We start from the raw sequence: 60,948 nt of genomic DNA, 5'->3' as shown, positions 1-60,948 counted from the left end.
CGAATCCCCCAGAACTTAACTCATGGCTTTCAACAATAGAACACATGTTGGTACAGGAAAAAATTTAGTTTTACCTGCAGGCATCAAACAGAAGAACAGAGACAAGATTTACCCCAAACATAGACCCCGTGAAATATCATCCTATCCATAAAGCATTTCCAGTCAAAGCCATGAAGAGCAGTAATCAGGTACCCCTATCCCATCCCCAAACTCAATGTCCCCTCTTACCCGTCCTCATCACTCTGCCTGTTTTGTAGTTTATGTCTACTTATTGTCGTTTTTTCATTTAACCATATAACGATGTATGAAAATGTGCGTTGGACTTTGACGAAAATGTAACCATGTGAGGAGCAACTCTGCGCCTGCTGGATAAATATTGGCAGATTTCAGTCTCGCTATCAGACAGACACCACTTCTTATCATTATTCCATCATGTATGTTCCTCTTTTATATTGCCACATTGTCTCTGTGCTGTCATGTAATTACTCTGGCGACAATGTTTAATACCCGTCCATGCAGGAAAAGCATGAAAGGGTATTAGGGAGAGATTATGGCGAGAGAGGGGGCGACACATATTACTAGAGACACCAGATTTTCTTTATTTTCTTTATTTTGACGAGCGTCATTTATGAAAGAAAAACGCCGATTGTCAATTGCTAGATTTCACTGGAAAACATCGTTAAAACTGAATTGATTATTTCTAGACAGAGAGGAGAATGGCATTAATGCATCCAGTATGTTACAGTTTGTTATGCCGAGAAACTCCCTTGAACACAAAGAGTGTGATTTTCCGTCTACACGTGTATAATTTGCAAACTGCAACTGATTTGAGTGCCTTTCAAAATATCAAAACAACTCAATTATTCAGTCTAGTGCCGGTGTATTTATTACGTCAAGAGTTTTTTTCTGAAGCATCAGTGGCTCGAGAGAGTGCCCACCTTCAATAATAGCATCAGGAAGTTACATCTACATCAATACACAGCTATTATTTCCATACATTGGAATGTCTATAATGTGCTACAGATTTTATTTCCCTATTCATGTCACCATATCGTAGATACAACTGTAAGAGCTAGACCAGAGGCTGTAAATTTCATTGCTCTGTTATTAGGCACAATAATCTGATTACTCCTTGCAGATATGGAAGAGGTTGAAAAAGGAATCAAGATTCCGATGAAGGCACACACTGCTGTAGCTCCTGTTTCCCCATCTTGCGTCCAATTTTGCCCAGAGTGAACAGTCACACACACACACATAACGTTTTCCAGAAGCCTGAAATACTTTGTGTTTACCCATCTGTCTGTCATTTTCTGACCTCAGAGAGAGAGGGATGGCTCAGAGGGAGGGGGGTAAAAACAAAAATCCTCTCATGCAATCTCTACTTTTCTGAGGGCTGTGCAGAGACAGGTAGCTGAGATGTTAAAAAAATATCCCTTAAACTTTAAAACCTCCTGCTATTCGCAGTGCACACATGTGACTAAACAAATTGTTCAAATTAAGAATAGGCAGCGTGTTGCAGGCCTGTGCAAACACAAATCAACGAGGAAAACCACACTTGAGTGGCGATAAGAGTACAGGCTCTGCTGTTATAATGACAGTTGAGAGTCTCATGTCTTGAGTTACAAATATTTCCACATGTCCACATTAAAATCACATGTCCAACTTTCCATTTCGTCCAGTTTGTTTATAGAGGAGTTTGACTGGTGCAGAGGGACTGCAGTGAGCTTTACCTGATAACTGTTGCGGAATTAGTTGGTCAAAGAAGGCAGATGAGATGAGATAAAACACCAGGCCCAGGTGTGGACCATTTTTAAGCTTCAAAACATCTTGTCTTTTCACACCAAGCCATGGCTGATTCCATTTCTGCCGTTTAGTGCTGTATGATCAATCCTCCACGTTCTCTTGGAGCAGCAGTGGCAGGACTCACAGTGTTTTTTTGTGGATCAACTGAGGAAGACCGAGTGCACTTTGAGAAGTTCACCTGGTTATAAAACAAAGCTCAAAGACTATCCGTGCGGGCGTGGCAGCTGTCACACACTCTGACTGGGTGGTCCCAGCCTCGGGAGGGCACAGGCCTGTTGTGTGTGGAGCAGCGGCCACACACACCCTGTCCACAGGCCCTGCAGTGGTGCTTGGACATTGCCGGGGTGAAGGTTTTGGAGCACTGGTGGCACTGAGTGATTTCTTGGTCAGGTACCCAGTAATCTGGCCGAGCCACATCCTTCACAAAACCTGAAGGCAATGAAAAAAAACCCATGTGTGAACAGAACATTCTTTGAAAGCACTATTTATCATCATAAGGACCGACTTTTGGTTTCCTCCAGCTTTTTGCCGCTTAATTTTAAACAACAAAGAAACATTTGCCACATTTTGAAAAGACATTTTCAGCCAGTGATGCCGTTGGGGACACACGAGGCGAAGACACATTTTTGTACTGTAAAAATAATAAATAATTGCTAATTAGAATCATGCTCAACCATCTGACTCATCAAAAGCTGTCTGACACGGAGATAATGTGCAGCCAGCTGCAGCGGACTTGCAAAATGCGCAACAGTAAAATGCAGCTGCACTCACAGAGAGGGTAGTCGACAGCTGTGGTGACCATGTCCAGTGTAGACTGGGCCACCTCCGTCACCCTGCGGGCTATCAGACCACGAGGCTCCACCTTGCACACTGAAAAAAAGAGTATTTACACGTGTGAGAGACGGAAACAGACACATGTACAAGAAAATGTTTTTCTTTTCCCGGAGTGCAGTCTGGAGTCTGAATCTCATAAAGGGAAAGTTCACCCCAAATCCAAAATACATATTTTTCCTCTCACCTGAACCGGAATTCTTGCATTTAGATTGTTTTGGTGTGAATTGTAGGGTTTTTAAAGATTTCTGTCCTCTCTTAAATATAATGGAATTAGCTGGCATTTGGCTTGTGGTGCTCTAAACTCAGAAATCATCACCTGGTTACACAAGATAATCTACGGACCTTGTTGTTAGCAGTTCCACAGGAACTATTTTCTCTCCATATCACTGTGCAGGAGGAAGTGTGCATCTAGTAATGGACATGAGACTAGCTAACAAAGCTAGCTAACGTTAGAGCTCAGCCAAAGACAGCGCAATTAATGTTTACATCCCACGCTACCACAAGCCTCTCATTCATGAGTAAATGCACGCTTCCTCTTGCTTACTAGTTAAATCTGTGGAAAGAAAAAACGTTGCTAGATTAAACTCACAACAAAGTCTGCTGATTATTTTGAGCAACCAGGGGCCTTATTTATAAAACTGTGTGTAGGATTCACATAAAAAGCTGGCATCAGACGAAACGTGCTTACGGATAAAAAACATTCTGAGCATGCACGTCTTATGCTGGTTTCCCTTTACAAATCACCATCCAACAAAAAAAAAAACAACCTTTTGCTGCCTTATCTAACGGCCACACTTTCCTGTAAATAGTTAGTGAAATGGCCCTAATTAATTTTCATTCACACTGACGGCATAAAGAAAAAAAGTTGTCTGACATAAACTGGATGCCAAAAGCGCACAGCCAAGGTGTAGAGGAAGGAGGATGCGCAGCCCGCCCACCTCCATGAGAAACTGGCAGGAATTAGCGGAGAATCCCTTCTGAGTGAAGTAGGGGCGGAGCGGAACACTGCTGTGAAAGACGGACCATGACTCAGGTAGTGTCATCATTCTTCCCTAGTTTGAATGAGATCACCATTCACATTTAAGTTGTGTTCAAACAATTATTTGCAGAAATAAACTATACAGTTTCTAACATTTTATGTTGCTGAGTGTTGGTGCTGCAGCTGAACATGCAAGCTAAATGCTGAATGCGTCCAGCATTGCATCACCACCGCACTGCAAGTGGTCAGCGGGTTAAAGTGGAAAAAAATAAGACTTGTTTAATGTGACTGTGAAGCTGTACACTGAATTATATTAATATTATAATGACATTGTTTGATACTGATAGCCAATGGACCATTATCTCACCAAAAGCTCTGCGCAATGAACAGATGATAAAAATATGTGAAACAATGAATTTGTATCTGCAAACATCAGCTGAAACTTAATTTCTCCTATTCTACATGTTAATTTTCATGGCAATAGTATTGATTAATTACTACAGAACTTTTAAAAGGGGTTATCATGCTTCCAGGGTTTTCCCTGCCATTATACGGCTTAGGCGCGGCGCCCAAGCGTTTTTGCCTCCCGCCTAAGCAGGGTTCTCCCCAGATGGTGGAACAGCGGCGCTACGCCGCTATACCGCTAGGTCAGCGCCGCTATACTCCGCGCATGACGGTGACGAGCGTCCGTCCGTCCGTCCATCCCCCGGTTGACGACGATGAGAGTCGTCCGTCCCCCGGCTGAGAGAGTTGATGACTGTCTGTCTGTCCGTCCTCCCCGTTGACGAGTGTCCCCCCCCCCCGGACAGACGGTGCGCCGCAACACAAAAAATTTCTGGGGAGAACCCTGGCTTCAAAATACATCTTAGTTTGAAATCATTAAATCATGTTTTGTTTGTTTGTGTGTGTATTTGTCTAACAGGTGTTGGATGGATCAGATTCCATTTGTTTTGGAACATAAACCCCTCACATATAATAGATAAGCGGTCATACTTCCGATTTATTTTACACACAGGTCTCAAATTCAAACTGTCTCTGCTGTTATATCCTTCTGCCATCAGAGTCGCAGTTTCTTATTTCTCCAGTTTATGTGCATACGCATGGGTCAGATTCTCCGTGGACGACTGCACTTCTCCCATCATGTTTGTTATTTATAAGTCCTAGAAAGTTCCATATACCTTCTTTTGTGCGTATGCAATGTTTATAAACGAGGCCCCAGGTCATGACTTCTGAAAAGAGAGATTGCTGTTGTGTTTTTCAAAAGTATTTTTGGCATCACAAGCTGAGTGCTATCCAAGCTTCTTCATTTTTGAGAGCAGACAGACTTCTCCAAACTTGGCTATTACAACAAAACAATCTTGATGTGTAAATAGCTCTAGAGGTAAGAGGAAAATGTTTAATTTTGATTTCGGTGTGCGCTGTCCCTTTAAACATTCAGAGCAATGGCTATATGACTGTTTGTAAATCAACTGAACACATTTATGATCATTTCTTATACATCCACTGATTGGTTGGAGGTGTCTCACCCTGGCTGTTGGTGTCAGCTGGCCCTCCCTGTCGGTAGCAGGCCTTACACACCCTGACAGGACCGCTGCCCCAGCCTCTCTCTGGCACGGGCATCCTGTGGCTGGAGCAGGGATGGCAGAAACCCTCGCCGCATGATCGACAGTGGTGTTTCCTTTCCGCCTCTGCGAACACCTTCTCACAGCCGTGACAGGCCTGATGGGGAGAGGAGGATCCAGTGATGGAAGGAAAGACATGATAACAGTCTAGTGCAGGCCTTAAGTGAACAGTTTGTTCAAAGATGTCAAACTTCAGTGTGTTTTGTTTCAGAATTTCTCAAAGGAATCACAGCAGTAATCCTTGTTTTCTGAACTGTTTTGCAGTGTTTGTTCTCGACTTCAGCTCTTCATACTCACAGTGATCTCTGTGTTGGGTCTCCAGTATGGCGGTGCCACCTGATCAGTGAGCCAGGCAGCGACAGCTTTGGTGGGGCCGGTGCTGTACTCTGACACTGACTGGATCATGTAGTTCATCCCATCCAGTACCCTCTGGGCCGCGTTTTGATGGGACGTTAGAAACATGTCCGACTGAAAGAATGAGGAGGGATGAAAAAATGCACAAACTTAAACAAGACGTGCACATAGTTTATATTAAATGAGAGAAGCGAAGGAGAGAGGAACATCAGACAGTTGGAGAAATTAGATCGATTGAAAGATTAATTAATAGTCAAACTGTAGATGACTCCCCCTGGGAGCAGTGACAAATCGGTCTCTAAGGTGAAGATAACTGTGCACCAAACTTAATGCAAGATGTTGCCTTGTCAGTGTGTCAGTGTCTTAACTCAATCAGTGTTACCCAAAGCCCAAAATAAACACTTCTTGTTTGGTCCACATCACAAAGATGTATAGTTGAATGTCATGGAGGAGTAAAGAAACCAGAAAACATTCCCATTTGAGGAACTGGAATCTGAGAACTGTGCTCTATAATCAAAATAGATAGTGATTAATTTAACAGTTGACAAGTAATCAATTATTCGTTTCAGCTGTTTTGGCTATGTAAGATAACTATGCATAATCTCATCCAACAGATGCCTTAACAAACATTTCACTACTCAGCACTTTTGTACTGGAACCAGAAACTGGAGAAAGGTGGAGTACTCACCCCCTCCCAGACATGCTTGACCTCAGATCGTACCACGCCACTCTCAGGGTCCTGGTTGCCCATCCAGTACTGTCTGCTGCGGTAGATTACACCACAGCTAGCACACTCCAACACATAGCTGAGAGGGAGGTGGAGAGACAACATGAGATGGCTGGATGAAAGGCAATAAAAAGGTGTGTGTGTGTGTGTGAGAGATCACATACCCTGACCAGGCGTACTTGGCCAATCCAAACCATGGGTTTTCATTGGAAGCTGACGTCTTGGGGATGACAATCACCTCCCTGCCTCCTTCATAGCACCGCTGAAGACATGAGACATAACACACAGGAAATAATTTTTAAAATGCTTGAAAAAAATGTATAATGTGTTATCTTTTTTGAGGACAGCATGTAAAGGATGATCAGCAGACGGTTAAGGGAACAAAACACAGCATTAAGAAAAGCAGAACAACACACATTAACAACATCACATTTTGAACTGGGTCCCACTAAAGCTAAACTAGCAGACAGTGTCAGTCTTACCTTACAGATGAGGACCTTGTTGTTGTACTGGTGTGCATACTGGCACAGTCCATCAGCCGAGTGGGGGACCCTGTCTCTCAGATGGTTCATTCCATTTTTACACCGAATGCTGGAGACGAGACAGAAAACCAAACGTTTCAATGCAACATGACAGACATCACTCGGTGACGGGGGGATCTTTTATAAAAGTCTGAAGGATGTGTACCGTCCATTAATCCAGGACTGAATCCCTTCGGAATCACTTTTGTGATTTCTCACACTCACTCACACTTCTCTCATCTTTCCATGACGAGGACACACAAAGAATAGGGGGACTCCCATTTTCCCTTTCCAAAAATATGGAAAACACATCAGGTTTTATGTGTCCCAGTGGGGAGACAGTTAACGTCCACAAGAACAACAACAGATTTCTGCTTTAAGGGAATCAATTCCAGCTCAGTGATTCAGACAGAGACGACTAGAAGAGTTCTGTCTGTGTGTTTGTTTATGTTTCCATCTGGGTATAAAAGCCTTTAAATGCTGCATGAAGATTCTGAAGAAGAGGGATGTTCCCCAACTCCCTAAAAAGCTAGTGTTTTAAGTAAATCAAATTACATTTAGACAAAAACCTTTAAGATCCCTACTAAACAGACTGCTGTGAATAATAATCCGGGTCGCATATGTTTTTTTTCCCCCACAAAAACATTAAATAAACTGGTTAAAATGTTTTAAATGCATAACTACTCTAGCACAGTATCCACAGTATAACAAATACAAAGCAAAAGAAATAAACAAATGGAAATGATGTTTCAAAGGATGCAGAACAAGAACCTGCAAATGCTGAGATTTGACCATGGGGAGACAATGACAATAGAGTGGAAAATGCTTTTAGTCCAAATGACCATCTGACCTGTTACCAAGTCTTCAAGGCTAAATAAATGACAGGGGAGTAGAGGAGAAAAACATCCAACATAGGAGAACTGTAAGATTAAAATAAGATGTATAATAGAGTCATCCCAGGTTTGTTAGTTATCTAAAATAAAGTTTGAAATAATATAGGGATTATTTTCATCCTATTGATTTTTTCCCATATAATGTTAAGTTTGGATTTATATCATTTTAATCTCATATAAATACTACGAAAAGGAATTTGGGAACCATATGAGAAGGCATCGAGCACCGTATGCAATGAGAATTTTAACTTTGCACTGGTATAAAAGAGTAAAATGCATCGTTGATGACAATATGACCCGATTTATTTGTTTGTTGACTCCGAATGAACATCTGGAACGGAGAAAGACTGATGACAAAAAAAGAAAGTGAGTAGCGGTTTGAAACTTACTTGCAGCTGAGGCACACAGCAGAGCAGGTGAAGTACTCGTCTGGAAAGAAGGAGTATGGGGTCATCTTTTCATCTGACAGTTCCCCACAGAAACGCTCACTTAGTGCCTAAGGAAACATAAAAAGAAAGCCAAAGACGGATGAGGGAGGAAAAAACTGGCTAGGAAACAAAATAGGAGTGGAGATCACAAGACTAACATCGAGCAGAACATTTGTGATCTCTGTTAAATTTATCTTGAATTCCACTTCTTCCAGCACTTACTTCCAGAGCATGAAACACTATCCCGGGCTGACGAGGGGAGCGTGTGTGAGTGTTCTTGACTTGCTGCTTGACGGCTTCAAGCAACCTGCTGTAGTCAGTGGGAGGTGTGATGGTCTGAGTGCCTACATACTGCACCGAGCTAAAGGCCTGTGTCCCCAAACCAAGGTCGTGAAAACGCTTCTGGAGCAGTGTGTCAGCGTGGCCAGCCACCTTAGAATCTAGAAGGAGAAAAAGTGAAGAATTTTTAGGTGGACAGCAGTGACCATTGAAGAAGAGATTAAAACGGAGGTGTGTGTTTGTGATCATTTAAAGTACATGAATGCAATTCAGTGTAATACCCTCCCCTACCATGACCAAGCAACTGGGTGTGCGTTGTCTCCTGGAAGACAATAACGGCCGGCCCGAGAGAGGAGAGGGGCACGTCCAGACCACAGCGGCTGGAGAGGGCCCTGAGCTCCGGGGTGAAGTGCTTCAGGTAGGCCCCTGAGGCGCTGCTCAGGAACAGGAACATGTCGTTGTGGAGGCGCTCTGCCCGTGTGCGATACACTACAATATCAGATACCGCCAATACCTGGAAAAGAAGAGAGTACATATATGTATATATATGTAAATATATATATAGAGCTAAGACAGAAGTAGCATCTATAACATTTACTAAAATAACAACACGTGTGGTGAAATTACAGTGCAAGCTAGGGCTGGGCAATAACTCACTATTATAGAGTTATCATGATATGCGACTATACATTATTTTAGATTTTGGATATCGTTATATATTGACATGTCATATGTGTTGCCTTTTCCTAGTTAAAGGCTGCATTACAGTAAAATGAATACATTTTCTGCACTTAACAGACTGTTCTACTTCTTCTAATACTTGCCTTTACCCAATTAGTCATTACTGATGATTATCCAAAATATTACTCTATTAATATTTGTGAAAGTACCAATAGTCTTCCCACAGCGTACGTAACCCTAACCCTGTCCAAGTGTAAGCATAGAGAGAGGTTCACAAGGAAAACGTGTCACATTTTAGTCATTTTGAACACATAAAATCTTTAAGTATCTTAAAATACTGCAGCATATACATGGAGCACTCCAAGGTCTTCATATTCTACACTGTGGACACTGAGAGTATCACAAGGCCTTGGGGCAATGCTGAGCTGGACCTCAGGCTATGGAGACACTGTAATGCAAATTGGGGTCGTTTAAAAAATATATGGGGCCTGTCAATGATGGCTTAAAACCTATTGGTCTGTCTGACAACAAATCACACTTGCCTCAACATATCTTATTAAATATTTTGCTAGTTCCAACAAAACCAACCAGCAAAATTACCTTTAGCAGCAGCCGCATTCTCTGGTTCTGATTGACTGCCGCTCCCAGAAGGCCCTCAGTATCCAGGGCGACCAGGCTGAGGCTGGGGTCATACGCGGCCCACACTCCCACCGTACAGGAGCTGGGGGACTTGGAGGTGTAGAAAACACTCTCGCCACCGAACAGGATGTGATTAAGGGTGTGGGACTTGCCATCGCCGGTGTTGCCAAAGATGGAGAGGACCTTGACTCCTGCGGTGTCCCCACAGCCGAGTCTGTCCACAAACTCAGACTCGTCGCGGACCTGGGGGGAGAGAGAGGAGGGAGAAGCGGGGGGTTGGTAATGAACAGAGGATGGATTGCTGAGCTGTCTGAACATGATGTAATAAGCGCCCCCGCTGACTTCATTGAATCAAGGGAAAACCTTATTGAATCTGTGTGAACAATATTCAGTCTTGGATGAAAAGGAGCCTTAACATATGACCAAAGCAAGAACTGGGTTATTTTCCTCTTACAGTCTTTGACATCGTTCCCATCCAATGCAGAGACATATCTTTAAATAATCTGTGTTCATTGCTGCTGGGCACTGATGTCTCTTAGGACAAACTGTACGTGCGTACATCGCAGGCTAATCAGGTGAGTATATAAATAATCATTACCGCCTGCACTTTGTACTGTTCTAACAAAAATACAATGAGAGGGTGCCTCCCTGTGGGTCAGCTGTGCTGCATGACTCACCGGGGACTTTCCGAATGAGGAACACATTCGCTGCTCTGCCTCCCTCTGTTACAGCTCACACCTGTATTCTTTAAGGTGTCACGAGCCCTTGTTAGCAAAAACATATCTACAGGCTAAACACGATGCTCGTCACGGGTAAATATCTACTGTCACATTACGAAAGCGTATCAAATTTGTCACAAGCTAATTTCGGTAACGTTACGTTAAAAAGAACAACACAACATGGTGCCTTGCGAGCTAATGGAGCTCATGTATCAGCAGTGTAGCTGTATCAGTGACAACAGACAGTTCAGGTGGCGTGCATTGTAATGTGTGTGGTCCTCTTCTTCTTAGCTTAGCAGCTACATGCTAGCAGCTGCTAGCTCTGTTGACGTTAGCTAACTTTACCTGCAGGTTCTCTAGTTCATCCACCAGCAGGAAGCTCCGGACTCCGTCGGGACGCTCCTCCGCCTTCACCGGGCCGATAGATATACTCTCCATTTCTTTCATTAGTATATCGGACATCGTTGTTTCAATTACTTAAGACATAATTGTGACGGCGAAAAGCAAAACGAAAGTTCAACATGACTGCTGTTTGTCTGTCGATCACAACATGAGCGCGTGTGTACGGCCGCCGCTGAGGGAGGAGCCAGCCAGTGACGTCAGACGCATTGTGTGTACGTTTTGGACAGCGTTTTGTCCGGTACATCAGCACCACCCTGTGGTCAGAGTGTGGAATAACACAGGACCGGCCATTCAATGAACTTCAAAAAAGGATTCAGAGGATTAAAAAAAAAAAGCATAAAATCAGATGAGGTGATAAACTCACATTCCCATGAGTTCTGTGTGGTTTCTGCAACATATTTTTTGAAGCTTGGATAAATAATGCAAATGAAAAAATATTAAAGTCCAGATATTTCTTTCACCTCTGAAAACCATGAAACACCAACTAATTCATAATCTCAGCAATGCCCAAGAAATCAAAGTTTCCTTTCAACTGACAGAGAGTGTTTTATTGGGGCGGTGCTGCAATGTTAGAGCTGCTCGCTAATGTTCATTAAATATTTGTTAGCACAGATCTATAAATATCACATGTCACTGAATGGCTTCAGAGCGGCGCCACTGCTGCTAACATGACATGGAGAGAGAAATTCCAGCATTGCTGCTCGTACAGTCCTGGCTGAGCTCATTCCTTCCTTGAATCCTTCCTGACTTAATTCCTTGATTGCTTCATTCCTTGCTTCCCCCCTCCCTTGCCCGCTTCCCCACATGCAAAGGATTAAATTAAAGTTAGGGGCAGTTTAAATCAATACTTATGGTTGAAAAAGGCCTGTAGTGGCACGTGTTCATGCGCATGTAAGATAATTATACAGGTCACAGGCAAGGCAGCATGCAAGCAGGGAGAGAAAGCGGGTGGGAAGGAATCGAAGAAGGAATTAAGGAAGGAAGGAATACAGGGTGTTGGGGTGAGAAGATTGGAGAAGGTCCCAGCCTGTTTTCCAGGCTCAACCATGAGAGACAAATGTCTGAAATAATCAATTATAGGCCTACTCCCAACCCATCGTCCCTGATTAATGAATAATTAAAGCTGCTCAGTGCAAGGCTACCTAGCATAGATAATATAAGATTAACCAAGGGCCTATCAACATCATGTAAGGTTATGCAGACACAACGTCTCTCAATTTAGCCTAAAAGAGATTGAATAAACTTGTCACTGAGGGGTTAATAGCCTTCAATCTAAATCTAATATATTATCCAACTTTTCATTAGTGGAATAAAATTGACCACCTTTAATTGTTTGTTGCGTGTTCAGGGGGAATTAAGCTATGCCTTAATGAATATATCATTGTTACTGTTCTTCTACATTAGTTGTTCCCTATGATAAACACACAGGTAAAGTGATACCTGGGCCATACGTCACTAAATCTAGATTGCTTTCCCAATACATACATGTAAAGACTAAAAGAAACTGTGAATAATTCATACAGTTTATTTTCCTCTTTAGAATTTTTTTTTATCACCAGCCTTCAGTGTGGAATGTAGGCTATCCATCAAATTGCCACTACTGTGATGTGATGCAATTTTGGGACAAGCCAGTGCAGACTGGAGCCCGTCCTCATCATCCACACGAGCAACACTGCATAAAGAGACAGTGGCACCCTCAGACTGACAGACAGTCCTGCGAACCAACCTCCACATAACTGTAGACGTTTTCTTTTATTTCTTGTCTTTTTTTTTTTTTTTATTTATTTATTTTTATTCTTAAACACAAATTCGGATCTGGGGGATGGCTTTGCCCTTACGAGTCCGAGGCGGGACTGTAGGGCCACTTAAAACCGCTACCCCCGCCGGTACTTGTAGTGCGCCCCTCCTCGGCATGTCTCATGTTGACATGCGTAAAAAACTACACTTCCCCAAAGCTGTCACGGAGCGCTCCCGCCTGCCATTGGCTGCCCGCTCCAGCCGCAGCCCCAGAGAATGAATGAAATTGAAATAGCTGCTACATTACATGTACAATACCGGGCTCTGCAGTGTTGCATTCTATCATACTATATCAAAATGGCCACAGCGGTACAGAACCCCCTCAAATCGTAAGTACAACACGCTTCCTGAGCGTTTTGCGCCTTTTCTTTTTGTGCATGCTGTCAGTGCAATTTGAGAGCCTTAAAATTCCCTGATATTTCTCAGCATGGACACATCTATAGATGCAATGCATACAGCACAGATAGGGAGAGAGATAATGTCAGCGGATGCGATTAAGCCTTAAAGAAAAGTTCTATTTTTTAAGCTGACGCGGGGGGGGGAGGCGGTTCTGCTTATTTTATTATGGCATGAGGGGATTGTTGTGCGCTCCGATCGGATAATTATTTCCCTGAGCCAACAGCAGCGTGTGTGCAGGGATATGGAGGAATGCTGGAGGTAGATTTGGGTGACCCGGTATGTCCCTTGCCAGCGTAGCCAGCCAAGATCACGGTCAAAGCCAGGCTGGAGAGCGAGGCTGGCCGGGAGGCAGGGAGCTTAGATGGCTTTACAGTACCTGTGAGCACATTTTATATCCATTTTTATTTTTATTTTTTTTGGACAGAGAGGGGGGTAAACAGGTAGGCAGGATGGAGCTCGCTGCTCGGGGTTTTTGGGCTGCAGCGTTACCTCTACAGCCGGACCTCTCGGAGACAGGCTGCAGGCTGAGGTAAATACGCTGCTGCACGGCTCCAACTCCGAGACTTGCTTTCATCTCCAGCAGCGCCTGGAATCAAACCCAAAACAAAAACCAAAAAAAAAAAAAAAAAAAAACCCGCAATCATTTATTCTGGCATTCATTTTGTAACTTGTGGGTCTTTAAACGGGTGGACTTTCTCCCGTAACGATCCTCTTTGTGCAGCTTTTTTTGGGGGGGGTCTTTTTGTGAGTGTGTGTTTTTTTATTTTTTTTTTATTTATTTTTTTTCTGAGACTGGTTTCAGCGGAATGCAGACGCCTGCTGCCCGCCTGGGCTCCCGGCCAGAAAGGTGGCTGATGTGCGTCTGTCAGCGGGTACTCACACAGATCTAACCGAAAACACAACAACAACAAAATTCTTTTAAAAAAAACCATCACAAAGGCTCCATTATAAACACACAACCGTGGAGTGTTTGGGGCTCACAAAAGATCCAGCTTAGGCAGTTTGAAACAAAGAAAAGTCACAGACCTGTGTGCGATAACGGGGGCGCACAGCGGATGCTGCACAGGTTTCACCTGAGCGGGGATACAGACAGCCTGCCTGCCTGCCTGCCTGTCTGTCTGTCTGTCAGCCTCTCTGAGAGGCAGACACAGGCGACATTTCGTGCAATTCCGTGTACGACTGGCCCGTACGTGCCTGCTTTGAAGAGCACTTCACGGGAGAGAGGAGAACTGGAATGGCACTGGCTGGGAAACTGTGTGCTGCCCCGATTGACTGTGATGCTATTTGAGTTGTTTTGGCCAAATGCGTTTTTTACTCGTACCAAAGCACACGCCTCGAAAACAGAAAACTTAGCGGGCAAGATGAATTACGCCAAGCTATAATTACATTCTAATAGGATTCTATTCGGTAATGTTGTTGTGATGATGGCACAGGAAGGGACAGGTGGACGGGAGGGAGGTAATGTGGGACCTCTCCTCTCCTCTTCCCTCTCCTTACCTCCTCTCCTCTCCTCTCCTCTCCTCTCCTCTTCCCTTCCCTCCTCTCTTCTCCTCTCCTCTCCTCTCCTCTCCCCTTCCCTTCCCTCCTCTCCCCTCCTCTCCTCTCCTTCCTCTTCCTCTTCCTCTCCTCTCTCCTCTCCTCTCCTCAATGTGATGCTCACCCAAGCAGAGCCAAAGTGTGGCCGGATTGCTCCCAGAGGCCCTCACTGACACCATGTCGAGGGGATTAAATCGACTGATTTGCATGGGATATATACCGATGTGGTGCCAGGACTGAGAGGAGATGAGGTTGCGGTGGCAGGGAGAGAATAGGACGAGGGAAAGAGGAGAAGGAGCAGAAAGTGGGGGATTTACATTTTGAAAAAGAGGAGGCTCGGGGTGTGTAACTAATGAACTGCGGCGCCCAATTTTCCACGGTGGTCTTACGTTGAGGTTCAAGCGCTTGAAGTTAGACAAAAGAGGGAAGAGGAGACACTGGAACAAAGCAACAAAGTTGTATGAGAAAGTTAAAGGTGAATTCAATTTTCATACACAACGCAAGATTGTGTGATGGCATTTTCCCTTGGCTCACACACACACACACACACACACACATACACACACAAACAAAAACTATAAGGCTAATGAATAAATGATAATCAAGTCACAAAAATAAACTATTCATGGGGGAGCGTTGAGGACGAGCTCACAGCCTGAAGGGAAGGAGCTGCTCTGTAGTCTGGTGGTACGGCGGCGAGTACTCCTGTATCTCTTGGCACCCGGCAGCAAGGGTGGGTGTAGTCTGTTGGTATCCTGTGGACTCACCCCCTTCGACAGGATTGGGTCCTGCACGGATGCTGTCACACATCAGACTCTCCCAGCTATACAGAAACTGAAGGTATCTGTTGCACGGGGGCCGCGGAAATCAACGCTGCCTTTAAAGTCTCACCTGCTGTATGAATGCCTTCGCTTTGGAGTGCTGTTTTTAACTGCGTTCCATTTGCTGCGCTTTTGAAACAAGTCCTGGTAATTAGCATGTCCACAAACAAACTGTCTTACAAATTAGAGGCCAAACAACGGGCAGGAATTTTGTGCCGTTTTTGTCCCTGCTAATAGGCCGGCTGAGCGTGCACCAGTGACGATTGTTGCCCATCACCCAGCCGAGACTCGCTGTGTACAATGCAGTGTGATAACCGGTCTGTGTGTGCGCGTGTGCGTGTGGAAGTACAGTGGAGGGTTCATTTGTGTGCGATGAATCTACTGGGCATTTCTCTACCAGCCCTCTCTCTCTCTCTCTCTCTCTCTCCCTCTCTCCCTCCCTCCTCTGGATTAGAGACTAGTTTAATCTCTCTTTCTCTGCTTCTCCTCTCCTCTCCTCTTATTTCCTCTCTGTCCTCCCATCACCCCTGCTGCCCCGTCTCCCACGTTCCCTCCCTCCCTCTTCATCACTTTCTCCATCCATCACTCTTTCTCTCGCCCATCTCCCTTTTGTTCAGCCATTTCCTCCCTGTCTCGCTTCGCCATCTCTTTCTCTCTCCTTGTTGTTTTTTTGTTTTTTTTTTCCTTCCCATTTTCCCTCTTTTTCAGCCTCAAACCATCTGAGCCCTCCGAGTCGCTTACCCTCAACCACCCACCCCCTCCCCCCGCCCTCCACCCTCCACCACCCACCCCCTCCCCCCGCCCTCCACCCTCCACCCTGGTTCTTTACATTGTGAATCAAAGCATGCCACCACTTTGATATTCAGCAGAAAGTACTCTGAGGGAAATTCTCTGTGCATTTTTTTTTTTTTTTTTTTGCCAGATCCCCTTAAATCTTGTTGGAGAGCTTACTCTGAAGAGATCCTTTAGAGGGATTTAGTGTAGATTTGAACCATCCACTGGCAGAAAAGTCCACTCTTCATACCAAATGATACAACCTATCCCTTTGTGACACCGCATGGTGTTGTGTTGGCTAAAAACAAGGTATGAAAGTGCGACATTTTGGTCGCTTCCTGCCTATGAGTCAGGTGCAATTAAATTCAGTTAACAGCAGGAATTCGACTTTAGGGCAATCAATTTTAAAGACACAGGTGTCTGAATTTGTCGGTCGGCGTGGCGCATTTATTTCAGCAATATTCTTTGTGCTGGTTAGAGGGGGAGATGTAGATAATAGTGTGCCGTGGTATTGGCAGCAGTTGTGGCAGGGCCTATATAATATTATTTCTGCCCTGCCTGACTGAGCCGAGCTAAATGAGTTCCATGTAATAACCGGCTCTGTGTGCAAACAGCCCCACGTGACGGTTCAAACCACAGCCTGAGCATCCATTTCTAGATCTTTCTTTCTCTTTCAATCTCTCCCTTTCATTCCCTCACTCGCTCATTTGTGCGGTATCACTCGTGTAGATGGAGACGCGTACGCACACACACACACACACGCGCGCAGGGGCGCACGCACAAAATGGGAAACACACACAGCTGCACTCTCTCGTTGGCTTTCTTGCTCTCAGTTTTCTCTTTATTCGTATGGGAGTGAGCCTGGGGTCTGATGTTTTTTTAAGGGTGTTTCTTTTTTCGAGTTATTCCTTTCATCATCCCCTTATTTAGACTTTTCTATCTGTTTTACTTTGTCGTCTTTCCTTTTTTTCTTTTTGGCGAAGACAGGATGGAGAGGGAGACCGAGAGAAAGAGAGAGACATAGATAAAGTATTTTTAGCTCTATGACCTATTTCTCCAGTGCTACCTAACTGACTGTCAGTCAGCTCCACTGCTTTGGGACCTTGCGTGACTTCCAGCCGGGATATTTTGGAATTTGTAGTTTTTGTTTGGCTGCAACTTGTAGTCCAAAAGCAGAAGGTGTGGCGAGTGAAGGAGAGACTGAATAAACCAAAGAAACCTCTCCTCTCCTCTCCTCTCCTCTCCTCAGTGTTATTTCTCCTCTCTTGTCATTCCCCATTTATATTATTCCCAGTGTTTGTGCGTGTCCAGTGGATCCCTATCAGGAGTTGTCGAGGGTGGAGTCAACGCAAGCCAATGGCAGCTTCCCTCTGCAGCACTTTAATAAGGATGCAGACTGGGGGTGGGGGGTGGGGGGGTTGTGGGTACTAAGAAAATACACATCACGCGCCACACACACACACACACACACACACACACACACCAACACATGCACTCACACGAGCACACCCAGATACAGAGGTAGGGAATCCATCGCCATAATAAGAGGCCAAGTGCAGTGGTGATAAATCTCACCTGAAGGAGCTGTTCGGAGGCAGATTGCCTTACCCTGATGTACTGCCCTCAATACCCACTGCAGCTAGCTACGGGCTATATACACCCACACACATAGACCTGGAACGCATGCACACACAAATACAAATAGTCAGCATGCATAAATAGGTACGCACTAATGCGAGTGGCATGGATACGGAGGCAGAAACACACACAAAAACGAGAAAACATGCACACATACGTACACAGAGAGGCCCATGATTCACAGTTTTATAGTGACTCTACGATAACCACACCCAGTGGAAAACCAGGGACACACACACACACACACACACACACACACACACACACGCTTGCACACAAGCACAGGAAATGAAACGCAACTCTTCATTAAAATCACACCTAGCAGGCGACACAAACTTCTGATGGAAATGACATGATCTGTTGCACGGCTCTGCCTCTGTCTACCTTCCTCACTCTGCCTTTCTGTCTGTCAGATCTCTCGTCGTGTTCGAATATGCAAACAGTCAGCTGCAGTTACACACACACACACACACACACGTACACACACTCACACACGCATACACACACATGCGGAGAAGATGCGGTGCTGTGACAGCAATTCGAGGAAACTGACGTTTTCCAGCTGGTAGTGTGGCAGACGTCCGCTCCTTCACATACACTGCCACACTCGCACACACACACTCACACACACTCCTGTCTGTCCATCTGTCTGTCTGTCACTGTCAAACCGAGTGTGCGGCCTCTTTGTCTTTGTGACTGACATGCACTACACATACACACACACACACACACACACACACACACACACACACACACACAAAGGTATGCCTCAACCTGACACAGGAACAGGACTGCATTAGTGAGCATGTACTCCTGTGTGTGTGTGTGTGTGTGTGTTTTAAGGTCTCCCTCTTTATATTGTCAAACTAAATTCTCCAGGCAGAATCTCTGCTCGCTACTGCAACAGTACGCTACATACAACAGTATGTGTGTGTGTGTGTGTGTGTGTGTGTGTGTGTGTGTGCGCGTGTGAATGTGCAGCTTTCCCCCATATATTTTTGTACTCCGGCATATATATATAGGCCTGTATATATATAGCAAGCTTCAGAAGAACAGGAAAATGTGCTCAGATTGGGAGAAAAAAAAAGACAAATGATTTCGCTGAGAGAGTAAGAGAGAGAGAGAGAGAGAGAGAGAGAGAGGGAGGGAGAAGAAATTGAATCGAGGGTGGTGAGGATGGGGGGGAGGTGAAGGGGGGAGGAGGAGGAGGAGGAGGAAGGGTGAATTGGTAAGGGTGATATTGCATAGTTTAATCTGTTGAGTTCAGCCATGGCTTGGCTGGGGGGAGGGGAGGAACAGTACAGTAGTAGGCCGCCTGATATTAGTTCTCCACTGCGAGCGTGCACATACACACGCGCGCGCACACAAAGCTCTGTAGGCCAGACAACTGCAATGAGTGTGTGTGTGTGTGTGTGTGTGTGTGTGTATATATGTCTGTGTCTCGGTGTGAGTAACTGCACAGATGGACAATGGTGGATGAGACAGGTGTGTGGACCAGGTGTACAGGCTTGAGTCTGTAGGCACAAGTGTTTTTACAGGCTTAAAGCTAACCCATACGCACACACGCACACAGAGCCAACAGCCACAGTCTCAGCAGCGTTTGATAACAAACCTAAAGTGCAAATCGCTCCCATGCAATCTGCCCTCAGCCCTCATGAAGCCATTTACATGTGGACTACTTCATTTCCTTCCACTTTAATTACCTCATTTCACCCAGTTGGAAACCACTATCGAAATGAAATCCTTTGTTGGCGACGTCTTTTTTGTAATTGTGGACTCACTTTTATGATTTGCTCACATTTCTCATTGGCTTTTCCAATGATGTGATTTCACCTCTAGGGGGAGCCCTCTGTTTCTCTATCGGTTGGGGAACCAGCTAATTGGTGTGGTTAATTGCAGTGTAACCAGAAAAAATGCTGCCGGGAGAGTGTGTGTGTATGTGTGTTTTTTCTCAGTGTGGACACTGGACTGAGACTCAGTATGTGTTGAAGTGGACTGCCTCTGCTGGATGGGACTTGAGGGATCACCCAGGGATTCAGACAATAGGTTACCCAGGGTGGGCCTGGTGGGGTGGCTGCGCTTTTTAGGATGGCTGTATGTCTACTGCCTGGCAGGAGTGTGAGTTTGTACGTGTGTGCATGCTCCCAGTGTCACCAGTTTCGTCAGTGTTTTCATGGAGGCCTCTCCCTCCCTGCTGTTTGCTTAGTGCAGGCTGAGGCAGACAGTGCAATGTGGGCTTCAGATTCATACACACTCGCACACACACACACACACACACACACACACACACACACACACACCTACACTACATGCTCCAGGCATTCTACTTCCCTTTCTTTATCCAGTCTTAATTTGGTGTATCTTTGTCTGTGGCTACAGATGCATAATATTGTCTACATTATGTGTGCATGCATTTTTCTGTCAGTTATTATGTCCTACTTAAAGTTCACGTGCATGCATATGGTTGCATATTCTCTCAGTGAGTGTAGCAGGTCTATATTTATACATGCATGTGTCCTCTGTGTTGTTTTCGTGCCCTTGCACGGTGCGGGCCTGTGTGATTGTCATTTCCGTCATGTCTGCCTGGACATTTTTGGTAGTCAGCTCCGGTTTGTTGGAGAACTGGCACTGTGCCAGCTAATTCCTGAAGCTGCTAGTATTTCTCTCTGCGCTTGTGAGTCCGTGTGCATCCATAAGCGTAAAAAAAATATAGTCTCGCTGGAATTAACCTGAATCACAAAAACAATCTTGTATATTACAAAAAAGGGAATGATTGGAGAATTAGTTTTCCTGCTGAGTGAGGCTTGTATACACCCGTCGCTTGTGTATGTGTTGGTGCAGACTCAGGTTTCCTCTTTACTTCATCGGCTGTGTGGTTTGATGATGGGCAGTTTGGCTTCTCTGTGCTTCTCCCTGTGGTCTGTGTTTTCAGCAACTGCTTGGTTGATTGGACCACAGTGGCCACAGGCCAGAGGGAGATTTCCTCCTCTGCTTGGAGGAGAATCCTCTGTGTTAACTGAGCCTTTCCTTCTTGGCTATGATAAAGAAATACATTTTTTGGGGGAATACCCTTGTTGTCTTTGTGGCTGAGAGTTAGATAAGAAGAGCCATACCTCTCTGATATCTGTACAGTAAAAATGAAGTTAATGCCAGGAGACTGTTTGCTTTGTTTAGCTTAGTGAAAATATTAGAAGAAACAGGAAACAGCTAGGCCTAGCTATGTACAGTTCCTTGTGAAGATTAAATACACAAAATATTTAATGTTAATAAGTCAGCTTTCAAGCTGCTGGTTGGCTTATTATTACCTGTGCACCTGATATCTTGCGCGAAATACAGGCTCGACATCCGACACATCCTGTCATTTATCCAGATGCTGTGCGTTCCACAGTAACAGGACGCTATTCCTCTTTCTCACTGTGATTGATGGTTAACGAATGTGTAAATACTACGAACACTATTATCTTGCTTAGCCTTCCTAGCTAACGTGTATAACGCATTGAAGGTGCCGCAGGTTTGTCAGTTACAATGATGAGGATAGGCAGAGCCTGGCTAACTGTTTCCACTCATTTTGATTCTTTATGCTATGCTAAACCAACAGCTAACAGTCTCCTACTAACAGAAGCTGTGTCTTTAGCATTGAGACGTCGCAGTGGTGTCAACCTCTTCGGCAAAAAGCAAATATGCATATCTGCGGCCATGTTGTACTGTTACTTTGAGTCTGTGCTACGCTGCCACATGTTGGTTACAATTTTACCAGCGTGTAGCTAACACTTTAACTTCATGGCCTACGTTTTGCCAGGATACGTGGCTTGTGATGCGCTCAGCACCAGTTTTTGTTTTACTGTGAGTTTTTTAAAGCACTCTCTGTGTTTCACTGGCAGGTCCGTGAGGTAGTAACAAGTTACTGAATTAGGTAAAGGTTGGTTTCTCTGCTAGTCAGGTTTACTATTCTTCTTCTGGCCAGTACACTGAGACACAACATTTGGGGGAATGTTTGCTCATGGCGCTTTTCTTCTCTGTTGCCGCCCCCTCGATGTGATTAATGAGTCAAATCCTAAGAGCTGAAGATTATTATTTTACAAATGGATATTGAGAGTCTGATTTTCTCTGATAGCTAGTTGCCGCTGAATTAGGGGTTTCAGAGTTTAGTGAGATTTGTCTGCAGCTCTGTTTTAAACAACAGCCGGCCTTGAGGTGTTATCAGCGAGCCTCGTCTTTTCACAGGTCAGCCTGCTCTGTTACGGTGGTGCTTCTTCTCTCTTTGTGCACCTTCTCTGTCTCACTTTTTGTCCCCTTTTCTCCTCATCCCCTTCCCTTGCTGTCTTGAATTTTGCCTCTCCCTCTGTAGATGCCACTTTCTCCGTTCCCCTCGTCGCTCCTCTGCCCACCGTGTTCTTCCTTCTCCTTTTTTCTTCAAGTGTCGCCTCCCAACTTTCTCTTTGCGCATCTCCCCCTCAACTGCCGACTCGAGTGCCTCGGCTCTTCTCCCCGTACGAGCCACCAAACCGGCACACAGTCATACGGCTCTCCTATCACAACATAATGAGATTGGGAGCACCCAAATTGAAAGAAGCCATTTTCTACAGCTGTCAACTTATTATCGAGGGGGGACCGACTTATTCCAGTACCTTTAAAGGCAGCTGAGGAGAGAAGGATGGAGGTGATGGAGGGATGGAAGGGAGTGGGTTTGAAGTGAGAGGGGTGCTGAGGGAGGGGATGGAGAGGGAGCTCAGGGGTGAGCTGTTTTACATTTTGAATGTTTTCTTTTTTTTTTTCCACAGAGTCTATTTCTCTCTGGTATTCCAGTTTGGTCACTAGTGCGGCCTTGGAGTCGAAGTCTTTTATTCACCATGTTCCTCTCAAAATATTAAAAAGCAGCACGTACAGCTTTCTGCACCTGTGTTTTTCTTGAATGTATGTGAGTGTTCGAGCAGCTCTCAGATTGTGAGTGTTTATCCTCCCTCTTCATGACTATTTATATGCAAACAGTAGGTATACTTGTGTCTGAGGACGACCGCTGTCTTTGTGCTTTGGCCAGCTATCCTCAGGTACAAACTCTAATTTAAAATTCAAGCATTTGGCTGTCGCTTTTATCCGCCAAAACTCAGGTGAGTGGTGTCTGACTGGTTGTGTGGATGTGACCTGCCATTCGCCATTTTTTTTAAGCTACAACGAGAATCACTGGCACAGATCTACAGCAAAGTGAAACCAAGCGAGGAATAATTTCTGGTGGTGACGCACTTCCATCGAGGCCATAAAATACTAGAACGGTCACAGCCGATAGTTGGCGCTGAGCTGTACAGAATCATGTTCTCTTCAAGGAGCTCATTCCCAATGACACGTTAACGGACGCGAGCACGCCATGCCCCACATATTGACGCCCCAATCACATCCTTTAAATGTCACACGTCCGGCGGTGGCCCGCGAGGTTGCAGAACTGGTTTAGGAGGTTTTGAAGATGCCACGCACAAGCTGTCAGACCTCACCAGCGTCTGCAGGGTCTGATGGTAGAGCTGAATTTGTCCTTATTTTCAACCTGGACAGTTGATTCTGCTCGACATTTTCACAAGAGCCCTCTCAAATCAGCTTCAGTCCATTTTAAGGGCTTTAATCTGTAAATATTCTTTTTATGTGAGTGTCTTGTCAAAGAGTCACCTCTTTTTCAAAACTAATTTTTTGCCTCTATTGAAAGATGATCATCAGTTCTGTTTGTACCTTCACAGTGTGTCGTAGTGTGTTGTTGCGGCAGTTTTAAATAATTACCTCCGCCAAGGTGGCTTTCAGTCCCGTGAAGTTTGTTTGCTTTCTGCGTGTTAATTACAAGATATCTTAAAAAACCAATTTAGCAGATTTCAGTTAAATATGGCAAAAGTTTTGGCATTTGGCCAAGGAAGAAGTGAATAGATATTGGTGCAGCGCTAATGTGGGATTCAGGTATTTGATGACTCTTTTTCTCCTGGATGGCTGTGGCTCAAGACAAACCCTTCAGTTAGCAGGTGTCCAGTCCAAAATCTAGCCCATTTTTCTTACAACCAAAAGGCTCTAAAAAGTTATTTTGTGTTATTGTCATTGTTTGCCTGATTATTTTAGTTGTAGCCTGTTTAAAACTTGCAGGACTTTTAGTTTTAATAGCTTCGTTGTCAGATGCATTTAGGCTTGTGGCCTTCATCAGGAGGCAGTTGTAGCCTATTTAAAGGGGAGCCCTATAATTAGGTGCAGGGATTGAATATGTTTAAAAAGCTATATGATTCTTGTGTTGCATTATGGGTAACGGTAGGCAGGCAGGTTTTGACAGTGAAGAAGCATGAGTGGAATAAAAGCACAATATCTCTAGTTCCGATGCATCGATTGTGATACTTTTTTAGAAACCGCCCGTTGTTACAATGTTATAGTGAGTGCAACTCTTTTAACATACACCACCATAATCAATAAACACATTGTACAGTTTTGCGACCACATTTTGAGTCCACATACTCCGAGCGTTCCTGCAAAACGGATCAATCTATTAATCGCTAACACCTTTTAGCGGCTGCACAGAACGAAGCCAACAATTCTTTATCAGCAGCCGCACTGCACTGTTGTTCTGCGGCTGCTGTTGGCCCAGCGCTGTGGCTCCGTGTGTGTGTACGTGCACATAGCTGTAGTTTCGTGTGTCCTGTATCCACCGTCTGTATAGCAGAGTGACCTTGATGTCTGCACTCAGCAGGAGGACACTAGAGAGGAGTGATTAACAGGAGAGAGACAAAGAGAAGGGAGAGGAGCGCAAAGAAATATGAAAATTAACAAAAAAGAGGAAGGGCAGCAGAGTGTGAAAGTTAAGCATGCAACAAGAAAAGGGAAAAAAAGAGCGAAAGAGTGACGGGAAGATGTTGGAAAAGAATGAAAAGTGGAGAGGCAGAAAGTAGGGTGGAGTGGAGTGACTCACCACACATCACTTGTTTTTTTTTCTTCTTCTTCTTCTTCTTCTTCTTCTTCCCCCTACAGGCAATCTGGAGGTGCAGTCATCAAGAACAGGTAAGAGGGAGGATGAGAGACGGGCGAGAGGAGGGAGGGGGTATGAAGGGAGGGAGGGGGTATGAAGGGAGGGAGGGAGGGAGGGAGGGAGGAACAAAGAGAGGAATATTGCACTGAATGGTAATCAAACTCACACTTGTACAGGTGTGAAGATAGAGTGCATAGATTGTCGTCACGGTGGAAAATGTGTTACAGTGCTGCATGTGTGTGAGTGTGTGCGTGAGCAGTGCGTAGTTGCCAGCTCATCTGCTGTGACCTAGGTTAATAGGACTGTGCATCTCCACGGCTCGCCTACACACACACACACACACACACACACGCACGCACGCACACACGCACACACACGCACACACACACACACACACACACACACACAACCGGCCATGACTGTCCACTTGCTGCCCCTTTTGACCTACACACATGCACATACCTTCAGAGATGTGCGCAGCTTGAAGCTTGCAGACGCACACACAATATTTGCCCTACACCTGTCCATGAAAGTCCAATTTAACACGTGGAAACACACGTAAACACGCACACACACATGCAGAGCTTCTGGCATCCCGTTGCCCCCGCTAACGTTGGATTCCCCTCCTTGTCCTCCACCTTTGACCCCCACACGCCCTCACTCTATCTCCTCTCCCTCCTCCTCCTCCTCCTCCTCCCCTCTCTCCTCTCCCAGTCTTGGTGAGGAGTTCTATAAGGAGGCCATCGAACACTGCCGCAGCTACAATGCCCGCCTGTGCGCCGAGCGCTCCATGCGTCTCCCCTTCCTGGATTCCCAGACCGGCGTGGCCCAGAGCAACTGCTACATCTGGATGGAGAAGAATCACCGTGGACCAGGTGTGTGTCTGTGTGTGTGTGTGTGTGTGTGTGTGTGTGTGTGTGTGTGTGTGTTATTTGATTGATACCTGTGCAGAGTAAAGTGGAGAGTTGCTGGCTGAAGCTTGAGGAGCACTCCAGAGCACTCCTCTTTGTTGGTGTGTGTATTGTGTTTACCAGCTGTTATGATACACAAATGATTCTCTCCAGTTATTTGTCCCGCGGCTTTCTTCCTTCCTCCACTCTGCTTGTTTCTGTCTCTCGTTCCTTCCTCTCTCCTATCCCTCATTTCCAGGCCTCCTACCTTTCACACCTCAACTTTTTTTTTGCTCCTTTCCCCAAAGGGTGTTTCCTCATCGCTTTCTCTTTCTCTGTAACATCAGTGTATTTTGGCAGCGAATCAGACACCCCTGTAGGCAATGATACGCCGCTGGCACAAAGTATTCCAGAGAGAGTGCACTTTGTGTGTGTGTGTGTGTGTGTGTGTGTGTGTGTGTTAACGATTTGAGTTTGTAGGCTTTGCCTGGTGTCTGCCAGTCTAGTTCTTTTGTTTGTTATTTAGCAAGTTTTAAGTTTGAACTTGATTTTCATAGAATAGTGTTGAATTAAATCAAAAGCTGAATTGATTTCGCACCAATTTACAATTCGAGGTTTATATTTAAGTGGTTTGTTAACTTAAGTGTTTTTTTATTTAATGGCTAATTATTCATCAGTGACAATGAGAAAGTAGTTTATACTTAAAAAATGTATAAATCATGACACATTTTTACCATGAGACCACGGTTACTTATATTTTTAGCCATGCTACAGTCAGTCAATTATCCGATGGATTAAGATTTTTTGCACAGATCATGGTCCTCAGAGGATGAATTATATATTTTACTATAGGTCCATCTACAGTATAGGTTGGCATTTTTGGCTCAAAATGTCTCGACAACTGTTGAATGAATTGCCATTAAATTTGATTCAGATATTCACAACCCCCTCAGGATGATATGGAATAACTTTCATGCTCTGCTGTACTTTGTATTCAGTGCTAATTAGCAAATTAGCATTCTAACACATTGAACCAAGATGTGTAAGCATATAGGTCGAAGCACTGCTGTGCCTAATACAGTGGAGCTGTGGACTCTTTACAAATGTAGTTTGATAATGCAAAACACCAAAATTAGTCAAACAAAATAAAGAAAACATAGACAAACTTCACGCTAATATTCTAGCATGTAAGACTCATTTATGCAACCATCCGCTTCTGAATAAGATTCAAGATACAGGATTCGAGATAAAAGTGTCATGGTCATCATTCAACATGAGATTGTCAGTTGTCTGTTCTGGTTTCTAAGCTATACACAAAACGACACAAACCTGATAGACTAATTAATAAATGATTATCAAGTCAAAAAATTAACTATTCCTGGCGGTGTGTGGAAGATGTCTTCATCTAGCCATGCACTAGTGAATGTATGAATCATGGTAGTGTTCCTCTGTGTTTCAGGTCATGCTCCAGGTCAGTTGTACACATATCCCGCTCGTTGCTGGCGCAAGAAGAGACGGCTAAACATCCTGGAGGACCCGCGGCTCGTACCGATCGAGTTCAAGATTGGTAATTAAGGAGTCATTTTAATAACTGACAGAAAAAAGACAGAATTTCAAAATCGGTGCATCAACGGGTTGCAAATTGCCCATAGTAAATGCTCATAGCAAACTGATGCTGACCATTAACTTTGAGCCCCTTAACGGACCATTTTAATTCCCCTTATGTAGCCCTAAGGTTGGAAAAAATCTAGAAAGTGCCATTAAGTGTTAAATAACTTTAACACTTTATGGCCCATGGCTGTTCATGGCTCTGTGTCATCACTGAGCTTTGTGTTTGTATCATAATTAAAAAGAGAGATACTCCCCAGCAGGTGGGTTACATGACGAGCAAATGTCTGTAACTAAAATGTGGACGCCACAAGCAACACACATTCATGTGATATTTTGGACAACTTTCAGATGATCACTTCAGCGCGTGTACACCGCAGAAGATGAAGTGCCTGTGCCGTCACGAACCAGCCAAATTTTGTTTCCTCGGGGCACTGTCAGCTCAACTGAGCATGTCAGCATGACTGTGAGATCTCTGTTGTTTTCTGATTGTAATTGTCTCATTCTCCAGACTACGAAGCCTCTCTAAAGAAGGAGGGGGGCATCCCAGACGGTCCTGTGTTGGAGTCGCTGCTCGCGGGGGAAACCCTGGACAAGAAGGTAGAAACCAAGGAAGAAGAGCCAATGAGCGAGTGTCAGGTGAGACTCTCTTCCTTCCTTCTCTCATTTTCTCTCTCGCCGTTCTCTGCCTTGTTCTTGTTGTTTTCGTCCTATGTCAGGCTGTCTATCTCTTTTTTATCTAGCTGTATTACCGTCTGTGTTTGTGTTTCTTTGTCTGTCTCTGCCTTTGTCTCTCTCGGAGTGTGTGTTTTGGCAGTGACACGGGCTCCCGCGGCTCTGACAACTCCCTCCTGGCACCGAGTGTGTGCGTGCTTGTGATTGTGTGTGATTGCACCGCAGCCAGTCGTGGTCGTTTAACAGGAATTCCACTCACGTGTTTTACAGATCAACCTTGTTAATAACTATTTGAAGGACATTTGAGGGAAGTCGATCCTCTGTGCAGCAAGTTTCACTCGGCAACTTCTGAGCGAAAAGTTAATGCCCATCTGCCTGTAGTATTTCACCAGCTAGGGGCAGCAGCTCTTGAATTCAGATGGACAGCTAATCAATCTGCAGTTGAGTGGATGGCCCTCACAGTGGCCCTTTGAGAGCTCGTAAGTTTAGGGCCTCTAATCCAGGGCTTCCCCTGACACAGGCACAGCTGGAGGCTCACCCAGGCAGGCGTCACTTCAACACTCTGCCCCTTCATGGCTCCATGTGCACACTTTACGCTTCCCTTATTAGTTTTGCTTTCCGCTATTGACAACAAATGCTAATGGCCTCTTGTCTTATAGAGGCAGTCCACCAATGTTACACACAACGTCCAGTTTTCAGTATGTTGAAGTTGAATTGCTTGTTCCAATGAAATGGTAACACTTTTGGCTCTATTTAGATGTAATGGTTCCTGTCTTAATGTTGCTTCCTGCACCGGGATTAAGCAAACAGTTGACTACCAACTGGTCCATGCAAAAGAGGATGTAAACAAGGTGAAAAAGGAAACCAACCAATCTGTCTAACAGTCCATCTGTCTCGCTGTGTATCCCAACCATAGAAGCTGCTGGTCGGGGATTTCCCTCATGAGCTGGAGGTGGATGAGATGGAGGAAGACGTCCCGAAGCGCAAGAACCGTACCAAAGCACGGGTAAGACATCGCTGGCATTTCATAATTCATCTCATTTGGTTTTTTTTCCTGGGTTAGTTTATACTGAACTAACAAGCCATGAAAGGAGCTGTTAGGCTGTCAGTGTAGAAGAGTGAAGCGAGGGAAGACAAAGTCTGCAAACTGCAGTCAAACCGAACGTGTTGACGGACTGTTGGAACGTGAACGTGTTGAGGGGTGTCGCGGCTGGTGTGATCCCATCGCAAGATGATCACATACATTATAAAATGAGGGACGCCATGAATTATTCTGATATACAAGACTTAGAGGGAATATGCTACATGTGTGCAGCCCATATCAGTCCTCCAGAGGCGGATCAGCGCCGGAGCGAAATTTCCCCCCTCTCCGCATCTGAAACTTTCACACAGAGGAGGGTGCGGAGAATTGGCGCAGGATCCCCGCATGCAAACGGCAGTGTGAAAGAGGCTAGTGCAGTGTAAGAGTCCTGTGTTAATTAAAATTGATTAATTTTGCATTTAAATAAATGTCTTGTTTTCCTAATCCCTGGTCTGAGGATAGGATAGGTGACAATGTTTTGTGTTCCAAAAAGTGAGTTAGATTTATACATCAGGAATTATTTTGTGTTTTTCTGAATCTATAGTGAAATGCCATCTGACAAACCAACAACTATCATGGGGAATAAATGCAAATGGATCCAGAGATTTCAATCATACCTTTTTTTTTTTTTTTTACTACTTTGATTAGATCAGACAGGTTTTTTTCCTCCCCTCTTTTTGGGCATCCTATGGGAAGATAATCAAGTGTTAACAATGTATTCTGAAAGTCGGCACACACACACATACACATGCTCACACACAGACACCAGGGTTGCTAATTGGAGCTGTTGCTCCCCTGCTAGGTGTCATCAGCCCCCTCCTGCTGGAAGTGGAGCTTTACACTGAGAGCAGATGATTAGAATGCAAACGTGTGTGCATGTGTGTGTGTGTGTGTGTAGTGAGTGAGGATTTTGCTGTTACGCTCTTTTTATTGTGTGGGGAAGTTTAAACTTTTTGTGTCTAGCATACAATATGTACATGATTTCTCACAAGTGTGTGTGTGTGTGTGTGTGTGTGTGTGTGTGTGCGTTTGTGGTCTCGGTAGGCCTATGGTGTCGGCGGCATGAGGAAGAGACAAGAGCCGCCTGCCATTGAAGACAGAGACAAGCCTTACGTCTGTGACAGTGAGCAATGCAACTTTATGTCTTTATTTCTTTTTGTCCTTAGACCTTGAGTCTCAACTTACACCAACTTACCAATTTTCTACACTGTGTGTGTGTGTTGTGTGTGTGTGTCTGTGTGTTACAGTCTGTGGAAAGCGCTATAAGAACCGCCCAGGGCTGAGTTACCACTACACTCACACACACCTGGCAGATGAGGAGGGGGAAGAAGACTCTGAGCGACACACACTACCCTTCCAGCGCAAGAACAACCACAAGCGTGAGTCTGCTGTCTGAATGTTAAACGTACCTGTAGCGATCCAGCTGTCCATCGTCATCCATTATTTACTTCTTCCTGGGTCCTTGGGTACAGAACAATAGTCAAAACTATAGTTTAAGTTTTGCAGTTTTGGGGTCATTTCAACAATCCTTAAAAATCAGAACATTATCAAGAACTATTGATTGTCCTGGACTTCCTCCTGCAGCATTATGGACAGTAACAGTGCTGACTGAGCCAAATCCAAAGTGTGCACTTGTGTGGGTGAAGGATAAGATTTCTCCCTATGGAGAAATGGGTTTAGCTGATTTCTCCAGCTCTCACTGATTCCCCTTTCAGACTGATGCAGTGAAGCAGGGTTGGACTGAGACTGTGGTCAATTAAAGTGGGCCATCATAATCATCCCAATTGGCTTCATGAACCAACTCTTGGCCAGGGTTAAATGAGGGTCAGATGTTGGCTGTGGGGACCCAAAAAGTCTAAAAAAAAGTGTTTTCAGGTAATGGCATCATTAATAACTTTTACAAGTTTAACGTTGTTAAAGTTTACAACATTACTTCACACAAACGGCCCCCCCCCCCCACCGCCAAACAACCTGGCGACTAATTGATGCAGTGCCTGTGTTGGTCTAAATTAGGCCTAAAACTGGCTATACTTTTTTGTTTTTACTCAGTCATATCAGAATATGTGACTCTAAGTCTATTGAAGGTTACATATGACACCACCACATTTATATGGTTGCCCCAAGGCTAACTTAGCCCAAGGGTAATTTTACCTTTTTCTACAACGTAGCATTTAGCCTTCCATTGTGTGGGCTGCTGTAGCCCAGGGCTAAAGACACAGTCAGACCTCATGTATTAAAGGTCAGACAGACCTGTAGGCACCAACAAGCACAGGGAATCATATAGAAAAGAAATATATATATATAGAAATATTTGAATAAAATGAAATAGATAAAGAAATCCATAAATAAATCTATCCATCATCACCTCTCTGAGTTAATGTAGCACTTCAGACAGTTTCAACAGCTGTGGCACAGATACATCAGCTCTTTAATCAACACTCATCAGCTCCAAATAGCTGTCAGTGAACAAACACCAGTCATACACTCTGGGAAATTTTCCAGCGCACTCTACATTTATTTTTCTACTTCTGCTGTATGTACCTTTCAATTTACAGCACGCAGTATGGCTGCAGCCATCAACAGCTTAATGAGTATCCATTAATGTGCTGGTCCAGCATATCAAGAGCTAGTAATGAAGACCCATGGCATTGCTTGCTAATGCCTCCAGCATTTCTTGCCAGACAATCTAGGTATGTATGTAGATGAGGGGAAGCAGGAGCATAGATGTTTCTGTGCAAACAAAACACTGGTATTTTTAGCCATGCAAGGTGCATGGTTCTGTGAAAGGTGATGCTGGTAGGTTGGTCAGTTCACCGTTTTGGTCCAGACGGAAATATTTCAACAAAAATTTGAATGGATTGGCATGAAATTTGGTATAAGCATTCACCTTTGACTCAGGTTCAATTGCAGTCACTTTGAGTTTTCCTCTAGCACCATCATCAAATCAAAATTGCAGTTTGTACAGTGCTTTAGTTTATCACCAAATACCTATAAAACTAATGTGATTTCCATCTGCCTCAGCTCTACTTTATGTTTAGTGCTAATTAGCAAATGTTTTAGTGTGTCCTATATGAAGCAAGGCAGAAAATAAAAGTGTGGAGGTTGAAGTGTTGCATGTTGGTGCAGTTTTTATTTGCCCTTTTTAATTAACTGTAACCACAGTCTTTCCCTAACTATTTCCCTGTTTTAACCCTTAGCACACTTACCAATAGTTTATTTGAGAGTTTAGAAAAACATATGCATTGTCGTCAACACTTTAGCTAACTTCCTGTATGTTTTGTAGTTACTAATCCCCTCACTCGTCTCTATGTCACTGAATGGATGAAGAGCAGTAATTGCCAGACATTATTTGGGGGTCAGAGTACAATAGGTTTCACACTGTGTCTTGAACCCTCTGCTTTAGCTACAGAGTGAGGCATCTCACCTCGGTTCAATCCTTGGTGAGAGTTGCAGATACGCATTCTTTAACAGGCAGGATGTAGCCAATGTAGGTAGTGTGATCTAAAATAACGCTGCTACAGCAGTAAGTCTGCTGACTGACTGGAGTGTACATATTTTAGATATATATATTTATGTAACGGCTGTTACATTGTAACGCACATAAGTTATGAAAGTAAACGCTTGACTACAAACCAGGTGTTTCAGGCAGTGCAGGAGCAGGGTTTTCTGTGGGAGAAAGTCCCACTCCCTTTAGCTTGGACTATGGGCTTTTTCACTTTGCAGACCTCTAAAATGCACACAAATGCTGCATAACCCAATAAAATTTACATTTATTTCAGTAAGAATATATCACTTACAGAAGCTTTAATTGTAATACATAATTTTGCAGAATCATCCAATATCAACAATTTATAGCGAAGAGGTTTGCCCCATGAGGTGCATGAAGAGTGCCATCGCCTTATGAAGGAAGAGTACAATCTTCAAAGTTACCATTTTATAGACGATCAGTATTCAATAAGTTTTTTTTCCTCTGTTCATGATGCCTCTATTCACTCCATTTGGATGCTCCATAAGGTGTTGTATATAAACCGTGTCTTGGCACAACATGGAACACGTTTACGAATGTGGCCACTTTAAATGTTATTACTTATAGCTGTGTTTGACAAGTTATGATGCCCATCATGAAGTATGTCTCACGTACATCTGGCTCAGGGACACTTACTCACACTGAATATCAGTATGGGTTTTACCTCACACCACATCATTCCCTGTGGGACTTCTGGCTTATATTTAATAAGACAACCTGCAGAAAGCACAGTACGTATGAGAGTTATTGCGTTTTGGCAGACTTCCTGAAGCTGTAAAGGGGCCTGGTGCACAGCCTAGAGGGATCCAGGTTTGTACGGGCATTTAAACAGCAGAGTGTGATTGTCCAAAGATCACTTGTGCTGTAAAAAGAATTGAATTGTAGCGTACAGTATGCATAACAGCACTGTAGGTTGTACGCAGCGCAAGGCTGCAACTGTTCGGCTAAATGTATCCAGGGGAACCATATGAGAGCAACAAATGCTAGTGAACACCCATTGAAGCAAATATTCAGTTTTCTATGTACAGGTCTTGAATCAAATATCAAACATCCCCACCTGTTGGCTGTCGCATCCTCACTAAGCAAACTACTCACCGTCTTTGTTCACTCATTTCTTTTCTTCCCCGGTGCTACTTTTTTATCAGTGTGTGGTTATGGTTCGGTGTTACCTTCTGTCTTTGTGTTTTGTTTGTTCCTGAACACTTCTTTTAAGGACAATAGTATGCATTTATCCTGCGGGGGATTGTGTTTTGGTCACTAATCGTCAGCAAAATGGGTACAGTTGTTCACACTCAAAAACAACAAAAGAAAATAGCTGTAGACATGTGAAAAAAGAAGCACGGACGATTTATCCACTGTCTTTGTTCCTCTCGGTTTTAAAACAAGCAATTTGCTCAGAATAGAACGCAGACAAACACACAAAAACACACATATCCACATTATCTGTGTATGCTGCACTGCAACAATGTCCACACTGAAACTATGCTGCCTCTCAGTTAATTGGCAGTGTGTGTTTTTAAATTGGCCTGTCTGACAGAACAGACTGGACCAGTATGTGTGTGTGTGTGTGTGTGTGTGTGTGTGTGTGTGTGGCCATGTTGCAGTCTTAGGTCTCTCCAGTGGAGGAGAGCAAGAGAGACAGCATTTGAATCGTTTAATATCCCCCATCCATCCCTCCCTCCCAAACAGTCAGTAATCACACACACACACACACTAACTCACACACACACACACACACAACACACACACACACACACACGCATACAAACGCACACATGCACACACACACACACACACACACACACACACACACACACACACACAGTGCACAGACTCAGAAAATGCAATCTTCTCTGCTGAAATGAAAAAGGAAGCTTAGCCTTTTGGGTGTGTGTGTGTGTCCACATGCACAAGTGCACATGCATTTGCAAGGCTCTCTGAGTGTGTTCATACGTGTGAGTGTGCATGCACTTGTGTGTGTGTGTTTGTGTGTGTGTGTGTGTGTGTGTGTGTGTGTGTGTGTGTGTGTGTGTGTGTGTGCGCCATTATAGCTTTGCCCAATTTGGTGAGCATCATGAAGGAGACCCTCCACCCGCCACCCTCCACCCTTCGGTATATTGCCACATATGTAATAATATTAATGCTGCTCCCGCGAATGAGAGCGACCCTGCATGCATAATTCACACTATACAAAAAGCTGTCTAGACGCCATGGTATGTATGCTACACGGACAACACAAGTGTGAGCTGAAACTTATCACCCAAACTATGAAACTGTCTTTTCCGAGCCTTATCCAGCTCCATCCTCTCTCCCTGTTTTCCCATCAGTGTGATAAACGAGAGATTATTCCACCGGGAGATGAGATTTTCCTTCCCTCTCTTTCACTCCGTCCATCTCTCACCACTTTCCTCTTCTCCTTTTGCTCTGCATCCTCACTTAACCCTCCTCTCCCATCCCTCTCTGCCGACCATTCCCCATTCACTTCTCTCTTGTTATGCTTCATCCATCATCCAGCTTTGGGTTTCCCTTTAATTTATTTATTTGTTTCGTGTCTACGCTCCCCCAGATCATCACCACCAGAATCAACCACCGCCACTAAAACCTCCTCATATGCCTGGATCTCAGCTGATATACTGTTTACTCAAAATGAGCAGTGGCATTAAAATTCATGACTGCACCACACACTATGTGCTTTTTTTTTTTTTTTTACACTTCTTCTACTTCTTTCTTCCAAACAGAAGGTTGGAGGTAGTGAAGGAACGATGGAGGGAAGGAGGGAGGGAGAGTTGCATATGGGTAGGGGAGGGGGCTCTATTGGCATTGATGTGATGGTTGTAGTGGTCGGGGATGAAGAAGAAGAAGAAGGAGTGGAGGAGGAGGAGGAGGAGGAGGCTAAGGAGAAGTAGATGAATAAGGGGGGATGTTTACTTTAGAGGTCGGCCCTGCAGTGTCCACCTGAAAATTGGTTTTGTGGGCACGGAGAGTGAGAGGGAGAGAAGGAGGTAAATGAGAGGGAGAGAGCGAAATAGTGAAATAGCAGGAATAAGATAAATAGATTGCTAGAAGGACACAAACTGAGAGGAACGGCGACTGTGAATGAATGAGAGAAATAAGAGAAAGACAGAGGGAGAGGCAGAGGGGAAGGGAGGGGAAGGGAAGGGAGGTGGAGAGGGAGGGAGGAGGAGGGGGGAGGATAGTTGTCATTAAATCCCCCCTCTCAAATCAGAGCTGAGATTCAGAGGCCACTTTATCTGGACGGACAGACGGTCCTACGGTGTGGAGCAGCAGGGACGCTCTGAGTGTGTGCGTGTGCATTTCTCTCGGTGTGTGTCTGTTTTGTGCGTCTGTGTGCCACCGAGCCATGTGAATGTGCTCTATGGGCAATCATGCCCAACTTTGAGTGTGTATGTGTGTGACATGTAATTGAGCCCTTTGAAGGTCAGCTTCCCTCTGTTCCCACTCACCATTGTTGGTTGTTGTTTTTTTTTTTTTTTTTCCCTCACCAGTTTTTTTTTTTTTTTTTTTTTTGCCTTGTGTCTCAAAATGGCCTCCCTGTCCTCCTCCCGCTGTCTGCAGACAGAGGAGTGAAGGACGAATTTTGATCAACCAACATCAATATAAAACAACGGCGAGAAACCCAAAATGGCCACTCCCCACCCCGTGTCTATTGTTGCTCCATATGTGCACAGCAGACTCTCTGGTAATTCTCTCTGCCGTCGTCTATCTGTCTCTCTCTTCCGAATAGCAGCAAAGATGATCTGAAGTGTGCAAACATTTCAGCCCCTGTGTTTGTTGCGTTGGCTGTCACGCTGCCATTTATAGCATCATGACTGGGCAGATACAGATGAGTTTCTCTACTGGGGTTTGTCTTTGTCGGTCGGGTCACTGGCTCTCGCAGGATGTTCAGTCCGTCCGACAAACCCTCTCAACGAAGCCAAACCCAATTCTGAATACATCATAATTTGGTTTAAGTCAACTTTTAATTTTTTTTCCAGTGCTCTTGAAGTTTAATGATGAACCCTAACCATTGCCCCAAACTCCCGTGTGAAATGAGTCATCTTTTAAACTGCCTTCCAATGGGCTCCAGCAGTGTGTGCAGGGGTGTAATAGTATGCTAATGAGCACATGTGTGCCTAAACTGCCTAAATCCCTCTGTGTGTCCATGTGCGCAGCCACATCAGGAAAAATGGCTTTATGTGTCACATCCAGACGCATTGTAACAATTTATTTTATTTTATTTTTTTTAAACCATGTCTTCCAGAACAAAGACAAATTGAGTTTGTGTTCATGTATGTAGGATTTCTCCATGTTAAGACGGCACAATGTGGAAAGAGAGGAGAATGCACTGCTCTCTGGATGTCTTCTGAACTTTTCACGTACACCGGTGTTCCTCCTCAGCTTCCAATTGGTTGATTGCCGCCGCTGCTGCACCGCGCAGGAAAGGAAGGGAGAATCGGCTGTTGCCTAGCAATCCGGTTGCCATAGATACCGCCATGGCTCCCTCCTAAAGAGTACACTGTTATGTACATTGAAAAGAGAGAGAGGGAGTAAGACAGAGAGACAGACGATGGGAAAGGGAGGGAGGAAGAGAGGAGACAGACAGAGAGAGAGAGACAGAGAGAGACAGAGAGAGAGAGAGAGAGAAGAATGGAAGAAGTTAAAGCGTAGAAGTGGAGAGCAGGAGCGGAGGGGGCACAGAGGAGTTCATTAAGACTAACATAAAGAACGAGAGGAGGGAGAGTAAAGACAAAGACAGAAGCAGAGCGAGAAGCAGAGAGTTATACAAAAAAAAGAAGAAGAAAAAAATCTCTTCATGATTCATCATATAGATTCCCCCAGACAGTTGGAGTGGTGAAGGCAGGGTAATATCGGAGTCTGCTTCATTTGGTATTCTGTCTTAACATGCTGCGCTGTGGCTTGCTGGCTGGTTGTTTTGTGGTTCCTCAGTTGTCTTGGCTATGTTTGGATAAGCCTCCACACCACCACAACCCTCCCCACCACCACCACCACCACCGCATCCACCACCACCATCCCAAATCCACCCTCACCCACGATCCATCTCTATGTGTCTGCTTGTTGTCTGTGGCTGAATGTAACTGGAAAACACAGCGAGGAGAGGAGGAAATGCGAATCAGCAATGCAACAGATTCTCACGTGCCGTATTCATGAATTATTTCTACCATAATGATAATAATGGGCATATGTGAATAGACATAATGCGATAGAGATTAAACGCATGAGAACTTTTCCACATTCTAATCTCAACTCGGTCAGATTGCGCCGCCGTCCTAATGATAAATCCTCTCCTCCTCTTTTACAATTCTGGTTCGCTTCGACTAAAATGCTAATTGGTAGTTTGCACGAGCAGCGATAGCCAACACGACTGAACACACAAAGAAAACTGCACCACCTACAGAAACTCTAACTCCCCATTTCAGTGCAAAAATACCACAAAAGATAGGAGGCAGATTTGAGTCTTTCCTTCCAAAATTCTCTGTTTCATGTCGGCGCTCTGGTCCGACTGGTCATTTTTTGACATTTCCACATGACGGTACGCGGCCGACACACATGAGAGTGGACCATGTGAGGTTGGGTGCAATTCAAACAGGATTTCACAGGCACATTCCCAGCCGTGTCTCTCTCTGGAACAAAATAGGATTAATAATTTGCATTTTAACTCTTCATTGACAGGGACACAAGCCCGTAGCTGGCTAAGTGGCTCTTTTTAAGTGTGTGCAAATGTGAGCACATGTGCACAAAGTATAAGTACAGAGGCAGTGTGCGCGCGCGCGTGTGTGTGTCTATGTGGGTTTTCTTCACATGCATGATTTATGGGACAGTTACAGTGTGTCTTTGTGCGCATGTGTGATTTATTGGCATGTGTGTCTATTTGCCAAATGTGCACATATCTGCAGACTGCAGAGCCTGACGGACTCTGTGTGTGTGTGTGTGTGTGTGTGCTTGTGTGTGTGTGTATGTGTGTCTCTGTTTCTGCGGGTCAGTGTGATTACAAAGCATCCATAGATCAAGTTTTATTATGCACCAAAACTGCCTCTGTCCTCTTAACTTTGCAATGTCATCTCTGCACACAAGCTCACATTGCACACACACACACACAAATGCATGCATCCAGACCAACAATGCACTGGGAGTTACGCAACCTGCTGACTGGACATGAGTGAAAGTAGCACTTGCGTGTGTGTGTGTAAGGGTGTGGGGTGGGGAAGGTTGGGGGGTTGCAGGGATGGAAAAGGAGCAGAAATGGGGGAAAAACAGAGGAAGAACAGAGCATGGCATTGGCGCAGGCATTAGTGTGACAACAGATGGATTGCAGGAAAGAGTTCCAATTTCCTCTTTGAGACTAAAGCAGAGGGAAGAGGGGGGAAAAAAATAGATCGAGGGACCAAATAAGGAAAGGGAAGCGAAAAAATGAAGCACAATGAAGCGCGGAGAAGAGATCGAATCAGCGGCACAGAGAGCAGCGGCAATAATGAGAACGCATGAAAGTGCAAAGAGGAAGAGGATGGGAGAAAGAGTGAGAGGAGGAAGGTGTAGAGAGAGAGAGAGAGAGAGAAAGGAAGCCAGTGACTTTTCATCTGTGACTGTCGCTTTCCATCTGACTGCATCTCTGTCTCCTTGTCTGCATAAAAAAACCTGAAGATGTCTCCTTGAGCGTTTGTGTGTGTGTGTGTGTGGACGTACACATATGTGCTCTTTTATGCATCTGTTTGTTTATCCTCTGGTTTCTTGTTAAAATATGTAAATTTTTGGGTGACTGTAATCATGTGTGTGCATGGTGCGTTTGTGTGTGTGTGTGTGTGTGTGTGTGTGGCTGGACGAGGGTTACAGGGACTCATTCATCACATTAAAAAGAGCAAGTGGGGGATGGGACTGAAACTGGACAGCAAAAGTTATTATGCAAAGGCTTGGTTGTAAATCTTTGAGTGTATAAGTGTATGTGTGTGTGTGTGTGTGTGTGTGCGCCATCTACTGTATGTGTGTGGTTGTGGGTGTTTTTATCTGTGTGTGTGTGTGTGTGTGTGCGTGTGTGCGTGCGCTTACTCCTGAGAGGCTCTCCTCATTAAGCAGCGAGGCGACAGGAGTGCAGAGTGTGTGTTTTCACACACCGCTGCTCCGATACAACGGGAGCCACTTTTTTTCGCCTCCTTTCCTTTTCTACCGCCTTTGTGCTTCCTCATCCCTCTCCTCCTTCTGCTCTCTTTTTTACCACATTTGTTCCTGAAATCTTTTCCTGCCTCCTCCTTATTCTCTTCTTCCTCCACATTTGTGCCTCCACCGCCCCACCCCCCGTCTAAACCTGCTTTATTGAAGTGTTTTGCCCTGTTTTAACTTCATATTGTTGCTCCGCTCAGATCGGCTCAGCTCGACTTGACTCGCTCACCTTTAGTTTTCTGTTGTCAGAAGTTGTGGATACTACCTGGTAGTTTTTTGGGTATCACCTTCTTCTAAGTTAGACAGTTAGAGTTGTCTTGTCTACCCTCTGATGTACTTTTAAGGGTTCTGACCGAATAACATCGGTGACACACAATAAATCAAATGGTGCCAACATTTCGTTACCTCACAGCGCATCCTTAGAGTAAAGAAAGGAAGAGAAAGAACGAGTTGAAACAAGTCATAGTGACTCAGGGCAACACAGTACAATATGAAAAACTACAATATTGGTAGTGGAAAATACGCGTGCAGCACCCACAGCTGATGTCAGCACGGCTGCAGCAGTGACTGCGCTCGTTAATGAAGAGTTAAATCCCTTCAGGAACGGCCAAACCTAAATTGATACATGGAAAACTACATTGCAATCCCCCATCTGTTGCTGGAGATGGCCTTGATTGACATTATCTTAGCATTTTCACTAGCATTGGCCAAAGCTCGGCTGCGTCCGACACCTGCTGTTTTAGTATGCTAAAAATGACTTACTTGCTAGGTCCGAAACCTTAGTATGAAACAAATAGTGCTTGATATTATTATTGCATAGTATCACTGGCAAATGCTACAGTATGCAAACACTGCAATAGTGAGGACAACAAAAACATAATCCTGGTGCTGCTGCTTCCCCTTTGGATGAGGCTGAAGAGGCGGCGCAATAGCTTTTAGCTGTTCTTTACTGTTATATTATGTTCCTTATGACAGTTATGTAGATTTTTTTGTATACTCGGTAATTGTGAAAACACTCTGAAAGTGAAAACATTTAAACCCAACCGTCGCTTGTTAATTCTCAGCGATTCATCAATTTTTGTGGCCACAGCAACTTGGGCTTCTTGTGACTGGCTGAAAACACCTATATCAGTATCTACGAAACAGAGTGTAAAATTAAAGGAGCCTTTTATATCTATAAGCTCAAGGCAATATCATGCAAATGTTTAATTTGCTATTGAATCAAGGAGCAAGGAGAAAAAACGCGTGTGGAAAAACTGATACAGTCGAAAAATTCTTACGGCAGAGAAAGTGGGAAGAGTCAACAGGTATGCCGATTTGTTTGCGTGTGTGTGGAGGCAGAGGTAATTCCCTTCAGATGGAAGCACTAAGTTGATGAGGCTTCCACTGCGGCCGGCCAGAGGATGAGATTATCGACCAGCCAGGGTCGGGCTGTGGTATTGATTCCAAGCCAAAGTCTACGAGGGAGACTGAAGGGAAAGAGAAGGTACAGAAGGATGGTATAGAAGGGGAGGTAGTGAAGAAAGAAAATGAAAGGACAGCGCCGGGATGGGATACAGACATCAGGTCACGACTTCATTTCTTTGCACTCTGTCAAAATGTAGCACTTTGTTTTGCTCTGTGTTCTTCTTTGCAGACTGTAAGAAATGTTCCTCTTACCAGGTCGCCATTAGTCAAATCGTGTTCAAATAAACCGAATCTTCAAATTAAATCATTCTGTCCAAGGGTAGGGATAATTTCACTTCGTTCCAGATGTCTTTCATCTTTTAAAAAACCCCACCGCAGCTTTGCACTCAATACTATTGTTCAAATCAAACAAAGTGACCATCTCTGTCCAGTGAAAACCACATATATCCCAAAAATTGTGATTTTAATTTTTTTCAGACAAAAACAATAGATTAAATGTTCCCATGTGAGTTGAGACCTTTCTCCTAATTCAATTCACGCTAAATGAAACATACCTAATGAATAATGTGAAAAATGGATTGCCTGGAAAAACAACGTGTGATTTCTTTTTTGTGTGTGTGGTACACATCTCGCAAAGCCTCTGTGGAATGAAAGCATAAAAATGATGCGACAATGCAAAGACTTGAACAGTAACATTGGTTCATTATTTCATGATTTAGTCATCTGAAATCTCATTTTGACCAGCAAAACTCTGCATTTTAGTCATGTTTTCTTTTAAGAAGTGCTTTACGTAATCCCTGAATGAATAAATAATGCACACAAATAAATAAATAAAATATAAAATAAAGTGAGAAATGTGAAAATATCCAATTATTTTGCCAAAAAAAAAAAAAAAAAAAGTGAGAAGAGACTTCAAGACTTCAATTGGGAAAAGGAACAGGGCAAGAGGCGGTTCAGAGAGCGAAATAACAACGCAAGGTAACGAAGGAGCAGCGCGGAGGAGGAAAGGAGAGAAAATGAGACGGGGGGGAAAGAAATTATAAGCAGGGAGGGAGGAAGGATGGGGAAGGTAGGTGTCGGGAGGTGGGGGGGGGGGGGGATGAGGAGCATTTGAGGATTCATCTCTTGCTGGATAATTCCCAGGAGGATCTCTCTCCAACACTTGAAAGCTGTGAAGTGTGCGGTTCTGCTCATACTCCTCCTGGTAATTGGAAGAGGAGAGAGGGAGGGGGGACGGAGGGAAGAGAGGGAGAGGAGAGGAGGGTCAGGTAAAGGAGGGAGATATGGAGGTAAGGAAAGAGAAGGAGAGGAGGAGGGTGGCTGAAGCGGGCACGAATTTGGGGACGGGAGCGAAAGGAGGCACAGGAGGAGAGGTAAAAGTAATGAGCAGGTTTCGGAGGGAGACAAAAAAGAAAAAAGAGACACCGTCTTTTCTTTTCTCTTCACTCTCACTTTTTCCAACCTGGCTTATATCTCTTTTATTTCTGCTCATTAGCTCCCACCTCTTTATTGTCGTTCTCCATCACTGTCCCCATCCCTCCCTCCCTCCGTCCCTCCCTTTGCCGGCGATGGCGTGTCTGTGGTTGCAGGCGGCTTCTGAAACATGGCCGCGGGCGTTTAATCATTGATGGAGTTTTTTCCTCCATGCAGGCAGGCCAGCGGGCAGCCCCGGCTCACTCACATGCGTCAGGACCTGCTGATTCACTCTCTGGGGCCTCCGAGCATGCACACACGTGCACACAGGCACGGATACAAAGGCAAACAGAGACGCACGTATGAGTAGCACGCACACACACACACACACACACACACACAAATTGTACTCTGAATGTGTGCGTGGCTATCCACATGTGTGCCTGTCTAGTTTATCCCACCGGGGATTGTGAGGCCCAATCAGCAGCCGCGAGAGAACCAAATAAAAGCAGCGAAGATAAAAGCAATTTATTTGACCAGAACAAGAAGAGAAAAACGTGTTTGCATTGGCTCCAGGCCTGTACGATACATATGTCTCTACAGCTTTCCACGTCCTTCTGCTGCACTCAGTAAACATCTGGCTGTGTTGTTCTTAAAAAAGTAAATACACTTATACTGTTTACTGTATTCTCACACTGTGTCATTCTGCTCTTTATTTACTGTCATCCATTCATATGGAGCTGGGCTCCCGCACATGTTTGCACACGAGGTTCAGCACTGTACTCTTCAGCCATGCTATGGAGAGGCTCTGGGGACGGCATTGTCTGCCAGGCCGAAATATCTTAACAACTGCTGGATGGATCGCCAGCAATGTTATACAGATTATCATGATTCTCAATTGGAAGCTTTGCCATGTCTCTTTGACTTTGACTTTGTGATGCACTGACTTTTCTGCCAGTATAACCACAATGTCTACGTTTTTGCTTGTTAGTAAAATGACTCAGCCAATCGGATGGAGTGATGTTAAGAAAAAAAAAGCTTTGGTTAAGTTCCCCTCCAGTCCAAAATATATATTTTTACCTCTTGTGCCTGAATATTTGAGCTTCACCGTGTGGAACGATGTGTGCAGAGTTTGACACCAGAGGGCTGTTTCCACATTTATTGCTGAAACTGTAAATTTTGTCTGGGCTCATTGAAAGCCTGATCTTAAGAGGCGGGCCTATGAGCTTGATTTGTGGCATCGAAAAATAATTTGAATGGATCCTGGTCCAATTTGTAAATTATACAACTGTGATGTAGAAACTTAAAGTCTTCTGTGCACATACACATGAACAGGAGACATCTTGTGTCCAGTAGTAAAACTTCTACAATTAACACAATTTGTATATTCATACATTTTTAATGAGGCATGAAGAAATATAAATCTTATTCAGGGATTTTAATGAGGAAATTATTTATCAGAAACACATCCAATTTTGTGTTATAACTGACAGCTGCAGAGCAACATGACTGGACTTTCATTGGATACATTGCATTATTGTGGGAGTATCTGCACAACAGAAGGAAAGAGAAGTGGTTATAGCTGGGCTGTCCAAAGTGTGGCCCATGAACCAAAGTTGGCCTGCCTAAAGGTTCAGTTTGGCCCACCAGATGTTAGCAAAAATGTGTTGTTTTATTGTGTAGGAGGTAAAAATGCTCTGTAAATATGTGGGGTCCCCAACTTGTAATTATTTCTCATAATTTGAGCATAGCGGGTCGAGTGGCACTCAGCAAGGGAATAATACAATCCAAAACAGTAGGACTTTGATTTTTGCCTGTGGCACACCAATATGTTTCATTTACGGCCCTGCAGTTAAGGTATCCATTGTCTATAACACGAAAACCACTTATTATTCACCAAGTGTTGATGGTGATGGTGGCATTGTTATTGTGAGCATGTCAGCGCGCTGATGATCTTGTTTAACTCAAAGCACCGCTGCGCCAAAGTAAAACATCACAGACCTCTGGCGTTATTGTGGAACATTAAAGGCACTTCATTTTGAGATGTTCTGGATTTATAGTGATGTATTTTGGATACAAAATGTAAAATGCAGAACCATTAAAATGGAGCTGAATTTATTGATAACAATGATGTATTTTGTTCATTTTGACCAATTTACATGCATGGCCTACTTACAACAACTACTACTTCTTTTCCGTTGACGCGCTTGTGCAGGATTCAATATCATCATATGGTTTCGGCTGCAAGATATTAAAGACACCGCAATGACTTTTTGATGATTTTTAATAAAGAGGGGAAAAAAATAGGCCAGGATATAGTGTGTCGGCCTAACCCTCGCCGGCACATATACCTGATGATGTGCAGGTAATTTTTTTTCTCTAATAAAACTCTCATCTCTTTGGAAAAGCTGACACCAGCAGGTTCTCATAATATTATCACTGGCAAAAGAGATTATTGAGAATTATGACCATGGAGCCATCTGTGTTGAAATACTACGTAGTGAATATCAGGTACTAGACCCACTGTAGAACCCTCTCAGTTCAGTATCTCCACCTTTATTTTATATCTTACAGTAAATCTTTAGCACTGGAAATCCCTGTGTACATCCTGGTAATCAGTGTATATTAAATATCGTTTTCTATTGATGGTTGATCGCCTACTACATCCGATAGAGAAGGGTCTCTACCTTGTTATTATCACCGCACCGCATGTAAAAGCGCACAGCCCAGCAGTAAAGTCCTGTGCTTCCTCTCACATTATAGTTGACAGCCTCTTGCTTATTGTTTTTTTGCCCAGCGTATTCCTGTTGAATTCTGCAGTAGCACAGCTTATCATTTCCCTCCCCTCCCCTGTTCTCTGTCTGTCTGTTTGTCTGTCTGTCTGTCTGTCTGTCTGTCTGCCTGCCTGCCTGTCTGTCTGTCTGCCGGTCTCTCATCCTGATCAGAGAGTTTTTTTTTATTATTATTATTTTATTTCTCGGAGGATTAAAGCCAGACCCTGTGGAGTAGAAACCCAATCTCTCTCACTCCTCCTTCCCTTCTCACCCTCTTTTCCATCAAATTCACCCTCTACTCCCCCCCCCCCCCCCCCCCCCCCCCTCTCCCTCCCCTTCCGGCCAAACATGACTCCACCCTGAAATGGATGGATTAATGACCTCTCCCCGTCTCTCTGGTGAACACGCACACAGTATCACCTACAGCGCTGTCTGTCTTGCGTGCCTGTGTGTGCTTATCTTGTGTCTCTCTGCAGACTTTTCTGTGCGTGCCTATATATGTATGGGTGCGAGCGTGCACCTGTGCAATCCACTCCATTGTATTCACTGTTGCTCTGTCCTGCCTGGTGAGTCATCGTGAAGGACCCGTCCAGTGCATTACATCTTAGAGAAGAAGGCGCACATACAGAATAGTCTGCAGTGGTTATGTGATTGCTTCCATTAAAGTGATTATGCAATCAACAGCAGTAAGTCAGGCAGGAGGCAGACAGGCAGGCAGACCGACAGTCAGACAGACAGAAAAATGCACACACACACACACACACACACACACACACACACACACACACACACACACACACAGACACACAGATATTCGCAGCACTCAGGCAGGCTGGGGGAATTTCTCTCTTGTTAATAATCATTATGAAACGGCTTCACATGGAGCGCTCGCCTCTCCACGCTCAGCATGATGGCAGGTCTGTCCCGGCAACCTCCCCACGCACACACACTCGCTCGCTCACTCATACTTCTCCCGTCTTTCTTCACTTCCTCCTCTTCTTCTTCCACCTCCTCCACTCCTGATAATATTTACCGGACCCCAGGCGCTCCCGGTGGGCGTCCCTCTGTGTGCCTCCCCCCCCCCCTCTCCTCTCCCCCGCTCCCACTTCCTGGGCGAGCAGGGGTTTGGCGAGTCCCAGGCTCCAGCGCAGGCCTGCACCACTGCTTGTTTTTAACAAAAGCAAACAGATGGAGAGGGAGAGAGAGAAAGAGAGAGAGAGAGAGAGAGAGAGAGAGAGAGAGAGCCTTGTGGGATGCTGCACAGTCTGGCAACAGGGACTGACTTACAGATCTCCTTTCTTCTTCTTTGTTCTACACCTCAACGTTTTACCGTTAATCACTGTCTGTCAGTACAACACTCTGTTCGACGACGGTGTATTCTCTGTCTAATCACACACTGGTGATTGCTGCTCTGCTGATTTGACTTTTACAGTCTTTCCCTCGCCACTATCTAGAGATTGATACAGCTCCTTCACTCTGGGGCAACCCCCGACTTAAGAGCTCACATCCCTCTTGTCCAGGCAGGAGCAAACTGAAGTCCCGCACGTCCTTAACTGCTTTTATTTTATTTTCCTTCCTTTAGCCAAGAAAGCACCAGACGGCTCAGTGATCGCCAACGGCTATTGCGACTTCTGCCTCGGAGGCTCAAAGAAGACAGGCTGTCCTGAAGACCTTATCTCCTGTGCGGACTGTGGACGCTCAGGTAGGGCTCCGCTGAAGGGGATGATTGGCACGAGGAAGGCGGTCCTCTGTTGATGCACATTGAAATGTGTCATTTGCTGAGTACAGATTTGGTATTTACTATATGAATAAATGCACATTTTGATTGCTGTTACGCTTGAAATGGATGGACCATACCAGTGTTTTTTGTTTTCGCCTACTACAAATCATGTACAACATACTTGATCTTATTAATAGCCTTTTGCTGTCATGTTTTACATTTCTAAGGTATTTCTCTTACCTTCCAGGCAGCCACTGGTTTACATTTTTCACCACAGTTCGAAAACCAATTTGCAGCAGGTGGAAACTGAACCAACATAGCATCTCTTTAAAACTGCTGTGGCCCTGAAGGACAAAACACGTTCAGGGAAAGCATAAATGTGATTGGAGATTCTCCTAATGCAATACCCAAATCTCATACATACAGAAGCGCTGAGGTGACATAAATCATTCTGAATCACTAATGTTGGCTAACGAGGTAGCATCACCTCACAGAATCTGTGGACAAGTAATTGTCCTTAAAGGCCACCTTACATAAAGATAAAATTCATGCAGGCTTTTATTTTTGTAAGTTATGTTTTTCTAGCAGTTGTCAGTGCAGGTTAAATGGAGAAGTCTACGCTGCATTACTATTCAGCAGTAGCACAGACAAGATAAAAATGTACATGAACTTCTCTGTGATGTATCGTGATGTATAAGTAGCTCTATACAAGTTGATTTTTCTTCTGTGTGGAAAGGAGTAGAAACTCTTGGCTGCCTGAAAGTTAGCAAACACATTAAAACTTCTTAAACATTGTGACATGCTTTGAAAAATGTGCTAAAATCTTCTGGCAAGAACGATGTCTCACTCCTCAAACGCACTTCTGTTGCTGCTTGAGAGGTGTAAGAGTGGCAGGAATTGAAATCCACTGTGAAACCTTATTTTGAAAGCATCAACAAACTCCCAACAAAAAAAGTGCTCATCTATATACATTCTAATCATTTTATTATGAATGATAAATCTTTGAACGTAGTTGGGAACAGGATTTTGGATTCTGTAAACTTTTGTATCATACCAAGAATATTAAATAGGTGTCATAGATCACATTGAGTACTATTTAAGACTTACATGTGCAATGCAAACTGCATATATCTCAGAGAACATGCAATAAATACAATGAATCAATCACTTCAGTATTCCAGAAGTGAAAAAAGCACTCGGTTATGTTTCAGAGATTATGATAAATTGTCACACTCAGTCTGGCACTTATTTTTTATGTGGTCATGTCCATTGATTTCAGTGATGTCAAACAAAGGCAATAATGCATTACAAATGCATTAAAATATGAATGGATTCAATAAAATGTAATCTTGATGTGACCTTTTTGTCTGGCCAAAAAACACAAAATTGTTTCTAATCCTGTCTGCTGCACGCCTTTCAATCCTGGCTTGTTGTACAACAACCTACTTTACAATTGTGATAATGGAAACCGTTGTCTATTTCTTCTTTTGAGAGCGTGTCTCATGTGTTATAAGGACCCTAGATGAGTTTGTGAGAGAATGGTCTCCTTCAGTATGTATTTTGGTTATGAATCGCCAACAGTCAGTTTTATTGGAGTAGAGTTCAAGTATGATTGTTTAAAAATATGGTTGTATTAATTTTTCCCATTCTAAGTCCCTTTGATTTGGTACAGGATGTGTTTGTATATTCTGGTAATATGTACTGTATACATGCAGAGATTGCAGTGTATAAGGTGCAGAATTTGTGTATTTATCACTTGATTGCATGTACTGTACTATATATATTTCCCCCTCATGTTCCTTTTCATCTGAAAAATAAAAAAAAACGGAACTAAAAAGATGGACGTGATTTGTAGTGAATGGGCTGCAGCATGCAAAACATTGGTATGGTCCTCCTCTTTATAACCACCCACAAAGAAGACAAATGAAGGTCAGGAAATGAGGATGACATAACAATATTTCCATTGTCATGATCATGTAACAGCAAGTACCAAGAAAAAAAGCCTATAATGATAGGGTAAGAAGAGAGATTGAGTACATTTTAAATGTGGACTGCAGTGGAAAAGGACAGCTTATTTTCCTCTTACACCTGCAAAATTGTTGTTGCTTGGGAATTTGTTAGCACATTTACTGAACATCTTTGTAGTTCTCAATATGCATTCAAAGAAACCTATGGTAGAGTGTTTTCTGCGATAACTGAAACTAGATTGATGTATCTTTATTTTTGCAAAACGTGATACTTAAAGGGGACATATTATGCTAATCTTCAGGTTCATAATTTAATTTTGGGTTAGTATAAGAATATGTTTACATGCTCTAATGTTCAAAAAACACATCAGATTTTTCATTCTGTGCATTCTGTATCCACCCTTTGTCTTGAATGCTCTGTTTAAGCTCCTGTCTCTTTAAAGCCCCCTTCTAGAAAAAACCCAGTCTGCTCTAACTGGTCAGCTCACAAAGGCCTGAGCCTGCAATGCTTTTCATGTCTGCAGTTAATTCTGCTGGTCTTTTTAGCTTCCAGTGAGTGACATATGTGCTGTGAATAAAACCAAAAGAACAACTTCTAAACCCAAAGCTTCACCACGGTACAAGAATTATGAACTGTATTTGCCTCAGGCTCATTGTCTGTCTGTGTACGGTGTTAGCAAGCTAGCTGCTGGGTGCTAATCAAAGTGTCACACAGTTGCCAAGCTAATTAAATTGGGCAGTTTCTTTTCCACACATACATATATCATCATCTTAATGTCTTTTAAGTAAATTCACATACAGCAGCAACAAACATGCACATACATACTGAGCTCTGTATAACAACAAAGCTAATGCTAGCTAAGCTAGTGCTTCAGTACACAAAGATTACATGGATAGCTTCAAATGAGGCTTAACATTCACACAGTTTCTTTTGATTGTCTTTTAATATGACAACATGAGTCCAATATCGCCAAAGACTTGGGAGCAGCGATATTAGCTGAGCAACACGCTAATGCCCGATTCAAGAAGCTGACCTACAAAATTTACAGTGAAGCAAGTACAACATGGCAAAACGCATAGCCTCCATGTTTGAAGTCGGTCCGCCTGTTTGTGACCTTGTGCAGTTAGTGGCCCTTTTTGATAATGCAGTGCGTTTTAAAATTCACAAATTCTTGAGCTTCGGAAGTTACCCGAGCAGTTCGGGAGTGCACAAGCTCTGAAACAGAGAGTTTGTCATAATAACTCTCTTTTAAAGTGAACACAGGAGAAATGCCATCCAAAATTACAACAATCTGAAGCAATGTTCATATGTTATGTTCACATTACAGACCACTGTTGAATTCCCCTTCAGATAGAAATTAATCACCTGCGTGAAGCAAACAGAGTAATGGATAGATAGAAAAGTAGATGATGGATGACTGTCCTCAAAATACAGGAAGCGTCGGTGGAAAACGCTGTGTGGGCGTGTGCTTGTGTGCGCTTACGTGTGCTTACGTGTGTGTGTGTGTGTGTGTGTGTGTTTGCATGTGCGTGTGTGGTTGTGTGTGTGTGGTTGTGTGTGTGTGTGTGTGTGTGCACCCAGGCCACCCGTCCTGTCTGCAGTTCACAGTGAACATGACGGCTGCGGTGAGGACTTATCGCTGGCAGTGCATCGAGTGCAAGTCCTGCAGTCTGTGTGGCACCTCTGAGAACGACGTAGGATCTCACTTTATACTACATGTGAACTCTAAACACATGTGGCTGCACACACACATACACACACACACATACTGTACTTACATACTGATGTACATAATATTCGAAAACCTTACAACTTATTATCTGAATTTAGGTAAGTAAGTCTAGAGTAAGTACATATCCTTAAAGGAACCCACTTTTTAAGCGGTATCCATGAGCTAGTTCAGATTCACTGGGTCGCTTTCATGAAAGTTTGATCCCTCCGGTTGATGGATGATTTATAACCACTGTAGACAAGTTAGTCTTATTGGGATGAAACATTTAAATCCCTGAAAAATTTCAAAGATTCACAAATGTCAACCCGGAATAAATTATGTTTTCTTATTCATGAGGAGTAAGCAGGTACTTGCAATCACACAAGCTGCAGTGCAGATAGTAAAGTCACAGTGCAATTTATTGTTCTTTATTGATTTAAGACTTAAGACCTAAGTCTTCCTATATTAGGACGTTGTTGATTCTAATTATGCACAGCCCACCAAAATAAAAAGCCCACATGTTTTAGATAGATAACTTGATTTTTGATTTAAAAATAGGAACATGCATATGACACCTCAACCAGTTGCTTTATACTTATACATATTTATATCGTCACGGGCTATTCATGTGCAGTTAATGCTCTTGTGTCCTCAGCTTTGATCTTCAAATCTGTCCCCACGTAATAACATCTGTCTATGTGAATATTCTCCTCTGTTCCAGGACCAGCTGTTGTTCTGTGATGATTGTGACAGAGGCTACCACATGTACTGTCTGAGCCCTCCCATGTCTGAACCACCGGAGGGTATGTAATAACAATGAGAGGCCTACGAGCATTGCGATCGAGAGACATTCGCTCAGAAGTGTTCATGTTAAGGACTTCTGAATTCGCAGTATGCGGCCAGAATGCACAGCCTAAAGCAAACTCATCTGAGAACATTTTTTATATTGTTTGGACAGAATTATGTAACTGTCTGTACCGTAGGTGGGGACACAATCACAGTGAGAAGATTGAAACCTGCAGTCAAAACAATCAGGTTATCCCTGCGCTGACGCTTAGGTAGTTTTACCTGAGACAACCAGGAGTCCTTACAAATCTGCATCTCTTCTCATATTTAAGATTACAAATTAAATTACAGACTAAATAACATTGAACTAGGCTGAAATGATCTGGACACTTTTACAGAAATGGAGCAGGTTCATCTATTCAAATTAAACAGTCATTTGCCTACTGCGCATAAGATGGCTGCCTCAGGATGTTTGATGGAGTTGTCATGGTAATGAGTAGTAGAAGAGATAATCTGTTTCCATGGCAAAAGTGTCACTTGTCTGAACATACAGTAGCGGCACCACTTGTGTTCAACACTCACTAACAGTGTCATGCTCTGCCCACACATGCAACACTTTTTAAAATTCAGCAGCAGTCAGTTATTTTATATTTACCCTCAAGACTAGACCTGACTGAGCTCTCACACAGAGGGTAAACATATATTTGTATACATACTGTGCTGTGTTAAATGCTCACAGGGCACCTTTAGGCATCATACGGCTGGGCCTGCATTGACTTTGAAGTGTAAAGGTTGCATTTTAACATGCGTCGCAAGTTGATGTTTAATTAATGTCACAAATCCCACGCTCAAATCCAAACCAAACTAGTTGTCAAATCCCCTGCATCTGCACGCCACAGGCACAGCATGTGGTGTTTTAACATGGAGCTTTAATTTACAGTATTACTTAACGCTCTGTCTAAAATGATGGATTAATCCACAGGGCTTTACAATAGCGGTGATTGAACTTCTGATCTGTGATGTGCTCTGTGTGTGTGTGTGTGTGTGTGTGTGTGTGTGTGTGTGTGTGTGTGTGTGTGTGTTGTACAGGGAGCTGGAGCTGTCATCTGTGTCTGAGACAACTGAAGGAGAAGGCCTCAGCCTACATCACCCTCACTTAATCTGCAAGGCTGTGCCTCATCCTCTCGGCCCTTCATCCTCTCCCAACCCACCTCTCCGTCACCCCTCTCTGTGCCTCAGCTGCCCCCCTCCTCCTCTGATCCACCCGCCACCGCTTCCTCTACAATCCGTCCCAGTGACCTTTGACACGACTGAGCACACAGCACCCGCAGCGCTGCACCCATTCATGACATCTGTCCAGCGGCGAGCCAACCTCCGTCTTTTTTGTGTCACACGCATTCCCTGATGTACTTGACCTGACACCCACCCCACCTCCATCCTGCTCCGTCTCAACAGAGGAATTCATCAGCTGGCAATAAGTTTGCTAGCGAGACACACACTCCAGCCTGCCAAGGGCACTTCAGAGGCATACTACTCCACAGGAACCCTCTTAAGGGCCCTCGGAAGAGCCCTAATGATCTTCAGCTGCAACTCAGTCAAGTAGTGAGAGTGAGAATTAATAAGATGGATAGGTGTAAGGCCGAGGACAGGGCATGGAAGACCCTGATAACCATGGAGCAGTGTGTTTCAGTGTTAGCCAACTGTGAAATATACACCTAACCAAAATGTCATTTACTCCCTCCGTCCTTTACCGTGTAAGGCAGAGCTGAGATGTTGAACTCTGTTCCATTATTTGTTCGTGCAGTTTCAAAGGGGAATGAATTGTACAGAATTCAGACTAAGTCTCTATCTACACTGTTGAAAAGTCCCCTCACCGGCGAAACGAAGAGCATCTGGTCAGGATCTCGGACCATCTTTGACCGCACTATGTCCTCTCTCCTTGCATGGGGTTTCCACAAATTAATGATGCATTTTGGGATGGACACTGAGGGCTTTAAAGTTTGGACGTGATCCTCGGATGAGAGAGAGATGGATTTTTCTCTAATCAGCTGTCTCTGATCAAACAATGTATTTAAAAATGACAATTTAGGCTTAGCATCTCTCACAAATCCTTTACCTGACCTTTACCTGCCCTTTCCTTCTATCAAACAATGACTGTGAAGCCAATGCGAGACTGAAACACTCCTGGTGCTGGGTGTGTATTATCTGTGTGTCAAGAATGTAGGATTGATGTGTGGACAATGCAGATCTTCTAAAAAACCTTCTTTTTTATGGTTCCTTTTTTATTTGTGTTTTTATTCATTTGCATGTTGTTATTTCAATTGTTTTTAAAGACTTTTGATTGAATTTGAAAAGAAAGCACACTTAATTCGCAATAATGTGTTTGTGATATGAACTATTTTGGCCAAACTGGGTGTGTTTTAAACTCTGTGTGTGCCTGTGTGTCTGTTTGTGTGAGTTTATCTGAGCACTACAGTAACTGTAGCCAGCTCCACGCCTGTTGGTACGTGTGAGTATTTGAGTAGCACGAAGGTAATGTGAATGTTAGAAAGATCGGCATTTTAACAGAGGTGGGACAAAGTCAGTGTTTTGCAAGTCACAAGTGTCAAGTCTTGGCAGTGGAGTTCTATATCAAGGCCAACAAGTGTGCGAGACATAGTTTGACATTGTGGGAAATGGATACAAAATTCAGCGTTAAAAAGTTATGACAGGGGTAGACATGCGATATTTTCTTTTCCTTGGATGGCTAACGAAATATCCAATCACATTGAGCCTCAGCTCCTTACCCTAACCTTAATCTTCTTGGGTTTGACATTTGTTTGAACACAAGTGACTTGGGATGGACACTGAGGGCTCCTAGGAAAGGACTCACTGTGCCCAGCCAAAAAATAACCCCACAATCCATCATAATACCACAACTTGTATTTTGACTCTTTTTATTTTGTTAATTTTGATAGAATGTGTGAATAACTGAGCTTCAAAGTTGCTGATAGGTAGATTTTGTTGCCCTTGGATAGAGCCAGGCTGGCTGTTCCCCTGCTCTTATTTTTAAAGGGCACTTCCACCATTTTTTATACATTAACTTCTGTTTACAGGTCTTGGGAGTACTGCTGCATATGTAAAAAGGGTAGTACAAAAGCTTTGTTGCTCCAAATTGCCTCCAGTGATGTCTCACAGTGGCTCAGCTGCATTGTGAGTAATGTGAGCACCATGCTTTAAAAAGGGAAAAAAAACATGTGGAATAAAAAAGCGATATCATTGGATCTCCTGTATCAATGGTATTTGATCATTTGTTTTTAAGATGAACATGATCCAGACCAGTGGACAGCTTTTCTAAACCTGGCATTACCCACAATGCAATTTAGCCACTGAGTGACATCACTGGACTCAACATATCAGATGATATGCAGCTTCCTCTGGAGCTACAAAAGGTTCTATGCTACTTTCACTTTTCACATATGCTTTTGTACTCCACAAGCCCTTTATTTACTTACTTAAATGTGTAAAATTAGTGGCGTTACCCTTTAATTTTGAGGCAAGCTAACATCCTCCGGTTGTAGCTTCAATACAAATGAGTGCTTTGCTAAACATATGAATTCATCCAGTCCATTTACTAATCATTGAGTTCTGATCAAAAGTCATGAGCTCCTCAGCATATGTTATGCTGTTCGAATTACAAAAAACCACAGAGTAACATCTGTGTTTAATTTATTCCTAAACGTGACACTTCTTACATGAGTTGGTCTTCTTCCCATACAACTCTGATTTGACTACAAAACATGTAGGAGAACAACCCTTGGATAAATATCACTGCAACTCACTGAGTGTGTCGAGGGTCATTGATTTTATGTTTGCAGAGACGCTAAGCTCTTTGTCACTAGCTTAAAGCAATACTCAACCCAAATATGTCCTTTTAGGATCAAACACTTGAGACTTTTTGCCTTGAACAGTGGCTTTTAGCAGACACTAAACCACTCCTGTAGCTTAATCCCTTCTCCACTTTATATTGAAATCTGAACTGCCATACTTTTTGTGTTTATTGCTTTCCCTCTTTGCTGAGGCAACAACTACTTTTCCTTGAGCCCTTCCTCAGTTAACCAAAATATGGCTTAATACGCTGCTTCTGTTTGACACTGGCTAGCGTGTGCACACTTGAACTCCTGACTAAGGTACCAAAGGGCAAAAGTAAAAGTCAAGTCTCGAGTCATTGGTGTTAAAGCTAAAGTCAAGTGGCAGGCTGAATTAGCTCGCTATCTTGCCAGCTGTTTCTCACTAAGTGAAACAAGTTGTTTTTATCACCTTTGTGTCCTGCAAAACATGAGGCCAGCTGTTCTGTGAGAGTGAAACATTGGTAAGAGAAGATGTTGTTCTGCTACCTGCCAGTCTCGCTCTGCATGTTAAAAGACAGTCTGATAAATCAGCACTTGAAGACCAGGCTGAAATGTTACTGTAAGGCCGAGTTGCTCATAATGGGATTAATCAAACCAGCCAGCCAGCATGCAGTCTTCTGAGCTTGCACTGAGAAAAATCTCTTTTTCCTTTGAACCCACAGGCCCACAATGCTATTTTCAACCACTGGACTTCTCCGAGCAACTTTAGTGGGGCACATTCCAAGACAGCCACTGTAGAGGGATGTTATAGTAATGAGGAATGAGACGTCATCCATCCAGCAATCTGTGAGCTTTTAGCTTGAAGACAAAAACTGTAAATAGGGGATTGAATTAAGGGCATCAAATTGCCATTTCATACAGTATTTCATATTATTGTATACATTTCAAAATATGAAACAGGTCAAATACAGTTGGATTCGGTTCGAATGACCACCTCATTTTTGATGCTGCATCATGTCTCTAAAAAGGAAACTCGCAGGATCGGATGGCTTGTGAGAATGTACCTGCACTGTAATGTGTTTGCCATCTGATACAGAAAGACATTAGGTGCAAATACTGTGCTGCCCCCCACCCCCCAGATTCAATGTAACTCCACTGATGCATGAATGACACCTGAAATGTTTCCGATTTCAAATTTTGATATCGTCAGTGTTGCTTTTTTTAGAATAATGATGAGAAACAACCTTTAACTTATGTTCATTTCCTGTTGGTTTCCTTGTAATTGGTGTCTTTTCACATTTTGCACAGCGGGGCTGCATTTGCTCTCCAAGTTTGTTTATGCCTCTGTGTGTGTGTGTGTGTGTGTGTGTGTGTGTGTGTGTGTGTGTGCGTGCGTGTGTGTGTGTGTAACCACTTATGATAACTGGAAGGTCAGAAAACAGCAAACCTAACCTCAGAGGAACCACTTGCATGGCACAGCACTGCAAGAGGATTGTAATGTTGAGTACAGATTACGATAGTGTACTTGAGTGTACACATTTCACATGGGCCACTTGGATAAAGATGAATGCTGTTTAATCCTACGGTGCGATAAGTGTTGTCTTTGTCAACAAAAGCAGTAGTATCCAATCAAAATGTTTTTATTTCCATTAACCAATGAGAGCGAACATCTAGATCTGGAGTGCGTTTGAGTGCAAATCGTTTGATGATGAGCATTAGACTGAATCTGATGGACGTGTTTGTGTGGTGGATGGAAGATGGTGACTGTAAAACCTTTGTATTTGGAGCTTTCCTGGCACTTAATAGAAGAAGCATGGCGGAGTCAAACCAATTCTGATTGTACTATCTGGGGATTGTGGGGAAGCCATGTTGGGATTTTTGGAGGGGTATCCGTGTGATTATTTAATGAAACTTGAGCCTTCCCTTTGTACAAATGGACAAACCAAGGTGGCGGGGATGACTGGGGTGGGCGGGGTCAAAGAAGCTGATGCCAATTACCCCCCATCTCCAACCATTTTAGGCTGTCGGGGTGGCTCAGTCAGAGGGTTGAGACTTTGGGCCACTCGAGGCCTCTATTGTAAATTGTAGTTCTGTGATCTTGCTTGCACTTTTTTTCATTTCCCAAAAATAAGAAACTAATTGTAAGTACGTATGTGTGTGAGTGCGGGTGCACTTTTTATTTGGAATCTTGACATTTTTTCAACGTGATTGTCTGTTGTAAACAACACTGGATAAAGATGAGTTTTTAATTTGTATTTTTTACCTTGAGAGGAAGATGAAATCTTCTTGGACATTTTTTTAACCCCCTCCCAGCTCCCTCCCCCTTTCTTCCTTCCTCCCACCTCTCTCTCTCTCTCTCTCTCTCTCTGTCTCTCTCTCTCGCTCTCTTTCTCTGTCTGGTACCTGGGAATGCTTTGAAATGTGGACTGTGACCGCATCGCTGTCATCACTGCTGTCAGTCATTCTCTGTGAATTCATCCGACTTTCTCAATTTGCCCAGTTTTTTCTCTCTTCCCTCGACTCATTTTTTTCCATTAAAAAGATGAGATTGAAAAACGACCCCTACCTTTGTGTTGACATTTTGTGTGTGTGTGTGTGTGCGCGCGAGTATTTGGTTGTGCGTACGCATTTATTTGCTCTAGTTCCTGCGGTATAAATCAGTGAATATTTGTGTGTTTTTGGACAGTAGTCAGTCAGTCTGTCTGCTCGTCTGCTCGTCTGTATTGTTGCCAACTAGGCCAGCTTACTAGTCAGTTTAACCATTTTTTTTTTTCAGGTGGGAAGGACTTTCCAGCCCACACAGTTCTTCCCTCACCACCAGTTTTACTTCCAGGCTCGGAGCTAAGGCCAACAGCAGTGATTTTTTCCTCCCTTTCATTGGGCAGATAGCAATCTATCAAAGCAGCGTGTTCAAAGTCAGCTTTTAAAACCTCAATAACTCATTATCATTTCCAATTTAAAATACACTTTGTGGCTAAAACACATTCACTCAAAACGTTTTTTTCCCCTTTATTTATTTATTTTTCCTATTTTGCATAGTACTCCAAAAATATTCTGACCTTTTCAAGTGTTTGAAAAGGGAACAAATTGGCTGTGAATTGTCAAGATATTGCAGGAAAGCATTGTTTTGCTGTAGCTGGCCTGTAAAACTAGGACTGGAGGACAAAAGAGTCCCATTGTCTGCGATTGTTTCCCAACAACACTGCAGAAGAGAAGACACTTTGCTATTCAGGGCAGGTACAGTTTTGCTATTTGTGATGTATTCCTGGAGATGAGACATTCATCATAGCTGCTGTGTTGGCCAGACCTGGCTGAGCAACAGCAGCAGGGTGAAGTCAAGCTGATCAACAATTCCATTTTTTCCCCTTACCTGCTTCCTTCCAGGAGCAAGAAAACCGAAAACCAGTGCATGCTTGGTTCCTTGGGGGAATATAGGTATTTTTAACAATATGCTCTGAAAAAAAAACTCCTCCATCCATCCTTTGGCAGAGCGCCAACCTTATCCAAAATCCTGCACAGCACCCCCAACCCCCGCCATCCTGTGCATACAGAAACCCACACACAAACGCCTGGGTGCCACATACACACACACACATACGAACACACACACACGCGCGTGCACACACAGACATGCGTGCACACAAACATGTACTTTCACACACATATTGTACAGTATGCACACACAGCCTAGAGCCCCCATCTTCTTATGAGCTTCATTACTCTGACCCCAGTCTCCCTTTCATATCTCTGAGGATGTTTATGCAATGTGTGTGTGTGTGTGTGTGTTTTCCATTCAATACCCAATAGAATATGTGTATGTATATTTATTTAGGCCCAGAGTAAGCACAAGTTTGTGTATATGTGTGTGATTGTGTGCATGTGTGAGGACTTTGAATACTGTATGTCATTGTGGAAATACTGTACTATGTGTATGTAGTGTGTGTGTGTGTGTGTGTGTGTGTTGGTGGGTGTTTGTGTGTGTATGTGTGTGTGTGTGTGTGTGTGTACATGTATGTGTGTATGACTTCCCAGCCAATTACCACATCTCCCAGACAGACTGAGACTGCCTCGGCCCTGCCAGCCAATCAGAGAGGGGCTGCGCACTGCCGGGCCGGAGGTGGTTGCTATGGTAACCAGGAGGCCTGTTTGCATGGTGGCTGATGGAAGAGTGATGGATTACAGTAATGGGATAGAGGGAGGGAAGAAGGGAGGAAGATAGGGAAGGAGGAAGGAAGAAAGAAGGAGGAAAGTGTAGGAAGAGGTGAGGACGGGAGGAAGAGAAAGAAAGAGGGAGAGAGAGAACAGGAGGAGGAGGGAAGGGGTGGACAGGGGGAGGCAAGGAGGAGGAGGGAGGGTGGGAGACAGACTCATACATAAAGATATTGGAAATGTATGAATGCATCTGAAATGAAGCGACTTAAAAAGATGAAAAAAGGAGAATGAAGAAAATGATAAAGGGAGAGTGGGGGAGGAGTGTGTGTGTGTGTGTGGGGGGGGGGGTATTTGGAAATGGGGATGGAGTGAGGGGGGGTAGGTGGGGGTGCTCTGTGGTGTGTGATTGAATTCCTCTCTTTCCCTCCTCTGTCTGGGCTGAGATGTGTGTCTGGCCATCTGTCCTTGGAGCAGACAGAGAGGTAAGTGTGTGGAAAGATGCAGTCTCACCTTTTTGCCTCCTCAGCAGCGCTGCAGTCAGACTGTACAAGAACTCCTTCAGTGTTTCCACCCAGCCCCTCCAACCTGCAGCCACCGGAACGATAACGTGAGGGCCAAGATACAGTAATTCATTTGATTTAGTCATAGGAAATCTTAAAACTGTGCCTGGTTGGCCACCTTTTACATTTTGCAGTGAAAATCTGATGTACAAATTCCAAAAAAAGAGACACTTGACTATCAGCCCCTGTGTTTTCACTGACATTGACTTTACTTCCTCGCTGTTTGGTTGCCCATAGGCACTGTTGCTATACTTGGAAAAATAATAACAGAAACCTGTACGTTCGTACCAGTACCAGTAATGACGTTTTTTTTTTTACTTTCATTCTTGACAATATCAAAAACTCAACATGGAGAATGTTATGGTATAACTTTGCAAAAAAAACTGAGGTTGCATATTTGATAATAGTAAAAAAGAAAAAACCCATAATTTCCCAGTTTTGTTACATTTACGGCATTTTGCATACACTTTTGTCCAAAGCTACTCATACACTGATGGCGGTTAGGAGCAGTTTGGGGTTCAGTAAGGACACTTCAACATGCAGATCAGGGGAATCAAACCTGTAACCTTCCATTAACAAGACACTGGCGCTACCCCTGAGCCACAGCCACGATATAACATATATAAGGAAATAATTTATCCTGTATGTTCAAGAAATATATATTCTTTATGTTCACCAATTTTTGGTGTGTAAATGAAAAGTACAGTTTTTATTGCTTGACATATAAGTCAATGAAGTCTAACTGTCTGACACTTTATAATAACCACCATGAAGTAATGGTACATTCATTCTTGATAAAGAAAACATGTTGATTATTGTCCCTATGGGAAATTCATTACGGACAAT

The 60,948-nt window shown here is 43.8% G+C and overlaps 2 protein-coding genes across 3 annotated transcripts; one reads left to right on the top strand and one right to left on the bottom strand.

The window, feature by feature from the left end:
• Positions 1-592: 592 nt before the first annotated feature.
• On the bottom strand, positions 593-11,139 carry LOC115565961 (zinc finger FYVE domain-containing protein 1). 2 transcript variants are annotated; one of them, XM_030391666.1, is made up of 12 exons: positions 10,825-11,139; positions 9,722-10,003; positions 8,732-8,954; positions 8,384-8,601; positions 8,123-8,229; positions 6,802-6,910; positions 6,484-6,581; positions 6,281-6,398; positions 5,536-5,706; positions 5,143-5,335; positions 2,575-2,673; positions 593-2,232 (listed from the first exon to the last, which is right to left on the bottom strand). In XM_030391666.1, the coding sequence occupies exons 1-12, from the start codon at positions 10,939-10,941 to the stop codon at positions 2,000-2,002; spliced, it is 1,968 nt and encodes a 655-aa protein (XP_030247526.1). In that variant the 5' UTR covers positions 10,942-11,139; the 3' UTR covers positions 593-1,999. The 2 variants fall into 2 exon arrangements, with proteins under 2 accessions (XP_030247526.1, XP_030247535.1); XM_030391675.1 differs by lacking the exon at positions 10,825-11,139 and adding an exon at positions 10,438-10,720.
• Positions 11,140-12,800: 1,661 nt separating this feature from the next.
• Positions 12,801-57,949, top strand: dpf1 (double PHD fingers 1). The gene is given in 13 exon segments (XM_030391688.1): positions 12,801-12,815; positions 12,817-13,007; positions 24,831-24,860; positions 25,543-25,703; positions 27,178-27,285; positions 27,838-27,965; positions 28,918-29,007; positions 30,127-30,205; positions 30,330-30,461; positions 46,958-47,077; positions 50,645-50,757; positions 51,496-51,577; positions 52,650-57,949. Coding segments are annotated over 13 exon segments (1,320 nt in total). The 3' UTR covers positions 52,721-57,949.
• Positions 57,950-60,948: the final 2,999 nt, after the last annotated feature.

The sequence above is a fragment of the Sparus aurata genome, chromosome 2, assembly GCF_900880675.1.
Source record: "Sparus aurata chromosome 2, fSpaAur1.1, whole genome shotgun sequence".
Classification (NCBI taxonomy): Eukaryota; Metazoa; Chordata; class Actinopteri; order Spariformes; family Sparidae; genus Sparus; species Sparus aurata.
Note: the sequence above shows the minus strand (reverse complement) of the source record. Positions and strands in the feature narration are given on the sequence as shown.

Coding starts and splice junctions, on each gene's coding strand:
- LOC115565961 (XM_030391666.1), bottom strand. CDS start 10,941: ATGTCCGATATACTAATGAAAGAAATGGAGAGTATATCTATCGGCCCG. Junction 5,707..6,280: donor TCAAGCATGTCTGGGAGGGG/GTGAGTACTCCA, acceptor TCATTCTTTCAG/TCGGACATGTTTCTAACGTC. Junction 5,336..5,535: donor GACCCAACACAGAGATCACT/GTGAGTATGAAG, acceptor TCTCCCCATCAG/GCCTGTCACGGCTGTGAGAA.